Source organism: Microtus oregoni, unplaced genomic scaffold (genome assembly GCF_018167655.1).
Source record: "Microtus oregoni isolate MIOR12 unplaced genomic scaffold, Mior012 000034F_ref0000314, whole genome shotgun sequence".
NCBI lineage: Eukaryota > Metazoa > Chordata > Mammalia > Rodentia > Cricetidae > Microtus > Microtus oregoni.
The window spans coordinates 3,951,325-4,023,413 of record NW_024543093.1 but is presented as its reverse complement, the minus strand read 5'-3'; the positions used below and the strand labels follow the sequence as shown (position 1 = coordinate 4,023,413).

At 44.7% G+C, this 72,089-nt stretch overlaps 1 protein-coding gene across 2 annotated transcripts; it reads left to right on the top strand.

The window, feature by feature from the left end:
* The first annotated feature begins 19,386 nt into the window (after positions 1-19,386).
* On the top strand, positions 19,387-44,391 carry LOC121432508 (tribbles homolog 2). Of its 2 annotated transcripts, XM_041630501.1 has the most exons (4): positions 19,387-20,969; positions 26,227-26,519; positions 42,037-42,531; positions 43,243-44,391. In XM_041630501.1, exons 1-3 carry the CDS (start codon positions 20,700-20,702, stop codon positions 42,503-42,505), a joined length of 1,032 nt encoding a protein of 343 aa, XP_041486435.1. In that variant the 5' UTR covers positions 19,387-20,699; the 3' UTR covers positions 42,506-42,531; positions 43,243-44,391. The 2 variants fall into 2 exon arrangements, with proteins under 2 accessions (XP_041486435.1, XP_041486434.1); XM_041630500.1 differs by having other exon boundaries at positions 20,108-20,969; positions 42,037-44,391.
* Positions 44,392-72,089: the final 27,698 nt, after the last annotated feature.

Genomic DNA, 72,089 nt, shown 5'->3' with positions numbered 1-72,089 from the left:
GGGGAGAGAAATTTTACTTTAAGATCCTGCAAGGATCCTTTTCATAACCAAAGATCAGGATATCATAACATCACTGTAGCCATGCTTCTTTCTGTTGCATAGAAGTCTGTGAAGTAAACATTGGCATTGCAACCTCTTTGGAGTGAGCTTCTTGTGACCGCCATGGAAGTGCGGGAGGATGGTTCCTGGCTATGTCAACAGCAGTCTCTGTCACAAAAGCTAAGTGAATACTAAATAGGAGAACTGGCAGTATGCAACTCTGAAGTTCCTTTGTATGCTAAAATGACACATTTCCAAATACAAAATTTTGACAATTTTAATGTAGCCAATTAATACCACCATCTCTTGACTTTTCTCTTATGTATGGAGGACTCTCACTAATGAAAGAATTGCCTTTGAAAACAGTATTAACATGCTCACACATGCAGAGGTTGTCTTTTTTTCTTCCTTAGTCTTGCAGTTTAAATCAGTTCTGAGAAGTGTAATAGCCCTTTCAGAAGACGGAACTGAGAGGAGGTGAACATTATTCCACACCCGGCTTTTCTTAGCAATATGACATATATTAACCTCATTAGGTCCTTCTGCTGCTCCTGTGACAGATGTGGAAAGGAATTTGAGGCCGACTAGGCCAAGTGCTTGTGTCAAGTAAGGGCAGAGAGTGGAGCTAGACATCGCTGAGTGGACTGTAAAGAGAATCCCTAGGCTCTCCTATTTGCCTGTCAGAAGGTAATGGTTTCCTGGGTATCTGGGTATGTTAAAACATCTCAATTTCCCAACCACTACAGCTTACAAAACCCTGGAACATCAACAGCAGGCAGAAAATGTCACATTGAACCCTCCCTCGTTTATTAATTTATTGCTTTCATATTATGCCTCTCATTTTCATAGTGCAAGGAAATCAGAGCAGATAGTGACAGTCAGATTCAAGGAGACTCAGAGAACTTAAATCCAAGCATTTAACTTTCCCCTGCAGGTCCTTTCTCAAAGGTATCATTTATCTAATGTAGATTTCCCGAACATCCCCTTGCACCCTGCCCAACATACTCCTAGCAGCTTGTGAATACTAATCAGATGCCAACAAAACAAATATGTCTCTCTCTCTTATTTTAAAATGAGGCTGAAGCCATAGGAGATTCCCATGCACTGAGAACTAAGCCAAAGCTGCCTCTTGCCCTCAGGACCTCTGCGATGAAGAATCCCTCTTCAGAAACAGAAAAATCTGGGACAGGGTCCTCCCTTTCCCACTGACCCGGGGAGCCTGTAAGCCCCATGCCAATTCATTTCTATTCTGACCGGTTGCAGGGCCTGCCTCCACCTCTCTCTTTTCTCCTCTTCTAAATGTCTTGTGAAGCCAACCCCTCTGGGTGGCTAATCTGGACTCCCTCCCTCCATAGATACCTTTCCACTGGGGTCAGCCAAGGAGTGACCCCACAGGGTGTGATAATATCCTGGTGGTTTTTCTGCTGTCTTCTTTTGAACTCAGCTACATGGCATCCTCACATTTCCCCGAGGACCCTGGCTACTCATAGGGGATTTCTCTCCTGTTTCAGTTCTCACTGGATTCCGGGAACACTATTGTTCTGCTGTCATTTAGACTATGGACATGGTGATGGCCTACTTTCCTTGGCCTGCAGGTGGCTTTGTTTGTTTGCCTTCATTTTTATTACCTCCTCTGTCTTTTGAGAAGTCTGTGTCTACGTATAGTTTCAATGGAACTTTCTCATCTGGACTGACAATGTTCCCTCTGAGACCCAAAGTCCATCTAACAAAAGCCACAGCATTAGGCATGAGGATCCCTCCTTTGAGTTGCTGGCCAGGTCTGTTCAAATGACTGCCTCTCCCCCAAAACACAGTTTATGGTTATTGCCCTTGGTTGCCCCCGGAAACGGAAGCTAAGTTCCTAATGCTGAAGAGATTATGTGATTCAGACACAGGACCCAGCTCAGGAATACCTGAGCTAGAACTGAGCTAACGGCCTCTCCCTAAGAACTGGCTTTCATGTTACAAGAAAGCACCGTGCAAGCTGCCAAAGGAAAGACACCACCAACCGTCCTTCTCAGCTATAATACCTAGAACCACACCAAGGACCAGTGTGGCACAATAACCCTACGGGAGCAGTCATGGCATGCAGACATTGGTGGTAACCAGCAGCTCTCTAATTGGACTTAAAACCCACTGAACAAGAGAGAAATTGAGGCTTACAGGTATCGTAATTTTCCTCATTTGTTCCCTGTGCTATAGATGTATGCTTGTTAGGCATTCCATGCTTGAACTGCATCTGAAGCTGGGTATGGTGGCTTCTGTTTGGAGCCAGCCTTGCCTTTACAGTGAGATCCAAGCCAGTCCGGGCTACAGACAGAGTCATTCTCCAAACAGAAAGGAAAGTTGGTTCTTATTAAAGCCGGTGACTAATCAGAATATGAACACTGCTGAACCTGAATACCCGAGGTCTCTTTCTCATTTTACAAGGGTGGAAAGATAGGCTTAGAGAGGGCTCTGCATATGGCTCCTGAGAAGACTGGGAAGCAGCTCACCTCTGTCTCCAGCCATGCTACTAGCGCATGTATTCCCCAAAGCGCCTCTTCTCCCGGGGTGAGCCCCCTTTCTGCCATGGCGTCTGCTCTTCTGAGCTTTGAGCAACAGCCACTTCTGCAAGCTTTGGAGCCTGCAGGCTGAGGACATGAATGAACTGAGTCATCCCCAGCGAGCTTCATTAATTTTCAGGCAATTTAAGACTTCTGAGTCACGGGCTTCAGTCATTTAGACTTTCCCAGCTGGCACTGTACTTGCCCACACACATTTTTCTTCAAAGATTGCATCTGTGTCTAGATGTGTGGTTCTGCCCACTCTCCATCAGTTTCGGAGAGGAAAAAAAAATCAACTTCGGAGATGCACGCAGGTTGTCAAGATCTCTGTTTGCCGTGTGCCGTGTGCATCTTCGTTTGCATGAGGGTTTTAATGAAATTAGCAGTCGGCTGTTGCATCCACACTCGCTCCACCACAGACGTGTGCAATTCTAAATTCTATATCCAACACAATATTGTACCCAGCCTCCCAAGGAAGCTCAGTTAGACCATATGGTGACTCCACTCACTACACAATATTTAGCAACTCAATGAACAAGGAATGAATCATATCTTAACCGTCTTGGCCAAATATTGTTTTATATAGCAACAGTATTAGTAATATATATGTTTTACTTTTTTTAACGGTAGTACTTCCTGCTACGCCCACTGAAGATTAAGAGCTAGACCTCACTGGAAGTTAACTGCACAACAAAAGAGTTCTTGCTCATTGGCAATCATCTTCGGTTCAGCATTGCACTGTACATATGAGACATTCAGGGTGTCTGCTTTTTCTTTTCTTCCGGAGCAGCTGCTGGGGTTGAGCAATAGTCTCCCAGGGTAACGAAGCGAAGCGAGGAATCCTGGGGCATTTCCCAGATACTGAAAACAAAGGACATGTAGCCACAGGAGGGTCTCTCCTTCCCACCAGAGAGAAGCCTCTAGAGTCTCAGGGTGTGGAGAAGAAGTTTAGCAAGTCCCTAAGTATGGAAGGGGCAGGGAAGGGGAGAGGTGTGTCCTGTGGGGGGCAGGGTGACCGCTTTCCTTTAGGAGCCTCAGTTTTGTCATTCAACAAGGATAATAATGAAACCTTTTCTAAGTCATAATTTTTTAGGCAAGAGCTAAGTCCTTTGGGTAAAAAGTGTACGCATTGTCTGCAGCACAAAAATACATATATAGGCTTTCTCTCTCTCTCTCTCTCTCTCTCTCTCTCTCTCTCTCTCACACACACACACACACACAAATAAAATGCAATATTCCCCTTCAGTGAACTTACAAGTTGACAACTGGAAGATGCTGAGATCATTAAAATCAAATGTGGTGTGGTTCTGGTAGAGCCACATGCTGAATAGAAACTCTTGGCTCTGTACAAGAGTCCCTGAAGATGCCCAAATGAAGTGTGAATGTTCAAAAAATATTTAGGGAGGAGAAGTTCTATATTCCAGCTAAGAACATAACTCCTTACTGGAGAATATAATGCAGTGACAAGGAATGGCAGGCAACAGGCTGTGTTCATAGCAATCAAGGAACATTAGTTAGCTTTACTAAGCTCACAACTATTTTAGGAAAATCAAGGAAGGTTGGAAGGAATTCTGCTCTGTAGCAGTAGCAGTTTATCTCACACCACGCCTTTGAAGACCACCATGCCCATCTCTGTGGGAAAATTGTTAGCTGTGCGAAATCGACTTTATTAGAACCGGAAGGGAAGAAAGCCGTCCTGCTTTATCTGGAGTCCTCAGCATTCACATCTAGGGAAAACGTAGCTACTGTTTGCATTCTTGGAAAAACAGGAGTAGCTGGACCCCATCGCTTATTAGTGATAAAACAAGACTCTTCCTCGGAGAACTGAGTGCCTGAGATGGAAGAGACTTGAGGATCATGCAATCCACGTCTTTACAGTGACTGGGCCTAGTGAGATCACTGAACATGGTAAGAGCCACCAAGAGGAACACTGTCAGATAGAAGGCTGTGTCTCATGGTGCGCCTGAGGATTGGGTGAGTGCTAACACCTTGAGGCATTAGAGTTGGCTGTCTCAGTTTGCACATGGCCCAACACTGTGAGGCCACTGCCATGCAGAGCAGAGGAGAGAAGAAACGACCCTGTCCACAGGGAGATCCTGATCTATGAGGAAGATAATTTTACCTCGTACAATAAGAGAATCATCATCTGAAGATGTTGTCTATGAAAGACTGGCCTGTGTTTGACAGACACCATCTTTCTCTGGACCATTATACCACTTAAAGTTTCTTCGATGTAACCCATTTTGAAGGAACTGTGGGAGATGACGTAATGGCTAGTCTTAGAACACAAGCCGCTGAGGCCCATCTCAGTGTGGCAGCACCTAGTGGTGATCCCCATAAGAGGGCATGGAGATAGGAAGCTTAGCATTTTCCTGCTTGGGCTCACTCTTGCCAGCAAAGCAATCTATCCTCCTGCGGCAGCTTTTCTTCACCAAGTTTAGGTCCTAGCTTCTGGCTTCCACTGTAGACTGAAGACCAGTGGTTCTCATGGAATCTTCTAGGCCTCCAGTGTCAGATTAGGATTGCTGAGATATTCAGTTTTGTGGATCAAACCACTACAGCATTCCTAGCCTCTCTAGCGTGAGTCAGGCATTGTTGAACTACCTGGACCATTTCCTGTAAGCCAATAACCTAACAAATCCCCCTTTAAGATACATGTTTATCCTATCAGTTCTGTTCTAGGGAATCCTGACCAATGATTCTGCATTGGCCCAGCTGTCTTTGCTGAGTAGGCATCTTGTCCATTGCTTTACCTCCTGATGCCATGGGGCAGCTGATATCACTGAGGTATTTGGTGGCTTCTAGTCTTGTCCAGAAGGAGTGCAATGGCTTCATTCACATGCTTAGAGTGCAGGGTTGCCCCGGCCTGCTCTCCCTTTCTACACCCCCTTCCCTGTCGTTTCTCTATCAGGATCATTGGTTGGCTGAGCAAAAACACATTCAGCTCTCTGAGACATAAACGCTGAAGCTTTCTGAATCGCTGGGGTGAAATGCAGAGCTAGTCATATATCGTCTATGCTGTTTTTCTCTGGGTGTATGCAGCTTCACACTGCCCAGATTCAAAAGGCGGCCAGAGCTCCCTTCTGAGATCTGAGGCTTCCTATTCCATCTTTTGGCCACAGATGTCTTCAAGTGTGTGGTCCCTCTCATCAGAACTGTTCTGTCTCTACTTTGTGTCACTTCATGCATCTAAGAGTGTTTTTTTTATTCCTTCTTCAAGGAAGAATGTGATAAGAAGCAAAAAGGGAAGCATCTCAGATGAAGAAGCTGCTATAAAAATATGCAGGCAGCTCTGCCTTTTGACCTTGAGGGTTTTAGGAGCCACTTTTATGTCCCTCAGGTGCAGCACCAGGCATGTAGAAGGTGACCAGTTGGCGGAAGTGACCTAAGTGACAAGAGTTTGGTAGTGTATTTGTTGTCCTAAGAATGGATTTCTCACACTGAACCTCCCAGGAAAGGTGCCAGGGGAATCCTATTGCAAAACCAGCAGTTTATTGGGTCGACAAAGAAAACATTCAATTATAGAGAGTTTTGGAACACAATGGAATCATTTCAGTTATGAAATGTGGACTTAAAAACAGTAATCCTTTAGAAATGCCCTACATGTATTTGAAGACCGGCTGGCAGACGCAGCCTCTTTTGGCTCTGGCGCAGACTCACTGAGACCTTTTGTGGACACAGATGGGCAGAGTCACCTGCGGAATCAACGCCTCCAGTCCTTTCTGCTCCAGTACAAAGTGCTGGCCATCTTGGCATGGATCACCAGGCTTCTAGAAGCACGCCACAGACAAATCTTCTAAGAAATAAGGATGCTGCTCACTACGTGCTCAACCTAAGCAGAGAAGATAAGGTGGGATAAACAAGTCCTAGGTTCTAAGAGCCTCCTTCTGTCTAGGTCAGAGCAATCTGTCTAGTCTTAGATCCCAGAGGAGTGCACTGGTTACTATCAAGATGACAAGGGGCCGACAACCTGAACCCTGTCATGGAGTCACCATATCAGGAAAAAAAAGGAGCCTCTGTGGGTATCAGGAGGATATCATTGTTCTTGAGGTTGACCAGTCATTTTTAATCTCTTCATCTTCCATCAACTATAAGAAGCTATCATTCAGATATGCGGCCATAGAGAAGACCATAATTGCCGACTTCTGGGATGGTTTTCATCTTACCAGGGACCAGAGAGAAATCTGCGTGAAAGAATAACATCCTTGCACTTAGCTCGGCTGTCACATGTCCTTATGAGCTAGGCCATCGCCATGTTGCTCTTCCTTAGAGTGCTTGCCTTGACCTTCGGCAAGCCTGACTGCTGCTTCTCTTTCTGGAAGGTCTGTGCTGACACACACATATCTAGAAATGCTCCCCAAACCCCGGTGCTGGTGATGAATCCAAGGTCTCACATATGCTGAGTAAGTGCTGAACCCCAGATCTGTATCTTCAGCTCTCTTTTGGGTTCGTTTAGCTTGAGACAGACTCTCCTTCATTTGTTAAACCTGGTCTTTGTTAAATTCACTGTGTATCTCAGGCTGGCCTTGAACTTGCTTCTATTCCAGGCTCAAGAGTGTCAGTATCAGAGGCATGGGGCAATGCGTAGCTAGAAATATCTTTTCTTGGCCCCATAATACTCTGCTTGAATTTCAAGACCAGTTCCAATGCTTCCTCTGTCTCAACTTCATCAACTTAGATTCTTTGTTTTTTATACTTCACTCTCACCGACTCTCTTAGGAGAGAGAGAGAGAGAGAGAGAGAGAGAGAGAGAGAGAGAAGAGAGCGCATTATATTATATAATATCATAGTGCTAAGGACTTTACTAGATAAGTTGTCAGTCTCCTGCCTTTACTATTAGTTGTAACTTCTACTCTTTATGGTGTATTAATTTATACAAATCTGGGTGCCTAAATTCTGTGATAAATCTTATATACAAAGGCACAGCCATTCTCTGTGATGTTTATTGTAAAAGGTTCTCAAAATATAGTGATAGTGCAATACAGGGTGATTTTGTCTTCCTCCCTCCAAACACCAGACTGAAGCTCAAAGCCTGTAACGTGGTGTAATAATCAAGGTTCCCTAGAAGAACAGAACTTATAGAATGAATATACATAAAGGGAATTTATTAGAATGGCTTACTGGTTATGGTCAAGTGGGTCCAACAATGATTGTCTGCCAATAAAAGGTCCAAGATTCCATTACCTGTTCAGACAGACACCAGTGTATGCCAGAATCCTGAAGACATATATTTTAATGCCAGTGAAGAAATGGGCTTGCCATCAAGAGTGACAGAGAGCAGGCAAAGAGAGAGTGAGCTTCCTTCTTTCAGGTCCTTTATTTAGGTGGCCAGTAGAAGGTGTGGCCAGCAGAATATGTGGCCTAGATTAATGGTGGATCTTCCCACTTCAAAGATCTGGATTAGAAGTGGGTCTTCCCCTTTCAAATGATTTGATTAAGAAAGAAACAGTCACAGGTATACCTTGCCCCTTAGGTGTTAGCTAATTACTGATGTAGTCAAGTTGATATCCGCGAACAGCCACGTGAGTATATCTGGGGCGAAGGCCTTCTATTAATTCAATCCTGGATGGCAGCCCACAGGGATGCTCCTGGCTATATTCAAGGTATATCTTCCCTCCTCATTAACACCTCCAGAGAGTACCCTCACAGACACCCCAGAAGCTCCCTGCCCAACCCTGTGTGATTGTAAACCTTGCTTAGATGACAACTGAGGTTGACCATCAATCACACCTGTCTACCCCTTCAGAACAGTGAACGATGCGTTATTTAAGTTTCCCCGTCTGTATATTTTGCTTCGTTTGTGGCTTCTAGAGATGACTGACGGCCTGCTGCTTGACCAGACTCTCAATCAGTGGTATAGACTGAGTAGATCCACTACTCAGTGGGGAAATGTGCCAGAAGAGAAGCATGGAACACTCAACTCTGTATTAGTGTTCTCTAGAGAAACAGAACACTCTTGCATGAATAATAAAATCCCAGAGACAGATATTGGGGTTCCACCCCAAAACCAGAAAATCAAGGCAATCAAACCACTAGAGAAGTCTTACCTCTACCAAGGCAGGGCAACCTCAAACTAAGCAGACTATGTAGACTAAGCCTCTCTCTCCTCTCATTTTATCTTCCCTCTAGTGCCGGGATTAAAGATGTAGGCCACCACCACCTGGATTTGTTTCTTCATTCATCTTGTGTAGCCCAATGCTGCCTTGAGCTCACAGAGATCCATCTGCCTCTGTTTCCCAAATCCTGGGATTAAACGTGTGTGTCACCACTGCTTGACCCCTAGTGGCTTGGCTTTGTCCTTCCGGTATTCAGACAAGCTTTATTTATTAAAACATAAATAAAATATCGCTATAGAACACAGAATGGATAATAAATGTGTGTATGTGTGCTTGTATAAGTATGTGTGTGTGAGTATGTATGTATGTGTGTGTGTATGTGTGTGTTTGTGTGTGTGTGTGTTTAAACGTAATATAAGGGATTAGTTTACAGGCTGTGGTCTGCTGTAGGAAGATTTACAGCTTGTAATTACCGGCCTACTGGGGTGTGGCCTCATACTACATACGCAGATGCCGAACCTCTGTCCATCCCTTTTCTCCTTCCCCTTGCTCCTTTTCACCGATTGCTTGTTCAGATTGTTTGGATTCGATCTCCATCCACCGTTCAAGCAGAGAATCCTGATTTGTGAGTTTACCCCTAAATAAATAACTATCTATCTCTCAGTTCTGAGCTAATGTGGAATTTCTTTTAAGAGTCTGTTTACTGCTTCACCTGGCAGGTTCACCGTGACAGTGGTCCACTTCAACAATGACTGTCTCACACTGGAGAGGCTGAGAAGCTGGTAGCTGTTTGGTTCATGAGTGTGTATCTCTCAGCAGTCCTGATCTAATGTTAGAAGCCAGGAGGATTCCTGGAGACAGGCTGAAAGCCTGTGAAGCTCTTAGTGTCAGGGAAGGAACCAGCAGTGGCAGCTGCAGGGTAGATGACCTGACAGTGAGAGAGAAGGTGAAAGGAGCAAAAGGAAAACCAAACCAAACACACACACACACACACACACACACACACACACACACAAATTATTTGACCATGTCCTTTTATCTAGGCCACCAACACACTCGCCACCCATGTGAAAGCCATGACAGTCCCCAATAGACATGCCCAAAGGTCAGCATGAAACAGACAATGCTCCATGAGTCTGTCTTACCATAGGACTCTAGAGCATGCAAAGTTGACAATTAAAACTATCACGTGCTCTATTCTTTACTAGCCAACCAAAGCAACTAATCCTCATCAATGTCATTTCTCTTCTGAATAAAATGGGCGTCATCCTCTCTATACAGCCTGATTAGCGCAAGATGTGAGCCAGTGTTTGCAAAGCACTTACCAAGAGCCAGATGCAGAACTGTGTTCATTCTTTCAAATTTTCTCCCTTCCCGAGATAGCCTGATGCAGAAGGAGCCTCCTTTAAAATCTAGATATATATATTTCACCATAGATTGTAGGTGGAGTTTTCTGTCCTGATTGCCTGTTCCCAAATACCTAAGAGGCGCTTCCCAAATTACCACATTGAGGCTTATATGAGTAATAAATGCTTGGCCAATAGCTCAGGTTTGTTACTAACTAGCTCTTACATTTTAAGTTAACCCATATTCCTTATTTACGCTCTGCCACATGGTGCTACCTTAAATAGCATGACCCAGTCCTCTCCTGCTTCCTCTGCGTCTGTTTGGTTTGACAACTCCTGAGTCTGCCCTTCTCCTTCCCATCATCCTTAGTTTGGTCACCCCACCTGTACTTCCTGTCTAGCTACTGGCCAATCAATGTTTAATTAAGTCAATTAAAGCATCAAATCTTTACAGCGTACAAGACGATTATTCCACAGCAACAGATCTTTTTGCATTTATTTTTAGTTGAAAACTATTGTATTGAACTCATACAGCTCTTGATTAATCATTTTTGGAGTGATCCCTTTGATTTTTTTTTCCTGAGGCTGGCTGGCTTTCTATTCCCACAATGGGTCCTGGTTTCCACACTTCCCTAGAAAGATCCCTGGGCATAAATAAAAACTAGCCAGGATTCTTTTGAATATCCCAGACTCTAAAATGCCCTTCCTCCAGGTGCTGGCCGGCTGTGTGCCCAGAACTTCGTACAGATGTAGATTTAGTTCTTTGGTCACTGGGGAATTGTGTCTCCTACAACCTCATGGTGTCGTTTTTTGTTTTCTCTGAAAAAAAAGAAAAACAAAAACAAGCCAGGCACTCTGGGAAGCAGACAGATGATCGAAATAATCAAAATAAAAGATTTCTGTTGTGGGATTATTTTAATTTGCCTGTTTAACCTGAGCTCTGCCCGTTTTTTCCCTGGGGTACTTTGAGAAGCTTTGCAAAAGGGGATCTCAGTTAGCAGCTCCAGAATTTGGCTTCAGAGAGGGGGCATGGCAACTCGAGCTGAGGACACGCCTCATTCTCTGGGTGGAAATGCCAGAAGCCTCCTTTGTCTCTTCCTCTGCAGTTGTGGCTCCTGTCTCATCCCAGACTAGACTGAGGGGGTTGAGAGAGAATGCAGAGCATCTCTGTCACTCTGAACTCTCTTGTCTAGCCTGAAGAAGCAGAAGCAGCAGAGAGAGCAAAGGGGGCTGGAGGGAAGACTAAGGGAGAATTCATACTGACTTTACTAGTTCTGGTTGCAATGATAGTACTAGCCAATGCTCACTTCCACCCAGTCACTAAGCCAAGGGGTGGGGGTGTTATCTAAGTTTCCCATTGCTCACAACAATCCCATGCACTACTACCCTGCCCTGGAAAGTCTTTCATTCTTACCTAAGATTGAGGCGTTTCTAACTTCAGTTCTCAGAGCTTCCTGAATGAGGGTTGGTTGACTTCCTGAATTCAACTTCTTGGAGTGTTTTCCATTGGTCCATCCTGGATTAAGTCCTAGGATCGTTGAGTAACTGTACCATTCAGAGAGCTATTTATTTCCTGGAGTGGAACTTACATAAAAGTCATGTTTGTTAGCAAGCTTTATTATTGAACAATATAAAATTTCATGCTGGCCCAAGTATAACGATTATACTTAGATATATGTTTTAATTGCCTCACTGGAAAAAAGCCAACATTATGAAATCAGTTTTTTATTTACATTTTACTAGCCACCAAAGCATGTATTCATATTTGCATATTTGAGTGCAAACTAGGGTCAAACGTATTAGTGATTCCTGTCATGGTGTCTTAGTCACTGTTCAATTGCTGTGAAGAGACACCATGACCAAAGCAACTCTTACAAAACAAGGCATTTCATGTAACTGGCTTACAGTTTCAAAGGTTTAGTCCATTGTCACCATTGGTAGCAGGCATGGAGGCACTCATAGAACTGGAAAAGTAGCTAGGAATTCTATCCATATCCACAGACCAAGGGTGAGAAAGAGAGAAGCAATGGGAAGACTGGAGGCCTTTGAAATAACCTCAAAGCCCACTCTCAGTTGTCCACTGCCTCCAACAAGGTCACACCTCCTGTCAAAACCTTCTACTTCCTGGTGACTAAGCATTCAGATATATGAGCCTACGGGGGCCATTCTTCTTCAAACCACCACAGATGGTTTATTCAACGGATGTTCCTGACTACCTTTGCTGAACACCTGGCCTCCTGGGGACACAGGGCTCAAGAGTGAGAAACTATGACAGATAGAGGTTATTTTGTTGTTGTCGTCGTTCAAATGTGCTTTCTTGTTCTTTCAATCACTGAGCGCTATTCAGATGAAACACCATACAGATGGCCCAAGGCAGGATGCAAAAGTTGTCATCAAGTTGGAACTGTGTTTAGACACAGAAAGAAAGTGGTGGAGGGATGGGTGGAGAAGAGGAAATGGAGGACAGTTGCCCAAGGCCATCATCACAGGGTCACAGCTTATGCCAGTGAATGGGTGGACTGGATCTGTCCTTCAGACTCAGTGCCTGATCATGAGACCAGTAATGAAACCTCCTTTGGGATACTACTGTGAGGGTTAAATAAGACAAAATATACAAGTATCTTATGAATTGGCAAGCCTGATACACACATCAATTCCTATTCTTCTTAGTCAAACCAAAGACAAACCAAAAGCCAATTGATAATTGCCTGACTTTGGGGCCCAAGTTGGATGAAAACGCAATTCATCCTTGTTCACATTCGTCTACTTGTATTATGCCCATCTTGACCTTATGGAAGACTGCATCATAACATCTGAAAGGAATCCTTAATCACCATTTCGTTTCTCCCCTTCCTTTGTAAGTATGGTACCATTACTCTTTTCTGTCTAAGATGAGGGTCAAGCAATTCCAAGTGACTTTTGAAACATGGATGTCCTGGCCCTGGAGCTGCTGCCCCACGCAGAGAGCTATATTTTGGAGCCAAGCATAAAAGCACATGGTAGATTTACCAGAACACCCTACAAATAGAATCCTTGGCCAGGAACCTAATTCTGTAGCTAGACTGTAACTTTCAGCACTTAAGTAAGTGTTCCTTTTTACCTGTGTTCACTTTCCTCTTTGGTCTGCTCAGTGAGTCACAAATGCACAGAGTTAAGTCTCATACCCTGGGACAGAGAGCAGAGGTGCCTATTTAATGTTTCAAAGGGAACCTGGCCCAGCATCCCTGAGTCCCTACCTGTTACAAGGTCTTCCTGGATGGTATATTCACCCCCTACCTTGAACTTTCTATCGCAAAGGGTCTGGGCTGCCCTTCCCTATATAATCTGACCGTTTTGGTTACCTGCCTCTCCCCTTTCATAACTTTGCCCTCTAGGCTGCTATACCTTGTACCCCTCTCTCAGCTCCTCACCTCCTCACATGACCCAGCTTAGTCTGTTCATGTTCACTCTGGGCTCTCCCGGATGTCCCTGTCTCTGATACCCTTTCCCTCTGATCTACAATAACTTTCTCTGCCAACATACCTCGGAACAGTCATGTCTCTTTCCTTTTTATTTCTCTTTTGTTTTCTTTCACTAGGACAGCAGGCAGCTTGTACTATGCAGAAAACTGTCACAAGTTGATTTCCCCACAACCAATTATATCTCATTTCAGTGCTGGGCACACAACAACTAATATTCCCAGAATAAGTTCCTGTAGCTTCTCTTCTTATTCCCAGAATAAGAGAAGCTACAGGACGAAGACCCAAAGGTGGGGGAGAGAGGGAACAAGTATGTCCTTCTAAATGTTTTTTCTTTGCTTTTCTGTATTTATACATTGGACTTTCCTGGTAGATCATTTAGCCAATGGGAAAAGTACATCTCCCGCTAGCCATGGTACAACAAATATTTAACCAAAATGTCGCCTTTTAACAGTCACTACTAGGAATCACCTTGTAAATAAGAAATGGATTCCCAGAATATGAACAGTATAGACAAAAAAATACAGTGAGAAAGGAAATCACCTTTGTGGGAGAATTTTAAGTGGCCCATTTAAGCCCAAGGCTTACTCAACTCTAGAAAGTGTGATGACGGATACGTTGTAGTGAAAAAAAAAAAACAGTTTCAGAATAAATTCATTTCCTTGCTTCTTCTTCCTTAGCACAGAAAACACACACGGACACACGCATGCATTCATGCACACACACATAAACATGTATGCACACAGGCAAAGACCTTTAGGGCCACTGAGTAATGGGCTATCCTGGAATAAATTAGTATTGCTTGGTCTTAGTGTCTTCATCTGTAAACTGGGGGCAGCAATTCAAAGCATTCTATAAGAATTGGGGAGAAATACTGGACTGATTTAGAACCCTAAAAGCACAATTCAAGACTTACAAGTACTGAAAAAGAGTGATAGAGAAGATTCTCTTTGTAATGGAGCAGTTTATGTGATACTAATACAACTGATACGTGCCAAAAGCCTAGAAGTGTGTCCCAGGCCTCATCCTGCACCCAATGCATCTCAAGTTCTCCAAAGTATATAAGCACAGCATGTCTGGGCCTTGCTGAATGTATAGATACAAATGTGGCTATAGATACAAAGGAAGGCACCTTCTTCCCCATCCCTTCCCTCTTCTTAGCAGAAATGAGTGGCAGCCATGCTTTCCAGAATTAGCTAAAGGCTTAAGGAGGCATCAATGGACTATGAAGTGAAGGACAAAGTAGGGAACTTGGGAAATCAACCTTGAACTGTGTAAATACAGTGAGTTGTGTGGTGGTGGGAATGTCTTGAGAAAACATTCCAGAGGAACAAGGACACACAGAAAGTGGGACGGGGACAGGTGTGACCCAAGCCAAGCAAAGAGGGAAGATCTTGGTGTGCTGAAAGTGCAGTATGCAACTGAGGTGAGCATCAAGCAGTCCCAGGGCTCTCCAGGTCCAGCTCAAAGATCAGGGTGCCCGAAGCACCAGGTATGTTCAAGGAGTGCTGCTCCAGGTCAGATGTTTGTACTCCTCTGACATTCACAGGGCACAACACTCATTGACTATGACCTTAACAGGAAGTAGGAACTTTGTCAAGTCACAAATGGGATTAGCACCCTTATACTAGAGGCTTCAGCCTCTCCTTCTCCACCACACAAAGACACTACGAAAAGACACTGTATAGCTAGAATACAGGTCCTGACAAGATGCCAGGTCTTCTCAGTCTCTAGACTTGTGAGGAACAAATGTGTTTCATTATTCAGTCACCCAGTTTGCTGTGTTGTTATATCGCCCAGACTGGGCTGAGACAATGCGATTTGCACAACTCCAGAGAAGCCACGAAGAGACATCCTAACGGCAGTGAAGTCTGCAGTGGTGGATAGGCTGAACTCTACACACAGCTTGAACTCATAAGCCCTGCAGCTCATTTTGGAAGTTTCCTGTGAGTTTTTGCGCTTGGGAATGTTTTGTTAGAATTAAGAGAGAACTGTTGTCACCTCTTGTGGTAGTTATTCTTAGTTGTCAATGTAACTGTACCTGGAATTAACAAAAAGACAAGCAGATGGGTACATTTCCCTGTGAGGTTTTTTTTTTCTTAACTAAGTCATTTGAAGTGGGAAGATCAATGCTAAAGTCCGATCTTTTGAGGTGGGAAGAGCCACCTTAAATCTGGGCCATGTCTTTTGGTGGCAGCCTATCTGAGGGATTTGGAAGAAGGAAGAGCTTGCACTTTGCATGCTTGTTCTTGTTCTTACTGTGGCAAGTTCATCCCTTCAGTGGCTTTAGAGTCTACTTCTTCATGATTCTTTCTTATTCTGAAGACCAGCTGAGACATCCAGCCCTGAGAACTGAACAACTGCTACATTCTTGAACTTTCTATTGGTAGACTAGGTGGATCACAGCCAGTCTGTAAACTACTGTAATACATTCTTTAATAAATACTCACATATATGTATATATTATATCATATATATGTTCTTTAGAGGAACATAATGCAATATATATCATATAATATGTATATCCTATATGTTTTATTCTTCTAGAGAAACTTACTTAGCTAGAACATTATATATAGTGGGCACAAAAATTTGCTGAATAAATAAACTAATGGGCTATGGAGAGAAGGAAGGAGTAATGGGAAATTCTAGATAGCATGGCAGCCTATAACCTGAGATAGTGACAGCATTTGACTGACTTTCCTTCAATATGGACTAGGAAAAAGTTATACTTTTCTAAGTGTATAATCCTTGTTTTAATGCCCACGCAGCATCTCAATACATCTCAAACACACTATATTTACCCTATTCCTATAATTATGTTTAATATCTTACATGTCTTATTGACACTGGAAACATTTTACCCATTATTTACATTATTAATTAGTATATGTTGAGTTGCTTTATGTGGCTGTATCCCAGCCATTGCAACAATTACAGTAAATAACAGCAGGTTTCTATTATGTAGAGAATACCATGTTCTTTGGTTTATATAGGTATCCCTCTTAGATTTCATGTGTCAGCAAAATTCAGATTTTAATCCCATGTTAGAGAGTAAGATATCTCAGAATGATCTAAGATCCTGTGGGTAAACACTGGGGTTCTGGAGATTCCCACCCATCTGCTAATAGGTTTCTGTCGCTTGAGGAAAAGTGCCAAGTCAGCATCCATGAAGACAGTCACGTCTGTGGTATAAACGATCAAGTTTTTTCCTGTACTGTTTGTGAATGTCACCCTAAACACAGGGCTTTACAGAGGAACAGTGTGACTGCTGTATCACTTTCTAAGAAGTGATGAATTCACTATCAGTGGTGGGCAGGATCCATCAGGCATCAGTGTAGGCTGAGGCTTTGCTTCATCTGCTACTTCTACAAGGCTCTCCTGCCTCTCTGATGCCCACTGGAAATCACTCCACAATGGGCACCGGTGTGTTCTTCCTAGGATCCCAATACAACCCTGTCATTTCCTTTTTGAAAATCAGCTTGACGTGGAATCTGTTTTGTTTTTGTTTTTTGTCTACCAGAAGACCACCATCTTCAGCTGCAACACAGCCAGTCATTCCCGTCTAATTGCAATGAGGTCTATAGCTTACCTGGCCAGTGCAGCACCATTATTAAAAAGCTAGACCTTCCTACTCCGTTGTTTTGCATATTTTTTCTCTGCCTAAAACGCCAACACTAATATCTTATATGTGTATTATTTTATGGCTCATTGGACTAATACAAGGTCCACAAAGAAAGAAAATCTGTATTTTCAACAGCCATATCTCCATATCCATTGTCCAGCACGTAGTAGGTTTTAATAAATATTTTCTCTGGATTCTTCTAAGGTAAAGAAAAGAAGAAAGCGTGTGTTCAGGCAAACTTCCTGGAGTCCTGGGAAAGCCCGTACTTCCTTGGGCCCTCTTCTTGTAGTGGGTGCATTGTCATACAATGGGGATGACTTGTTTCACATTCCTTCTCTGGGGCTAGACTGAGCTCTTAGGTGGAGGAAATCAAATCTTACTCATACTTGGATCTTCAGCACCCAGGCTTAGCTTGTTGTAAGCCAGTGGTTCTCAACCTTCCTAACGCTGCAGCCCTTTAATGGAGTTCCTCATGGTGTGGTGACCCCCAACCATCAAATTATTTTTGTTGCTACGTCATAACTGTAATCTTGCTACTGTAATGAATCATAATGTAAATATCTGATATGCACAGGATCTGATAGTTGATCCCTGAGAAAGGGCCTTTGACCAATAGGCTGAGAATCACTGTCATAAGTCATCTTCACAGACTTCCCAGAACCGCAACTGCAGCTGTAGGAATCGCATGAGGTCAGCAGGGGTGTTATTTAACAGATAAAAAGTAGAGACCCGGGTAGGAAAGAAAATTACCGACCTAATTCTCTTCTGAAATCAGAGACTGGTGCTGGAACGTGGGTCTTTCAAACCTTATCATGGGGAAATTTGGTAGAGGCCACATGGAACCTTTCTCCATGGATCCCCAGTAGTGACTGCCTAAGAACTGTTCTTAAACTTGGCCAAAACTACAGAAATACACCAGTCTGTATTCATGGTGACATCTTCATGTAGTTATGCCAGATTAAGGAATCAGGAGACTGAGTCCAAGGCAGATGTATAGGGAGAAGGATGTGAGAAGTGTCAAGAGACATGGACCACTTTATTTTCCTTCCAAATCTGTCCTCTAGGGTGGCCAGCTGGACAAGAAAGTCCTTTTGGCGTTCCCAGTTAGCCCCCAGGGACCTTCTTTTCATTAGAGCGACTGTTGTCCCAGTTAATATAATTATAACTAGTTGTCTATTTTGTTCAAAAGTGGTATTACGGAAGACTGTTGCCTTCCTGTGTAGCAAGAGGTGCCTTAAGCAGGTAAAAACTCAGAGGACTCCCAGCAACCTTGCCCCAGGCCATCTCTTTCTCTTTCTGTTTCCCCCTAGTATATTGCTTCTTTTACCAGAATGCATTTGGTAAGGTCTAGAAATTGAAGTCTGAAGCCCTGGCCTGAACTTTCCTTGGGTCTGCTCAAGCCAGTATTCAGGAACCTTCCCAGGAAGTTAAGAATAAGCCTGGGGAGAAAGTGCAGCCTTCCTTTGACCCCAGCATTGAATGTGTTCCTGAGAAGCCCAGCTCTGGCTGGAAGCCAACATCACTCGGTGGAAATGTGGGTGCAAAGGTGCCTCTCCCTGAGCCTCCAAATAGACCTTGCCCTGAAGCTAAAAGATGCTGAAAGTATCCCGAATCCTGTAACTGAGGAGTGGGGGAAGGGAGGAGGAGGTGGCGACACCGACCAAAAGCCCACAAAGGACTTCTGTGACTTCTGTGAAATGAGAAGCGCTGGAGAGAAAGAATGAAACTAATTCTAAAGACTGGGAAGCAGAGCTGTTGCAAGAATCGTTCTTCAGAAACTAAGCAGCTCCTCTGTCAACATCACATCAGAGGGGGCCCGAAGCTCCAAGGACGCATGGCTTTCTGCAGAAAACCAGAACGAAGAGGATCTAATTCCCAAAGTTAACCTGAGCCCGCCCGCCTTGGTTGCGTGGCGGCGGGGGTAGATACACAGCCCAGCATCCCTCCTAGCTCAGCAGCGCGCGCAGCAGGCCAGGCATGCCCGGAGCCCTGGACCGCGGAAGGATATAAAGCACTGTTTACCTCCCGCCTGGCCAAGCCTTCCAGGGGCGAGGCCGGCGCCCAAGGCTGGGGCGCTGCGGGAGTGACGGCAGCTGCCCTGGCCGCCGGCGGGCGCTGGGGAGCCGTGCGCGCACTGGCAGCGGCGCCGCTGATTGATGGGCGCCCGGTTCAATGACATGGGCCGGGGCGCGGGTGAGGCGGGGCCGGCGACGAGGGCGGGGGCTCAGAGGAAATGTGTCAGTGACATTGAATGGGGAGACCGAGCGCGAGCGAGCGGGGCGCGCGCACACATACGCGCACACACAGCCGGGCTCGCTCCGAGATCCCCGGCCACGTAAGTAACTATTAATACCGCCTCGCCCGGGGATGCGGGCGTGCTGAGCGCCGGGATTGGCCTAGGGCGCCTGGCCATCCCCTTTAATTTTTAAATACACGATCCTCTCCTACTTCTGGGTGGCAGGAAAAAAATAATAAAGGAAGAAAAGCCGTCGATTTCAATTTTCTCCTCCAGAACAAACCCCTCCGTGCAATTTGGTCGCAAGGCATCTGAAGGCAAGAGTGGTTTGCAAATTTTTCCAAGGCTCAAGACCCGGTTGTGCAGCGGGAAAGGAACGCCGCTGGTTGGCAGGGTCCAGGGAGCATCTGCTGCCAGCTCCTGCAGGACCCCTGGAAGCTCCTGCCAGGGACACAGAGATCGCTGGTCGCTGGTCTGCCCAGGTCACCACCCGCACTTCTTGCTTCCTTCGGAGGAGGATCCCGGACGCGAGCAAGCGGCGACAGCAGGAGCCAGTGCTGACCTCGCGCGGGCTCAGCCTTGGGCTTTGTCGTGGTACCTGTGCCTCCTCCACTCCTGCACTCCCTGCTCAGTTTTTGCAATCTTTTGTTGGCACCGCTGACCGCTCCAAGTTAAATGCTCCTTTGCTATTTTGCTTTTTTTCCTGTCTACTTTTTTTTTTTGAGAGCTCTGCGATTTTTTTTTGAAAAGCCTCAGACGCCATCTACAGTTAAGACTTAGGTAACTGCCCTTTCTAGCACCCCCTTCCACGCCCCCCACCCTTTTCACCAAAAAAGGGGGGTGCAGCGCGGATTCTGACTGCCGCGCGGCGTGAACCGGTAGACTGGTGCTTATTTCCTTTTTCTTTTTGTTTGGTTTCTAACGCGTGGAGGGCGAGCCGGCGCCGCGCGCTCCCTGAAGACTGCACAAACTCCACGCAGGGCTCCTCCGCCCGGTCTGCGGATCCTCAGCTGGGGATTGCTCGGGATTCCGGCGCTGCAGCTCCGCAAGCCAGAGGCACACTCACTCGTTCAGATCCACGCTGGAACAGAGACCCACATACTCCAGAGCGCGGTTCTGCACCGCGCTGGCTGCGTCGGGGTAACAAAAGGACCCGAGTTGTCTGCTGAGCGAGCACCCCCGGGAGCGGGGCTCGCAGCCGGGGACCTGCCCTGCGGCGCCCATCCGGGGGCTAGCTCCTAACTCTTCCCCCACGGAGCCCTAGTCGCGTCCCCTCCCCTTTTGATCCTTTTAAGTCGGTGGCACCGAGGCGCCTGCAGCCGCGGCTCATCCATCTCTCCAGCGGGGTTTTTGGTTTGTTTGTTTGTTTGGTCGTGTGCGATTCCCCACACTCATGAACATTCACAGGTCTACCCCTATCACAATAGCGAGATATGGGAGATCGCGGAACAAAACCCAGGATTTCGAAGAGCTGTCGTCTATAAGGTCCGCTGAGCCCAGCCAGAGTTTCAGCCCGAACCTTGGCTCTCCGAGCCCGCCCGAGACTCCGAACTTGTCGCATTGCGTTTCATGCATCGGGAAATACTTACTGTTGGAGCCTCTGGAGGGAGACCACGTTTTCCGCGCTGTACATCTGCACAGCGGAGAGGAGCTGGTGTGCAAGGTAACCAGCCCCGGCATTACTTTTGCTTAAAAAAAAAATCATCCCGGTCCTCTGACAGGGGCTGGGATAGGGAGGAAGGTCGCTGAGCCCTGGAGTCCAGGGCGGGAGGTTCGTGGAATCATTACGCGTGGCCTTGTTAAATGGATTTATTTGTGTGTCTGTCCACGTTTGACGAGTTGCGAAGTTTTTAGACCCTTTCAGACAATAGGGCGGGCTGCGGCGGGGGCGTTTTGGGGAGAGCCGGGGAGGGTTGTGAGTCTGAGCAGGGGCACGGACACGCGTGCCCTAGGAAGCTGGTCGAACTCCTGTGCACCAGGTTGGGTACCCTTGCCTGGGGATTTCTCTCTCCGTCGAGCCCCCTCCCCTCCCCAGGAGGACTAGGGAATCCCTGGTTGGTTTTCAGACAAGGCTCACTTGGTTCCCTTTGTAGCCATTGTTCTTAGCAGTCTGCAGGTGCTAAACCTTTGTTCCAAAGGTGCCCTTTACACAAAAAAAACAAAAAGCAAAAACACTGTCCCCTCTGGCTGAGCCCAGGGCTCTAGTGGGCAAGGGCGTTTTAAAGCCTTTTCTTTTGCTTGGAGCCTGGAAAGGAAGGCTGGAATAGAAATCAACCCCTTGCGCACTTTTGGGAGAGCAAGGAACCCTCTGGCCCTGTCTTTTTGTCCGGGTTTCTTCGCACCTTCAGATTTCCTGTCTGCACACCCTGGTGGCTGCTCCCATGGCACCCACAACACCGCCGTTGCCTGTTTAGAGACTGTCCTTTGGAACCCCCTGTGCTAATACCAAGAAGGGCACGTCAGTTTCCTTTTTGTCTTTGACCCTGAACAGTGACCGTTTTGTGTCTCCCTGTGTCTGTGTGTCTTTGTGTGCGTTCACCAAGGGGACTGGGAGAGTAGGAACAAAATATTCGACTACAGTCTCTTTCCTATGCAGAGGAGAGCAATACTACCTAGAACTGGATGTGGATCAAGAATACATTACCACTAAAATTTAGGTCTTTTGCGTTGTTTTCTTTATTTCTTGAGGGTAAAGTGGGGTTCCTGCTGCCTCTGAAATGGGTACCATGCACGTCTGTGCTACAAATACTGTATTACACTTTCCTCATTCATTGCTGGCGGCTTTGTGAAATCGCCCTATTTCGTGTTGAATTGGAGCGCTTTCCTTGCAAAAACCGGATGGGTGAAGATCTCCAGGCAGTTTTGAGATTAATTCGGAACTTAAAGGAAACCAAAGACTCTTTAAATATTGCTTTTTGCATGTACTAAGCACTGGGGGCACCTTCTCCAAGTTAGTGTAATCAAGAGCAGCTATGCCCAGCTAAAGCATTAAATTCAGTAGGCAACTCTGAGCCTGTGGAGAGCCCTGCACACTGCACAATAGGACAGTCATCCTTCGAAATGAATGAATCCACCAAGCTGTCATTCTCCTATGAAATATGCACCATCATCGGCAGTCGCTGTTCCCCCTCCCTTTGCTCAACTTCAGCACAGCATTTTACTATTTTTTTTTCCTCCCAAAGGCTAGAGATGATTTTAAGTAATGAGAATCCGCTGCCAAATCCTGCAGGAGCATCTTGCTATTATTTCTTTGTTTAAAACCAGGCTTGTCTCTGGCCTCTGTTCTTTCTCATTTCAGATCCTTCAAGACATATTTCACTGTAGGCTGACCTTACAGTGTTGTTTGCAGACTTGCTCTCTGGCCCCAAACTGTACTTAATCTGCTGGTTTAGTTATTGCAAAGATTGAATCAGCCCCTCACCAATTACAGTGCGGCTGCAAGTGGATTTAAGTGCAGTATCATTGTTCTGCTTGACAGAGGTCATCCCTTTACAACTCAGCAGCTTCTGTTCTCCTGCCTTCTTACCTGAGGTGCTGTGGGTGACTTCTACAAGCATAATTGTGTGCCAGACTCTCCAGGAGAGTTTTATGATGGTGATGCTGGGAGCTACCCCAATATATGCACTGTGAAGCATTTTTTTTTTTTTAAAGCTTGCTACAATGTTGAATCCACCTCCTTTTGATGTCTTAGCGTGTGGGGTTCCTGTTTCTTAGCTGGGTGTTCTTGCAACAAAAAGTGCAAAAGCAGATTAAACAGAAAGGTTGTGTTTACTGGGGAAGACTCTGCAGAGGGTTCTGGAGGGCATTCTTTTCTGGGAGGGGGATGCAGAGTAGACCTTCCAAGAAAATAGCCCAAATTCCCCAGCCTGATTATTGTCTCCACGTGCCCACTTTAGTTGGCCAAAGGAGGGGCAGATCTTTAAGGGTTGTTTAGCTGTTTTCACAAAAATTCTTGTAGCTACTGTGCAAAATGACATAATTACTATCTTGGCAGAATGGGCACTTCTTTTTTTCCCCCTCAGACATGATGAATGTGGCCTGATCGTAGGGCCTTATCTGAACTGTCACATTATATAACCAAGGCTCCCAATTAAACATTTAAAAGGAGCTGGCATCCAGGCTCATGGCTTGATTTTTTTTTTTTTTTGGACTTGAGGGTGATTGTTTAAATACCAATCCAAGCCTATAAATGCCTGTTATAGCCACTAATAAAAGTTTGGCGCCTTCCCGTGTAGGAGGACGTAAGCACTTCTTTTAGTTTTTTTTTTTCCTTTTCTGTGTACCATTTTGCAGTCTTACACTCTCCCACAAAAGGGATGGCCGCACTGGAGAGCGACTGGGAATTTGTTGGGTACTTTCATTAATTCTCTGTCCATTCAGTTTTTCAGCCCCGCTCGGGGAGAGCAGGCTAACCATGCTGAGCAGAAGGTTGTTTTGTTTTATTTTTATTATTGTTATTTTAAAGGTAACTGGAAACAGGAAGTGCATTATAAGTAATTAGAACTGTAGGCAGTGGAGACAGAACCCACATCCTGGCCCTGCAGAGCAAATCATGCTTGTTATATAATGCAGCCTGTTGATATTAGCCATTGTGTGTGTGTATGTGTGTGTGTGTGTGTGTGTGTGTGTGTGTTCCTCGATGAAATTCCTCCCTGGTTTTGTGGCCTGCTGTCTCTGTGCTAAGGTTGACTCAAGCATTTCAGATTCCTAATTGAGCAGGCCTCTGAGGTCACCGCTCTGAGGTCATCCTTTGACAATATCTGGGTGTGATTTGTGGTCTCCGGGGAGGTTCCAGCATTCATTCTTAAATTCGAGGGTGTAGTGGCAACAGCTGTGGCACTTTCCTGAGCTACCTCATTATGGCTCATTCACAGCCTTTCTGTTGACTTTGCTTCCTCAGCCCCAGTTAGCACCAGCCCCCTTGAGGTGCTTATTGTCCCTGTTTGACTCACAGGTTTTTTTTTTCTTTTTTCTTTCTTTCTTCCTTCCTTTCTTTTTTCTTTTTTCTTTTTTTTTTTTTTTTAATACTCAGTTACTTAACTCCTGGATTTTCACATTGCAGCCTGTGTTCCTGCATGGGCCCCAGAAAGTCCAGGAATCCCTCAGAGGGTTCTAAGATATTGCACGCATTTGAGACTGAGCCTTGGCAGTGAAGAGAATTGAGACAGAGCTTCCTGGGTGGGATCAGGACCCAGGGAAGGTGGTGGTGTCTAGGTCAGGATATTTTTACAAAGAGGGAGGTTCTTTGTCTCTGTGCGTTATCCATCCTATTTGGATGAAGCCAGCCAGAGTGATGATGATCCCCTAGACAGGGGGTTTCTCTGGCATCTCTCCTACCTCTTTCCAAATACTGGGGATGGGGTTTCACCTGGGACCAACTGACAGGCGCTCATTGCTGCACAGAAGACAAGCTAGAGTTTCTGCTAGACCTTCTTTTAAAGGAAACACCCCCTCACCCACCCCATACCACTTCCAAGTAACACTCCCCTTACCACATCCCTCCCACCCTGCCCAGAGCAAGGGAAACCCCATTCCAATCCTAAGTGCTGGTGTAGCTGAGTTAGTATAGGCTTTGAAATGAATGGAAAGCTCCCCTTTCCACCCTCAACATTTTTCTATTGTGTTCATTTCTCTTAGGTCGATCTGTTCAGAAGGCATTGACGGTGCATTTTTCTTTTTAAGGAACAGGGAGGTGGCATTTCACAGGCTAACTCTGATTCATAGAAAAATCATTGCATGATTGATTCATTGAGTTAGGTATCTGTGGAAGGAAGCCAGTCCGATCCCCTATGGAGACGGCCCATGTGCTATTCCTAACGCTGCCACTGGGGGCAAGATTTAAGCTTGTTTCTTTTGCCTGGGTTTGCCCATCTGTAAAATGAATTCATAGCACGTGGAGAACTATTAAGGAAAGTCTAGATGTATGATGAATTAATTGTACATTCGTGTGCATTTTGGTGCACTTATAAAACATAAATAGATGTTTTTGCCCAGTGGTCACTTGATTTTTTTTTCTCTAAGTATTTTTTGTAGTCATTTTTTCTTCTATAAATATGTTCTCTCCTGGGGAGAATAATAAATCCCTTTGGACTTAGGTACTAGCTCAGACGGTCAAGTGCTTGCCAAACAAACAAAATCTGAGTTTGACTCTTGACATTCACATCTAAAAAGCTAAATGTGGTGTTGCATACTCTAATAATACAGGGACAGGAGGATTCCAGGGCTCTGTAGGTCCAAGGCCAGTGAGAGACCCTGTATGAAGTTTCTTGAGGAGGCATACCTGAGGTTGACCTCTGGCCTCCACACACAGACACATATTTATACACACAGACACACAGGCACATACACACATAGAGAGATACACACAGACACACAGGCACATACACAGACACACACACAGACAGACACACACACACAGACATACAGGCACATACATACATAGAGACACACACAGACACACAGGCACAGACACACACACACACACACACATAGACATACAGGCACATACACAGAGAGAGACACACACAGACACACACATACAGAGACACACAGACACACATAGGCACATACACACATACACAGACACATAGACACAGAGGCATACACACACACACACACACACACGCACTGAATAATAAAGCTTAGCGTTTGTTTATTTACTTCATTTTCCCCTTAAAATCCCCCCAATATTGAATCAATTTTCATTTACCCATTTTGTGTCAAAGATTAGGAGGTTCTGGGCGGTCAAGAGATTAGTTGTGCACTATACAGCGGGTAGCAGGCAGAACTGGTGTGCTCGGGGTCTGAGTTCCCTTTATGCCATGTCAGAGCACAAGCCCGTGGGAGGCTTCAGCATTCTGTGGTTTGGGTCGTAGGAGGCACCGCTGACGCTGACTGGGATCTTGTCAATTCTGTTTTAGGTGTTTGAGATCAGCTGCTACCAGGAGTCCCTGGCCCCGTGTTTCTGCCTGTCTGCCCACAGCAACATCAACCAAATCACAGAAATCCTCCTGGGGGAGACCAAAGCCTATGTGTTCTTTGAGCGGAGCTATGGAGACATGCATTCCTTTGTCCGCACTTGCAAGAAGCTGAGGGAGGAGGAGGCAGCCCGACTGTTCTACCAGATTGCCTCTGCTGTGGCCCACTGCCACGATGGAGGGCTGGTGCTGCGTGACCTCAAGCTACGGAAATTTATCTTCAAGGATGAAGAGAGGTGAGTGTGGCTCAACCCATGCAGATGTGTGTGTGTGTCTCTCTCTCTGTGTGTGTGTGTGTGTGTGTGTGTGTGTGTGTGGTGTGTGTGTGGCTGCTTTGATAGAGTGTCTTCATCTGCATCGGCAGGGAGCTTGTTCTGCTGCCTGCTGTCCAGGTGAGGGTTAAGGCAAAGAGAACAAAGAGAGAATATTGTGGTGCCCCCGTGCTATCCTCGGCAAACAAGAAGCCATTACTCCTATCGTGAAATGTTCAAAGGCCAGGGGATGGGGTTAGTCTGTGGCCTGCTGAATGTGTGTGTTTTGTGTAATGTATTCTGAAGGGGGCTACAAGCCAGTGTGGCAGTTTTGAAGTCGACAAAGACAGGCTTCTAAAGACCCTGTGCCATCAGAACACTCACTACCTAGAGGACATTGTTTATAGCCCTCCCACTACAATGTAGCTGTTTCCCATGCATGTATTAGGTGTGCCCCCCAGGACTGGTAGTGAATGTCAGACACAGGACCTACAATAGCTAGAGGCGAGTCCCCAGCCCTGTGTAATGTGATGTAGGGATTGTTAGTTCTAACTGGATCCTGAAGAACCAAGGAACATGTTAAGGTGAGAAGAGCCTATCAGAGGTCAGGTTGGAAGGACTGGCTTCCCAGGTGAGGAGCTGATGGTGTAAGTTTTTGCACCAAGGAGGCCTGACTAACTGTCTCAAGAAGCATCTGTTCAAGATATGAGCATCTGGGCTTCATGGATAGACCATTAACTCATCAGGTTCCATTTAGCCAACCTCTGAGAAGCCCATCTTTCTCTTCACTCGTAAAACTTCCTTTGAAGAATAGATTTTCTTAGAGGGATGCAAGCAATGCATTTGTTCTTTATGCCCCAAGACTTGTTTAAGAGGATCCACACACCTGAGTCCATGGAGTCTCAAGTCTTGAACTTGATCATTCTGAACTGGAGAAGAGGGTAGGGAATGTCAGGGCTCTCCGCTGGACCATATTCTGGCAGTATGGTCCACTTCCTTCATGCCCTCATCCTGCTGACATTTCTTTGGTACTCTCTATAAATTACATAGAACTTGGGAGCAGGCCTATCTGCCTTCTGTTTTCTTTGACATTCAGCTTGGTGGCCTGTGATATTTTCACGTCATTGTTTGCAGAAGTCCATTGTCCCTTTCTCCATGAGCCTGATCTAGTCATTTGTGATCTTCTCTCTCTCTCTCTCTCTCTCTCTCCCCCTTCCTTCCTTCTTTCTTTCTTTCTTTTTTTTCTTTCTTCCTCTCATTTGTTTATTTTCTCCTCCATGTTTCAAATTAATTGGGGACTTAATGTCTGGCAAGCACTTGGGGCTTAGCAAAGGAGAAGGGCCTGTTGTTACTTAACCCAAATGGAATAATTTCATGGGTGATTATAATCCAGCTGTGCATACAACATGTAGAAAGCTTCTGGGCTTCTTGCGCCTATAAAGGTTGGTTATCCTTTGCATATTTTTACATGTGGCGGTGGGTGGGCACTAGCAACTCTGAAAGCTAATGTCCTGGCTTTATTGAAATGGCTTCATTTTTTTTTTCTTTAACAAAGTAAAGAAACAGGCTCCCCTAAGATTAGGATGTGGGTAATTCTCACCTTTTTCCTTCTTCAGTCAGATGTTCCAGCCCTTGAAACACAGGTGATTGGTCCTTATGCTTTTGTCTTTAATCATCCTTATGACCTTGGGATGCCCTCTCTCAACCTCATGCTCATCCTCATTATGTTGTCATGGCTTTGCCATGGTGGCTCTTCATTCTTCTTCAGTTTTAACATACATGTTTCTCCCTCTTTGATGTTCTCATTTGGAAGATGAGTATGTATTGACCTAAGATATTCTCTTTACCGTCTGTTCACCTACAAAATAAGGCGTGGTCAATTTACTTAATTCTTTGTAAAGATGGAGGGAGAGAGAGAGAGAGAGAGAGAGAGAGGCTGCAGAGCAAACCCTCTTTGGACATTATGATGAGCACTCCACCACTGAGCCCATGTGCACTTTGTAGCCAGTGTCTATGAAAGCGGGACTGCTGAAGTCTCAGAGTTAACACCAAGAAAGAGCAGAAGGTGCATGAATGTCTGTAGGAAGCTAACTTAGCTGTCAAGAACTCCATTTATCTGACAGAACACATGAGCCCTCAAATGCTCTAGCCATCTCCCATGGGCTCTGCATGAATAAATATTCCTTTAGAGACCTAGTCAGGCATCAGGGAATGTTGGGGTAGCACATCCCAAAATCACACCTGGTGTGGGAAGTACTTCTGTCTGTGTGTTGCTTTTATTGGTTAATGAATAAAGAATCTGTCTTGGCCTGTGATAGGGTAGAGTAGATCTAGGCGGAGAAAACTAAACTGAATGCTGGAAGAAAAAAGGCACAGTCAAGACAAGCCATGCTTTTCAAGAGAAGTAGAGACCAGAGACAGACACTGAACAGAATCTTGCCGGTAAGCCACAGCCACGTGGCGATACACAGATTAATAAAAATAGGTTTACTTAAAATGTAAGAGTTAGCCAGAAATACACTTAAGCTATTGGCCAAACAGTATTGCAAATAATTCAGTTATTCAGTTTCTGTGTGGTTATTTCAAGTCTGGGTGGCCAGGAAATGAACAAGTGGCCTCCTACAACACATACCTCCAGCGAATAAAGGAAGTGAGTCAAAGAAGTATAACTATCCTCATGGTACAGAACACTAGAGAGCATGGCCCAGAGGCAGCCTTTGTCTGATTTCTAGCCCTTTCTTCTGTGTTCCTTTGGAAACAGCCTCGAAACAACCAAGAAGGACTTCTTTGTCAGCTCCTTGTTTGCTTATTCCAATAGCAATCTCTCCTCTCTTTCATCTGTTCTCCCTTTGAGATAATTTTGTAATATAGCCGTGCTACTTTGGAATTCAGTATCCTCCTGCTTCAGCTACCCAAGTATATAGGCATGGGCACTATGCCTTCTGTTTTCTGATCCCAAGAGCAACAGAAAGTAAAGCATCCTGTGGCAGAGTTGACTGAGTCTCACTTGTTTAGAACAAGCGCTGACTTCTGTGTAGGTTTTAGATGGGAGACTACCTTTGACTGAACCTGGAGCCATCTCTGAAGGATTCTTTAGTGGAACTGTCAGTGCTTTACCAACACGATGTCATTTTGATGACACGCAAGGTCATATGCAGACTCAAGGCCGGTATACCCTCCCCTGCTATATTGGGTCGTTGACAGCTTGGCTTCACCTGATAGCCTTTGGCCTTGGTTTAAGTTCTAGATTCAGGTCCTTGTCTTGAGTGTCTCTTCCTGTTTACAAGCTGCAGCCTCCTCCAGAAGACTGCTGTAACTGTAGCGTCCCTGGAAGGTGGTTAGCGTTCAGGAAGAAGATGCCGTGACTCAAATGCAGAGCAGGCACTCTCTTTGTGACGGCTGAACTTGAAGTCATTGGGGGAGAAGAGTGCCATTAGGCATGGACAGCCCAGAAGGCTTGGTGGGTTCATGATTGATGAAGGATGAGGTCACGCTCTATAGCAGCCTTGTCTGTGGATAGTAGTTCCTTCTGGTGTAAGGTCGATTCCACCTAGACTCAGGGAAGGAGTGTGTTTCTGCAGTCTGGAGCGCCTCTCCAGTGTTCACCCTGAAGACCCACCATCAGTGAGCCTCATTTTGATGAATCCCCAACCTTCATTGAGCTTTCCTGGGGCACCCCTCAATCTTGCAGAACCCTTCATGGCCTCCCCCAATCTGATAAAAGAGAGAAAACTTACCCACATTGCCACAGGGAATCTCCAGTACCTCCATGCCTGTGTTATATCGGGTTACTTGCTTGGTTAGCATATCGCTAGAGACCCATGTGTTTCAGATGGACCCTGCAAAGGAAGGTCTGAACTTAAGAGAAGTGAGCCCAAATGGTTGTCTGGGTTCCAACCCCTGCTCTTGTACTTATTAAGAAATCTAGCCCTGACAGAACACCGAAGCTGTATGCCCAGACTGCCTTGACTATAAAATAGAACGAGGAAGACCTTCATCATAGAAGGAAAGGGATCAGTGTTGACCTTGGCCTCTACGTCTGCTTCCCACCCCCGCCCCTTTATATCTTTGCATCCCCAGGCTGTTGAGGAAAGCGGTAGGATACTGTTCCAGCCGTGACCTTCCGTCTGTTTTGTCCAGCTAGCTTCTTCTCCTGGGACAAGACTTCTTGCCCCCCTTAGGCTCCACCCCCTAACCTCAGATCACTGTTTACATCTCCCAGCACAGAAATGTCCCATGTGAACTCAGAAACTTGCCTTCTTACATGCTGCTGGTCCACAGATCTTTATCTCTTACGGTGGTTGCTTTCATTTCATCTGCTGTGTGGCAGCCTGTCTGCTTAGTGCCTGCCTCTGCAGGCTGGGCGCTGAGACCTGCTGTGTGCAATCAGGGGCTCCCAGGAGAGGGAGGCCTAGGGATGCAGGTGGGCTTTGTACTGCTTGTTCCTCCTCCCTCCCCACCAGCAGAGGCTGAGGCCATCTTTCCTAGGTGTTGTTGTCTGTGTTGGCTCTTCCTTTTAGGTCTTTAAGTTGCTCCCACCTCCACCGAAGTTTCTATACCTGATAAAAGATTCAGGGCATGCATCAGAGCCCTAGAGGCCAGGCTCAGCTTTTCTTTCACTAATAGCTATATATAATTTTGCAAATTGTAGGCATTCTATTTTAGGTAAGTTCTTTCTTCTCTCTCTCTCTCTCTCTCTCTCTCTCTCTCTCTCTCTGTCTCTCTCTCTCTCTCTCTCTCTCTCTCTCTCTCTCTCTCTCTCTCTTTCTAGTGAGGTAGAGTGTCCAGGAAATGCTCATATTTATGTAGACCATATGTCCTTGTGCCTGTACCAACTGGTGAGACAAAGTTCTCTTTCCATTGTACCAAGCTCCCTAGGATGACTAGGTGTCCTTTTCCCATGCATCCCTTTGCTTATATGGCAGACACCTCCTACTTTATCCTCGTGCACACGAGTGAGTGTATATGCATATATGTATATGCACGTACCTGAGGAGGCCAGTGGTCAACTTTAGATGCTGTTTGTCAGGAGCCAGAAGCCAGGACTGTTGTGTTACTTTTTGAAAGAAGGTCTCTCACTGGGACCCAAGGTTCACCCAGTAGTTAGGTTGACTTGGCAGTTAGCCCTGGGGATCTGCATGTCTTCATCATCCCAGCACTGGAATTATAAGTATACACCCCCCCCCCCCGCCGCCGCCACCGGGGTTTTTACATGAATTTAGAACTCGGATTCTTGCTCAGCAAACACTTGGTGGACTGAACTGTCTCCTCAGCCCCTCCTACTTGGTTCTCACGGCCTGACCTAAATACCCCTTACGAAGCTGCCCTTTGTTCCCCCGTCCTTGCTCGTGCTGGACTGGTGAACTTCCTGGGGACAGAAGTTGCCTTTCATTCGTAGCTCCCAGAACATGGTAGGCATTGCTATTTGTTGACTAAATGAGAATCTCCTTTTTTTGGATAGGAACAGCTCAGATAGGATTCCAATGACAAGATGAGAGAGTCAGGGATACATAGAAATCATCCAAATGTAGGTCGTTGCCTAGAAGGGGAACCCAGAAAACTTATGGGCCCCCATGGAGACACCTTTTCAAAGACAGCTATTTTCAAAGTTGCACATTGAGTGAGGAATTAACCCGTTGCTGCCGGCTCAGTTTACTGATTTATGCCTAAGGAAACATTATTTGCGATCTTGTTCTCAGCATACTGTAATTTCATTTAGGAAGGGCTTTGCTCATCATTGTGATAATTGGCTACTCTTCCCCTTGAAGCAGCCTAACTCCTGGATATGGGTTGGCAGGATTTATGTCTCCTTACTGGTTAGCCTCCATCAGTCAACTAACTGATGGGGAGTCGGAAAGTAGGAAGTGAGCAAGGTGGCAAGAAAGACTTGGTGCTTCCACTTAGATCTATGATCTCAGCTTCCTCTCTCACTTTCTTAAGTTTTGTTTTTATTTTTATGTGTGCGTGCATGTGTGTGTGTTTGCCACATGTGTTTCTGTGCGCACAGCAGCCTATAGAGTGTGTTGGATCCCCTAGAGTTAAAGGTGGTTGTGAGCCACCCAAATATGTGCTGGAAACTGAACTTGGGTCCTCTGCACAAACAGTAGGGCTTTCAACTTTTCAGCCATCTCTCCTGCACCCTGAACCCCACCTTTTCTCTTTCTGGAGATAGTGTCTTGCTGTGAAGCCTCGGCTTGCTCAAACCTGCAGTGGTCCTTATGCCTCTCTCCTTCGTGCTGAGGTTAGAGGCGTGCACCACCACGATGTTTTGTCTTCTCTGTAATTCATGGGAGATGCTCTATGTAAGGCCCCTAGCACCAAGCCTGTTGCATTGCCAGATCATGAAGATATTGTTGCATCATGGCTTCCAGTCACTGCTTCATGGCACTGAGCTTCATAACTCTAAAATGGCAGATATTCTTTTATTCATTCAAGGAATGCATGTTAAGCACTGGTTATGGACCAAATACTTCTAGATGCTGGAGGCTACTGGACTGAATGAGACCCATGTCTTGTTTTTATAGGACCTACATGGACCAGACTGACTCTGTTCTAACTACTGTGCTTAACTTCACTGACTTCTAATTAGTTGGCATGTTTATTTAGATTTGTTAATTGTGTGTTTGCATGTGTGTACACATGTCTACAAGTGCACTCATGCATATGCGCGTTTGGGCACATGGATGCTGTGGTGAAAATCAGAGGACAATTTGTAGGAGTCACTTGCCTCCTAATACCATATGGATTTGGGAGTCTGAACTCAGATTAGCAGGCTTGACGGCCAGCGCCTTCAACCACTGAACCATCTCACACTGCTGTATTTGAATGAACAAACTTAAACCCATTTGGCAGAGACTTAGTCAGTTTACAGATAAGGAAGTTGAGGCCCATTCTTTTCCAAAAGGGTTGCTGCAAGGTGACGCAGTCAGACAGGTATACACCTAGTGCACCCAGCCGCCAAAGTCTACCTGAAGCTCAGTTTTCTGAGGAGTCCTGACATTTATGGACGGTACCACCAGTTGACCAAAGCTTACAGGCAGTCCTGTTGTTCCGTGGGTGTGCTCCGTCTCTTTCCCTCCACTGTAAGAGAGGTTTTTAATTGTGTGGTGAGCGACAGTTGGTGAAATAGATGTGTTGATAGTTCCTCATGCCCAAGATACATACATATTGTAAGAAAATTCCCTGTCTGTGTCAAATAGGAGGTAGAAGGCACTGGACAGAAACACTTGACGGATGTGCTTTTCCGGCTCTCGCGGGCGTTTCTCTAGCTGATGGAAGGATCCAATCTGAAATTTCTCCGGGTTCCAGACATAGCTCATATTTATTCTTTAAGGGTCCTAGAAAAGAAGGTTGGGGTTGGAGGAAGAGGGGCTTAGATTCTGAAATCAGATGATTTTGCGAATATGTATGAAGTCCTTTGCTATGCCCTCTTGCAGAGCTAGAGGTTGTGGGGCCAGCATCAGGATAAGAAAGCCAAGAATGAGGAAGACAGTAGTTCTTCTAGATAGTTCACTGCTCCAGCAGCAGGAGTGGACAGGAAGGAGCCCTACCTCTAAGAGGCAGTTGCCCCCGGGGGTGCGGGTCATCTGGGAATCAGTAAATAAAGAGACCGACAGGTAGCTAGGGCCCTGGATAGACCTCCTGATCTTACCCTTGACCTGAAGCTAGGAAAAGTCACTGATGGATTTTTCCAGACCGCTGGAATCAGAGTAAAACAGTGGGAAGAGTACAAGGCTGACAACCAGGGACAGTGAGATTGTGAACTATGTTTCCTACATCCCAAACATGGCCGCACTAAAGCCAAGAGCAGGACCAGACTTCCTGCTTCTCTGGGATTACTGAGTCTGGGTTTAGCCATATGTGCGGATCCCTGGCCTTTTGGAGCTGCCTGCCAGGTAGGGCATCTTCTTCTGTCCCAGAGAATGCATGGCCACATGCACTCATGGCACTGCCCCTTCCCCAACACCAAGGCTTAGAGAGGAACTGTCTAGATAATGAGCCAGCCTGGGCAGCGCAGCCTCCACACCACCGGACACTCTCACGAGCACGGATCCCGGTGAAGCTTTTCTGAGAGGTGAATCAATCGATTGATCTGGGGTAGGACACATCCTTCAGGAGCCGCTTCTAAGTGCAGGAAGCAAATGGTGAATGGAGAGTCAGTGTGGCTTTGTGTTCTACCTCGGGTTTCCCTGTCTGTTTCCATGGCGACCAGAGGCATGAAGCCTTGTAGGCTGCAAGCTGTGGCTTATGTGGAATCTTCCAAGCAATAGAATGACACTCCAGGTGCAATGGCTTCCCCTGTGGGTCCAGTAGCCTCAGTGAGTCAGAGGCATGCCCACATTGCTGGAGGCTCCATGGCAGTGGGTGCGTCCTCAGGTTCTCATCCCAGCTATGTCCTGACAGGTCCTTTCTCTTTCGTAGCTGCCAGGGTCGCTCCAATTGTCTTGTGCATCCAATTCGCGCAAATAACCAATCCCCAAGCTGTGTGGTGCTACAAGATACCGTGGCATAGCTTCCCTGGCTTCTGCCTCCTTGTCAACATCTGACCTGCACCATGGAGGGTTTTCTTGACTAATGTAGCAGCTGCTTCCCTGCTCACTTCTGAGCTACTGCAGACCAGAGATGGACAGAATCACTAATACGGGCCCTGGAGCAAAACTGGCTTGCAGTTGATTGCTGGGGAATTCTGTATGTACATGAAACGAGATTAAATGAAGGATTGTGTGGTGCTATGTAGCAGCCTGCCCACTTCTGGTGTGGCTGCAGAATCTGAGCCATGCTTCCTATAGTGCTGGGTGACTCCTTCCCAGACACCTCTGGCTACTCACTGTAGCAGGCTTTTTTCTCGAACCAAGGGCACATTTTCAGGAGCAGAGCAAACAGCCTGGCTGCAGCTGATCTTTTCCCTTGGCTCCTAGTCTGCCTGGACCCCGAGGCTGACAGCCTTCTCTGGCCTCTTCTGCAGCTATGGACGATCTGCCACTGGATTTCCTGTCCCTGTCAGGCCCACTTTGCTGAACTGGCTGAGCCCCACCCTGTTCCACCCTGTCCTCACTTCATCCTGCCAGGAGTGCAGGGTGAGGCCTAAAGGTTTCAAAGCAAAACATGGCTTGCTGTTAGGACTGTGTCTTTTCTTTTCTCTTCCTTCTTTCCTGTTTTTGTTTTGGTATTTTTGCTTTGTTTTATTTTGCTATGTCCCCCCCCCACTCCCGTAGATGGGATACTATATTAGAGGATTAAAAACAAAAACTCGAATTCGAATCTCAACTCTGCCATTCCTTGTCAGGTAGCCTTTGGCCAGTCTCCTTGAGTTTCGGATACCTCAGTCTTTTCTTCTAGCATGTGAATCCATCCACCTCTGTCTACATTGTGAACCATATAGGACAATTAAGTACACATGGCAATTAATTAACACATGTGATATGTTTGTATGTCAGTAAGTCTAGTACTAAAGAAAGTCTCCATCTGATCAACAGTATGCCTTTGGATAGCTCTTCAACACCTTTTCTCTTTGAGCATGGGGACAAGATGTATTTGGGGAGGACAATGGCATTCGAAGCTTCCTGACCTCCATTCAGGGTCATTTTTTTTTAATTCAGCTAGCTTGGGCATTTAATTCTCCATACCTCAGTTCCCGTATTTGTCAGGAAGTGTGCATAGCCTAATCCCTGTCTTTCATTTTTGATATGAGACGTAAGAAGGCAGGCCATCCAAGCCCAGCATCTGGTCATTCTAGCCTGGTGACTGCTATTTTTCATATTATCACATTCAGACTGTTAGGGTGTCCTAGAGGAGATTTTACAGCCCGGCAGCTACAGAATTATCAGGAATACAGAAGCTGGAAGAGCCCCCTTTCATATTCTGTAGTTATGTATGTTCATGTTTCATGGGAGAAAAACATTTGAAAGCCCGAGGTTATGTTACTAGCTGTTCTTGGTCATTGTAGGCGCTTTGGGGCCTGGGATGGGGATGGGTGAGGGGGACCTGGATTTTGAGGGGGACTCCTGATATTCCACAGATGCTGAGAGAGAAAGTGTATTCTGCGGGTCCTGGCTTCCTCAGCTGGCATTGGACCATGGTGATAGAAGTCTGGCACTAGGCTGCCCATCATCGAGTACACAGACTGCCCTCTTGATCGCCTTGTTCACCCATTGGGTCAAAAGCAAGGCAGCTCACCTTTCTGTGCCAGAGACAGACTGAAGTAGGCGCAGGGAGAGCCAGCTCCCCTGGTCGAATGCAATCTGTCCTAGGCTCCTGCACTGGACCTAGGCTCCTAGTTTATAGTTCTTCCAAATCCCACTATCTATCCTTGTCTCCTCCCTCTGCCCACCATGTCACTTTCAGAAGTCTGTCTTCTTCAAAAACCATCTCTACTTCCTCCACCCCCACTTTGCACATCCCGAGGATCTGAGGGTCAGGGCTGAGTGGGGCACGCACTAGGCAAGAACATCTCAACCAAGGGGTGTACAAGTGCAGAGGGTCACGTGAACAGAATGGGCATAGCATTTCCATTAGTCCCAGCTGCCCAGGCTTGCATTTACCCTTGCTCCTCTGCCTGCATCACTAGACTTTACAGTTGGGGGTGGGAGTCTCCGTTAACAATCGGACCCATATAGTTGCCACCATGTGATAGGCAACTCTGCCACGCTGGGCTCTCTGGGATATCCTGTCTTGCATTACTTCATTTAATCCTCAGCAAATCAGAGAGAATGGTTGTTGCCTTACTTGTCATGGCCAGATCCCTCGTGCCTAATTTGGGAGCTCGAGCGGAGTAAAATGCTCCTGGATGTCTTTGAAATGCCTGAATGATTAGTGGGCTATTTGAATCACCAGGTCCACAGATGCTCTTGTTGGTTTTTATGGAAATAGACTTCTCCTTTGCTAGGGAAATTCATCATCGCCCCCTCCCCCAGACTGTTGAGGAGACTTCAGAGGAAGCCTGTTCATTCATGTCTGCTCCTATCTGTCTGCAAATGTCCCTTACCCAGGCGCAGTCCTGGGAGAAGAAGCAGCTTCTTTTCTGAAAGGAAAAGGTCAGGCTTGGAGTAACTGGGTAGCTCCCGTGGTTGCACAACAGGCCCTCAGGCACTGAGGCTGAAGCCCAAGCCTCCTGGCTCATTTCCCTCTGCCCCACCGCACGGAAAACATCCTGGAAGATCAGTGTTTAAAGATAGAATCCAGAACCCTTGCCCCGACCCTTGTTAGGAGTGATGTAAACAAGCCGAGGATGTTCCGGGGAGGAGCAAGGTTAGGGAGTGCCTCGGGGACTGCATTTCTTCTCCATCCTGTCTCCAAGCTGCTGTTGCCCTCTCCCCTCGCCTGCCTTGAGTGCTGATGCTATGGAAGGAAGTAAACGCTGGCTCTGCCCACCTGGATGGAGCCTTCCTTACTCCATGGTTCTGAGCGGTGGTGGCTGAACCTGCTCTGTGGAAAGATTGAGGAGCCGGCACCCAGCAGCCTAGCCAGGTGTACTGACTGACTTGGCCTCGGGGCCTAGGGTTCCTGGTTCACAGTAAAGAAACATATACCCAATATAGTCGCTTATGCCATAATGCATATGCATAAACACCTAGATGTAAAAAGGTGCAGATACATAAACACCTGGCTTACATCAGGGATGTAGATGGCATCTGACATGGTGCTTCATAGTTTTTAAAGAATGAACTTGAGCTTGAAGCTGACTTTAGCGTGTGCTTTGGTATCTGAGTTGTCCTGGTTCCTGGGACAGCTCAGTTCGTTGGCTTCAGCACTTGTGGAACCTGGTGACTTGTGAGCCAGGGAACTTCAACTGTTCCTCACCACATCCTCAGACCTTACAGGATGTAGCCGTAGCCCCTAAAGCAGTGGTTCGCAACCTTCCTTTAATATGATCTCTCATGGTGTGGTGACCCCAACTATAAAATTATTGTCATTGATACTTCATAACTGTAATTTTGCTACTGTTATGAATTGTAATGTAAATATTATGGGAGATGGAGGTTCGCCAAAGGGGTTGAACCACAAGGTTGAGAACTGTTAACAGGAAGGAGGGTAAAGCTACCTGTCGACTGGCCAGGCACAGCCCAGCCTCAGCAGCAGGCAAGTGGTTTTAGTAATTCTATCCTGATGTGCATAATGACTTGAGACGGGAGTGAGTGAGAGAGAAGGACTCGGCTTGGAGGAGTGGACAAAATGGTGGCCCTGAACACAGTCTAAAGGCCTCATTATGGGGCCACACGGGTACAAGATGAGGGGTCGGCATGCTTTGAGTGTGTGGGTAGGAGGAAGAGTGTCAGAATGTACAGTTGTGACGTTCAGGAGATGAGCAGGGACCAGACAACAGACTGGAAGATTTGACTCAGCTTCAAGCGCAGAGTTGAAAAAGACTGCCTGATGACAAGGGGAGCCAGGGGTTTATTCCCTGAAATCCCGTTTCCCTTCTCTGACCACATGCCTGGTTTATGTGCCTATCCTGATTTCTGCATAACTCTAGCTAGATAGGAGAACGGGAAGCCACTGTTCCTTTCCAGCAGAGCAGAAATCCCCAGAGTTAATACCTGCTTCTCGGAGTCATTCCTATAAGTAATTTGGCACCAGCAGTGGGTCAAGGCGCTTGGACCACGGCAGCGGCATGTAGTAGATCTTGTCTGCTCCGTCCAAAGTGACTCTGCTCCACCGCTTCAAGCTCCTGGAGCTAAGGAATCCAGGAATCATTTCCAAACAACCACCGGGTGGTCTGTGGATTCTGAATACCAAACCATGTAGATAGAAGGGAGCGACATTGGCAAGGCTGATGGGAGGGAGAAACAGGGCTGCTTTGCGTGAGGCTCCGGGTGAGCCCTCTTCACGTCACTCACCTGAGTAGAGACCCACCGACAGGGAAAGAACATACTACGAAGGGGACATTACAGAAGGTTCCCAGGGGGACTGAGTCAGTTGCACACTGCCTTTGAGACACAGAGAAGCAGGTGGGACACAGATTGCATTTGGAGGATAGGTACCCAGGCATGGAATCAGCAAGTATGACAAGGACACTTCCTCCATGTGGATGACCCAAGACACTCCTTCGAGGGCTTCATAATGGCAATCCTGTCCCACCTGAACCCTCTGGTTCCAACACTTAAACGTTTCCTCCTGAACTGGCAGCCATTCACACACAGAGATTACTTCCAAAGCCAGAGTTCAGAGATAAAGCAGCAACTCTGCCCTCAAGACAAGGGAACTGGGGGAGAGGGGTCAGTTTGGCCCCCCACTAGGCACGAGCTTTAAGGATGAAGTAGGGTAGAAGGAGCTGTTGAGAGGAGCCCTTTGAGTCTATGGCTCATGATCCCCTCCCTCTGCACTCATATCGTCCTCTCTGGGAATCTTGGAACATCTGGTAAGGCTGCTGAGTGGGTCACCGCCACCTGCCACCTCCTATTAGGAGAAGTAAGCTTGAGAAAGAAAGATTTGTTTTTAATCAGTTCAATTCCAGATTAACACAGCTAGCGTCTTCCCTTCTTAGTCTTGTAGGCCATTAGTTACGGGAGAATTCAGAAACATGCATGTGGTAGGGTCATTCTTGATGACAGCTGAGCAAATGGCAAAGGAGAATCCTTGTGGCTGTGTATTATGGGATGTTAAACCTGGCATTGACACCGAGACAGCTCTGTGCAGATGGATGCATGGTGATTAGTGGGCATCACGAGAGTGAGCTAAATGAACACTCAAAAATGGATATGATTGCCAGGCAAGGGTGGTGCACACCTTTATCCCAGCACTCAGGAGGCAGAGGCAGGTGGATCTCTGTGAGTGTGAGTCCAGCCTGGTCTACAGAGTGAATTCCAGGGCAGCCAGAGCTGTGACATAGAAAAATCCTGTGGGCAAAAGATGGTTATGTTGAATTTTACTTAATGTAAAAGTTACTAGGTAAAAATTAAAACCAACCAAACACACACACACACACACACACACACACACACACACACACACACCATCTTCTCCAGTGTTTCCTCTTTAATGCTAAGAAGCAGGAAGGTTAAGTGACTTTAGCTGAAGTCACAAAGCTGGAGAGATAGAACCAGCTGGAGTCCACACGCCTAAAGACCACACCATCCAGGAAAGCAATCGCTCTTTGAATTTTGGACTCACTGACGTGTTCATAGGAGACCCTAATAGCAGCCCATCTTTTTCACCCTCCCCCCACTGTACATAGCTCCCAGCGCTCTCCTTAAGTAGATATTGTCAGTGGATTTCAGACCACCTTGAAAGCCTGAGACCTGCAGACCCAGGGAGGAAGAAAAGAGGGAAGAAAGGAGGAAGATGGCCTTGGGCTGCAGGCTGGGACTGATAACCAAGGTGGCTTCATTGTAGTTTGCTCCAACACTTTCGCTTGCTCGTTGAGCTCTCTGGCTCTTCCACACAAGCAGGGTGGAGGCCTAGACATGTCCAGTTAGAAATGTGGGGGACAAATGCTGTGAATCCTTGGACCTTATAAGTGTACCCAAGTCCTAGCTCCAACTCCAACTTTCCTTAGCCACCTTCCCAGCAGAACTCCAGGAGTTTGCTGAGAACCAGCCACGCAGAAGAGTTTCCTTGCAAGCACTGGCAAGCAGAGTGTTTGTAGGTCTCATGGAGATGAGGCTGGCCTCCATCTTGCTGTGGATCTGAGGTTGTCTTTGAATTCCTAATCTTTATTACTTCTACTTTTCAAGGGTTGTGATTCCAGGCATGTACCACCATGCCTGGCAGCACTCTGTCCTCCGCTCAGATCTCGTTTCTTTTAACACGAATGATGTAAGATGTCATCTTATTTCCCAGATTTTCCTTTTTCACTGTGTATGTCTTTATTTTACACTCAATGGTGACACCCTGGATCCTTGTCATGTTGATGGTGTAAACCAGTGTTAGCACCTCCGAAGTTTCTTTTCATGGCTCCACCTCTGCCAGCCCCTCAAGGACTTGCACTTTCCTATGTATGCATTCATGGTTCTTGAAGAGCTGGGTGGAGTGGGGATAGGATGAATAGTTTGAAGATACTCTTGGGGTTCATGCTGCTATGTCATCCCCATCTTCCCAGACACACAGTTCTGTGTGAATCATACACCTGTAATTACTGGTAGGTGCCAGGTCAAGGACCCTAGGCTCTGGAAGTGTGACAGGCAGGTCAGATGAAAATCTACAAATGTAGATGAACTTGATGTTTGGATGCCAAAGTTTAGAGGGACTGAGTGGTGGAGAATGCTTATATTGAAATGCCCCAGCTTGTGCCTGTGTCCCAAAGAGAAGCATTGGGCACAACTAAAGAACAAAATGGTAAACTGAGGAGTTCTTGTTTATTTCCCAGTGAAAAGACTTTAAGAAAATTGCTTAAACCTCCAGCCTCAGTATTCTATCTTGTGAGTTGCATCTAGCTGGTAACATTGGTTACATGGATGGATGGTTGAATGGATAGATGGATGGATGGACGAACAGCGGCAGCCCTGATGAATCAGTGTGTCTCCCCTCATCCTTAGGAGCTCCTGTCTCTCTGTCTTTTCTACAGGACTCGTGTCAAGCTGGAAAGTTTGGAAGATGCTTATATTCTCCGGGGCGATGATGACTCCCTCTCTGACAAGCATGGCTGCCCAGCGTATGTCAGCCCAGAGATCTTGAACACCACTGGCAGTTACTCGGGCAAGGCTGCGGACGTGTGGAGCCTGGGGGTGATGCTGTACACCATGTTGGTGGGGCGTTATCCCTTTCATGACATTGAGCCCAGTTCCCTCTTCAGTAAGATCCGCAGGGGCCAGTTCAACATTCCAGAAACTCTGTCGCCCAAGGCCAAGTGCCTCATCCGAAGCATCCTGCGACGGGAGCCCTCAGAGCGGCTGACCTCACAGGAGATTCTGGACCATCCTTGGTTTTCTACAGATTTTAGCGTCTCGAATTCGGGATTTGGTGCTAAAGAGGCATCTGACCAGCTGGTGCCAGATGTCAACATGGAGGAGAACTTGGACCCTTTCTTTAACTGAGCTTAAGGCCCACGGACACTTAGCAGGTACCAGGAGCAAGAGAGGGTCCCAGAAAGGAGTTCTGGGCCACAGGTGGCCTGGCTGAGAAGCAAGACGGACACTCGTATTTACACATTTCTTGGTTCAGAGGAGGAATACCTTCCAGGAGCTGACCGAACACTTAGCATGGGAACAAGACCTGTGGGATGGGGGTTGGGTTTAGATGGTCAGGTGCCCCTCCCCTAAGTTTCTCTTCCCTGGGGTAGCCTGAGAGTCCCCTCTGCCAGTTGGGCTACTTCATCTACCCCCCCTCTTTTCATTTTATTCAGAAATAGTTGCAGGTCTCGATAGAACTGAAACTCTTCTGCCTCAAACACACACCTTGGCATTGCACTGTTAGCGTTTAACTTCTTGTTATGATTCAGGGAAGGGACAATTGATCGAAGATTTTTTTTTTCTAAACAGGCCAACCACCTATGTAATAATTAATGGGATTCACTTAAAATAATAATAATAATTCGGTGCACACAGACTGACCTGAAACCTGGGTGCTAAACAAAAAGAAAACGAAAGTTCCATTTGTCACCTCTCATTCTCGCTTTTCAACTCATTTCTCATAAATAAGCGATTTCCTGTTCCGATGAGGAAGTGACATGTTAAGGCTTTACTTCCTGAAGAGGGAGGGGGAGGGGCAGATCTGTTCTGTGACAGACAGTTCTGCTTCTCATCAGTTGGGTTTTTTTTTTTTTTTTTTGCAGGAAACGATTAGAAGTCAAACTTCCAGATGTAGTATCACAGTCTGGGGGAAGAAGAAAGGAAAAGAGAAAAAAAATCCAACTCCTTTCTGGGTTTTGTTCTTTTGAAGGAAGAGGGTTCCCACTGCAGACATTGCTTTCTGCTCTGAATACAGCGAGGGATTCGAGAGGGGCGGGGGCGGTGGTGGCTCCTGGAGTCAGGTCTCATTGATGATGCTGATCTCAAGGTTTTTGCTTTATGGGAAAGTAGTAAAGCGAGACAGGTTGTCCCGTGTGTATAAAATATAGGGCAGCTATTTCCTTTTCTTTGCTAAGAATGGTCCTCTGGGCTTGGAAAAGCCCTCCGGTTTGAACAGAAGGGATGATATAAACACAAACAGCGCTCTGTCCCAATACGCACCTTTGTATTTTCAAGAACTCTTGTATTTATTATGGAAAATGTCACATTGTGATGTATTAAGCCAGTACTTCAATTACGGGTCGACGGGATGACATGTTACATGCTGTAGTTATCACTTATAATTTGTCCCCCTGTTTGAGTATTTCTGTCCCTGGAATAACCTCTCATTTGGCTCTTTCTAGATAGCCTTATTTGATTTAGAGTGGCAAAATGTTTTCCTTTTGTATTCCGGCTTTTCTATTGCTGTATGATACAGAACTCTTTTGGCATAAATATTTGTGTTCCCAGTACCTCAGTCATTTGGGTTTTACTGCCTGCATATGTTTTGTGAAATGGTCCTGTTTTGGTAGGTAACACGTGGACTCTAGTGTGTAAATGTTACTTGAATCTGTGCTTCACTCTAGTATGTCGCATGTGTGCGGACTCTTGGATGCTTCACGCCTACTCCACAGGAGCCCCTGTCCCCAGGAGGGGGCTTCCCCATTCATAATAAGGAGACAAAGCTGCCATGGATATACCCTTGGTTCTATTTTAATAATGGAAGATACAGAGAGAGGGCTCTTACAGTCAGAAGATGGTGCTGAGGCAAGAAGGACCTTCTGTCTTCTCTCTCCCCTCTCTCTCAAGTACTGGGTGGGAGGAAAGATTGGTGACATGCATGGTGGGGACTAATGGCCTCTGGTGCTTTGTCCTGTATTTGGTTTAATGTTTTTGTCCTAATCTCTTCAATCAATAAAATTGTGCGTATTTAACTAAAAGTCTGGGGTCTAGGAAATGATGTTTTTTCTGCCAATGTGTCTGTGGCCATCCCATACCAAGCAAGGCATCCATGATTTCCCTAGGTTTACACTCTTCCCCATCAAACCAGGGTTCATCAGTGCTAACTAACTCATTAAAGTGGGGCACACACTGGCCAATCTAGATGTAATAGCTCGGAATTACCCACCATATCACTCCTAGGAAGGATAAATCATGCTCCATTTACAGGCATGGGTTTCCTCAGATGGACAAGCACGTGTCTTGTCAAAGGGGAAACAGCTCGGAGATGTCAGAGGTGACTCCTGCGCTTTATATCTGTTTAGTCTCAAACCTTTTCACTGGCTGTGGTCTCAGAGCAGAGGGGTTCTCAGGGAGTATAACAGTTACCCCAGAGTTATATCTGTTACTCTACACCTCGATCCCTTCTGCCACGAGGATGGTCTGGGGAAGGCCACACCCAGTACAACACAATCTGAACTATTCACGCGGCATTCTGTTGCAGAGTGCTTCAGTGTCCTCCCAAAGATCCATTGATGATGTACGGGAGGACATGGCTGACCCAGAGATCAGTTTTTCTAACTCCAGCGTGTCTACAATTGGAAGACATCACCCATGTGACCTCAGCGCCTAGCTGGTGGCTGGCCTGTAGTCTGACAACCCTAGAAGGATGCAGTCCCTAAATGGCTGCTCACGAATGTGTCATTTGTGCCGGATGACGTAAGCTGTGCACTTTTCTCCCAGTCCCAAGGCTCCAAGATGCACAGCGTAAGAAGACAGCCAGGAAGCACTTGCAAGGCTACACGTTGGCTGATCCAAGTCTGCTGTTCTCTCCCTGCCTGTGATTAAGCAGGAATGGGCCTTTTGCCTAATGAATACCAGTTTGAATTGTGTTGTATCAGATCTCTGCATATGTGACTGCTCAGGTCTCTGGTACATCCTCTGTGCCTATATAAAAATTAGCTTCAACCTCTATGGCACTTAAACTCAGCAAGCTCCTCTCTCTCTCTCTCTCTCTCTCTCTCTCTCACACACACACACACACACACACACACACACACACGTGTCTGAAGATTTGGCTAGCAGAAAGATTTTATTTTAATGATATGCTATGATGTGTGTGTGTGTGTGTGTGTGTGTGTGTGTGTGTGTGTGTGATTATGATCTACATGATTTAACTCCATTGGGACAGGGCCTGAGATAGGGAGGACGGAGAATTGAGGAATCGGTGACAGCAGGCTCAGGCTCTGAATCCCTGGTGTCATATAAGCTGTGACTTGGCAAGTCACTTTACTTTTATAAGAACCAAAGGTTTCTTAAGGGATGACTGAGTTAAGGTGTGTCACGGGCATAGGGCTGGGTCAGGATGGAATGGGAATCCTTACTGCTATCAGTGAAGGGAACGCAGAGTTGTTTTCACTGGGGAGTGGTACTCAAAACTGAGACTCTTTTAGGAGCTCTTGAGGAGAAGGGAGAGGGGTCACAATGGGAGTGTCTGCCTGCTGTAACCAGAAAAATCCTCATGGACCAACTTTTCATGTCGAGTTCTAATATAGACTCAGGTAGAGGCACATTAAGAGGTGGGGTCTTTAGGGAAGTGATTAAGTTCTACCCTCTTGAATGGAGCCCGACGTAAGGAGACAGCAAAGGTCTGCTCCTGAAGTAGTGAGCACGTTCCCCAAATACTGAACCTATTGATACCTCAGATTTGGTCTTCCCAATGTTAGGGACAGATAGAAACTATTCTCATTCATAAATTCAGTCTAAAGTACTTTGCTAAGCTCGATGAACAGACTAAGGCGTGTTTGAGAAGCACCGATTAAGCCCAACTTCGTAACATTTTTTTTTTTGTAAAGTAGCCAGGGTTCAGAGAGAGTCAGACCTAGGAAAGACCAGAGTCATTTGGTGAGAAGAAGATGCAGGGTGAACTGGAGGTTCAAATATGGATGTGCCTGCAAGCGGACAGCCCTCCACGACATCGGCTCTTCCTGTCACCAACACAATTCTCTTCAGAGTCCGAGGTCCTCTGTATCACGGGCTTCTATTCCAGCCCATCCTTGCGTGTGTCAAGCTCTGTGGCCAACCTTCAGTCTGTGCCAAGCGTTCATCTGTAATAATTATGAACAATAGTTATAAATGCCTTAAGGCGTCCTTATGCATCATCTGTGGCTTTCAAATGTTTCCATGGATGCAAGTCTGGTCATTCATTGCTCGTGTCTCAACAGAGACAAGAAGGGCTGGGACAGCCAGCTTCGTAGGCTGAAGCCCGAACTGAGCCCATCCACAGCCCTGGTCGGGCCTTCTTAATTTTAGTCTGGACAAATGAATCCCCAGCTATGTATTATGTCACTGCAGGGAATCCAACCCTGAGCAACATCCACCTTGAGATGCAGGAGGGTGCTACTCTGTGAATACACAGTCTTCAAAGATATGTAGCAAATTGCACAAATAAGTGTAGTAAGGCTCATGGGAATAAATGCATCAAGACAGCCATGCAGAAAATGAAAAGACAATGTGTACATTTGATTTCAGGGATCTCAGTTCCTGAAGTTGTTTCACACCAACCCGTTGCTAGAGACATAGCTACCACGATGTGGGAATATTGCCAAGCCTCTTCCCTCACCTCTCCCACCCTCACCTCTCCCACCCTCACCTCTCCCACCCTCACCTCTCCCACCCTCACCTCTCCCACCCTCACCTCGAGACAGTGTGCTCTGTGGCTTTCTCTACACTCAGGACTAAAACAAAGGGGAAGTGAGGTTTATGCCTTTCCCTGAACTCGATTGCAATCCAACCAGATTTGGGCAAGAGCCTTTGAGCACATACATATTCCATCTCTAAAGAGAAATGTCTTTGCACCTAGACAGCTATTCGAAGGTACAGTCAGCATTGCACTGACCTGCTCAGGCTGTTGTAGCAACCATCATACTCTGGAAGTTGGAATGGCACCCTTCTTCTATTCTGAAGCCTGTGAAGCACAGGGTCAGAGTGCAGCTTGGTGGTTGATGGCTACCCCAGTCTGACTTTCTGACAGTTTTCTTGCTACTTCCTCAAATGGAAGAGGCAAAAAGGATACTATCCTTACCCAGGAAGACATCGCCTTCACTAGTCAATGTCCAAGGCCACATCTGTGCATCCCATCACTGTGGGGATGAAGGTCTCAGCATCCGTGAGGCAGGCACAAGCAAGTATCTACGTGGAATGAAGAGGGAGCATGGTTTGCAATGCAGACACCCTATGTGTGCCCTGCAAGACATTTTCCTGTTGAGTCTCAGTTTTTCTGTCATGAAATAGGTAACTGAGACAAGGTACTCAATCTGGGGTAAGCACCCTGATGTGCGAGCTGTAGCAAATGTTTCTGCATGGACAAATCCCTCTTTGGTACTGCTGCTTTTAGGCACAGAAATCAACATCCTAAGATGGATTCAAGGGAGTGAGCAAAGCAGGCTTCATCTGGAGGTAAACACACAGCAGCTCTGGAGGACTGACCTGACTTCGCATCCCAAGGTGCAGGGCTATGTCCCTCAGTGTATGAGTTCCTTGCCCCTATAGCTCCTAAAAGAAGTAGAGAGAGGTCTCTCCAAGAAAGAAACACTAGGCTAAGTGTTTCTCATCTTACCCCTATGGACCACTGGGCCAGGTGAGGCTTGACAGAACCTTTAAGGAAGCACCTTAGCTTCTGTTTGTCTTGTACCTGGCATTCCCACTTGCATGTGGACAGGTCAAAAATGAAGAATTGTAACTCTCCTTTACTGAATTAAGTCAGAGTATTTCCTAGTACTATGCTTTAAACTGCCAAATGATACCCTCAAATGTGACCTTATTGGGAAACAGGGACTCCATAAAAAGAAGTTGCACTTGATTATGGCTTCTCCTAATCTAGTGAGATTAGTAGCTTTAGAAGTAAAGGGGATGAGAGAGAGAGAGAGAACTGTGGGCCCCTGGGGGTATGAAAAAGAGACAAGGTGGGAATGGTAGCCAGGAACAGTCAGAGCTCTTGGAAGAAAGCTAGAAAATGCCAGGAAAGATACTCCCTGAGAATCAATGGGGTGCACGTAGCCTGTCAACACATTGACTTCAAACTTTGAGTAGATAAATTTCTGCTGCCAAAGCAGTCTGGTTTGCCCTCTGCAAAACTAACACACCTTGGTATCTCCTTAAGTGGTGTTGCCAGGCTTTGGTATCACAAAGAGAACTGAAGCTTGATATTTCAAAATCTTATTTCACACTCACTGCTTGCTGGGGTGTTCATGGCAGTTCCTATGGGGTGGGAGGACAGACTACAGAAAGAGCATGTTAAGCAGCAGGTTGCCTGGGCATCAGCCTAGACATACAGGCCATGAAGAAAGACACCCTCCACTTCCAGTCAGGTCCTCATTACAGGCAATGATGCTGAGAGGTAAAGCAGAAGACCTTATGTAGACCATTAACCATGGGTAGTGGACTAGGGTTTTCTAAGGGGAACAGAACTGATAGAATGAATGTATCAAAGGAAATTGTTAGCTTTTGCTATGTGAACTGGGCAGTCCCACAATGGCTATCTGCACACTGGAGAGTCTAGGAACCCTGTTGCTGCTCAGTCCACTATGCTGGGTGCCTCAGAAGCTCCAGTTTGGGCCTGTGGAGTTCCTGGAGTTTTCTGATTTCTAGTTTGGTTTGAAGGTGGGAGAAACTGGGTTGTGAGTGCAGCAAACGATGCTGGGAGCAATGGTAACTGGATCACTGCACCCACTAGTGAGAAACAAAGACAGGCAGATAGCAGCATTGCTTCCCTCTCATGGCTTATGTCCAGGCTAAAAAGACGCTGGGAGCAATGGTAACTGGATCACTGCACCCACTAGTGAGAAACAAAGACAGGCAGATAGCAGCATTGCTTCCCTCTCATGGCTTATGTCTAGGCTAAAAAGACGCTGGGAGCAATGGTAACTGGATCACTGCACCCACTAGTGAGAAACAAAGACAGGCAGATAGCAGCATTGCTTCCCTCTCATGGCTTATGTCTAGGCTACCCCTGGAAAGTGCACCTACTGTGTGAGAGGGTTCTGTCTCCTTGGTTTATTCTCTTAGAAGGGCCCTCATAAATCTGTGCAGAGGCCTGTCTCAGTAGATTCTAAATCCGTTTGACTCTCATGGTGACCCATCATAGTTGATCACTAATGTCCCTGCTATGCATCCTACCCAGAAATGTGGTAAGTACCAGTTAGCCTATTTATAAGCATGCAGGTTCTTTTCATGCCAGCTCCATTTCTTTTTCTGGAAGAAACTCTTCTTCTTACATTCTCCCATGACCATGTGTGGTTTTACTTTCAATTACTGTGGTGGTTGAATCAGATTGTCCCCACAGGCTCATATATTTGAATGCTTAGTCAGTAGGGGAATGGCACTATTTGAAAGGGTTAGAAGAATTACAAGGTATGGTCGTATTAGAGTAGGTGTTAATGGAACTGTGTCATTGGAGGGTGAGCATTGAGGTTTTAAAAGCCCATGCCAAGCCCAGAGTCTATCTCTCTCTGCCTATGGATCAGTATGTAGCTCTCAGCAACTGACCTAGTACCATTCTGCATACTCTCGTGCTCCCCACCATGATGACAGTGGACTAAACCCCTGAAACTGTAAGCAAGCTTCAATTAAATGTATTCTTCCTAAGAGTTGCCTTGGTTATGGTGTCTCTTCACAGCAATAAACAGTGACTATGAAAATTAACTATTTAGTAGGTATTCATGAAATTTCCTTCAAGTTATGATGTTCATTGAGTACCTGTCTCATTTTGGTACTCATGACTGTTGTATACATGCTTGAACATCAATTATTGCAAATCCCTTTGCATTATTCAAATTTTTATGGCATTCTTGTCATTCTTTATATTTTAGAGTTATAAACACCTAAAACATTAGGCAGTTCTACCTGCCTTCCCTTTTGGTCCTTTGGAATTTTAGTCTACCTCTCTTTAAAATTCTTTTGATTTATTTGCTTATTTTTATGTGTATAGGCGCTTTGCATATATGTATGACCATGTATGATGTGTGGGTCTAATGCCCACAAAAACCAGAAGATGGCATTGAATACCCTGGTTCTGGAGTTAGAGACAGTTGTGAGCTGCAATCTGGGTTCTGGGGATCATACCTGAGTACTCTGGAGGATCACCTAACATTCTTAACCACCAATCCATCTCTCCTACCCACCTTTTCTCATTTTTATATATTGTAAAAATAGAAGTATTGAGTTCTGAGTATATACAACAAACAGAACACATTCTACATCCTTAGGATGCTCTTAAACATTGCACCTATTTTCCTGCAGCTTTGCTAATATGTTCTTGTAGCTTTTTGAAGATCGCATATGAAGAATTCTATATAGATCTCAACCTGTGGATCATGACCTCTTTGGGGTTGAAAAAAACCTGTAACGGGGTTGCCTAAGACCATCTGAAAACACAGATATTTACATTACAATTCATAACAGTGGCAAGATTATAGTTATTACATAGCAATGAAATAATTCTATGGCTGGGGGTCACCAAACACAAGGAACTGTCTTAAAGGGTCACAACATTAGGAAGGTAGAGAACCACTGGCGTAGATGATGAGGTTGTAAGTAGACACTTTTGTTTCTTGCTGATTGGATGCCTTGACTCTTTCTTCCTTGCCTGTCGCATTGACTTAAAACTCCAGCACAATCTTGAACAGGTCAGTTGGGATAAAGACCATTTATATGGCCCTAAGTTTCCTAATACTTATTGTATCTGCTCAGTTACTGAGAAATTAAATATTAGCATAGCTGACTGGAATCTGTTTTGTTTCTTGTCTCTTCACAGGAGTTGTGTTTCTTATATTTGAGGTATCAGATGTTAGGTCCATTACTATTTAGGAATTAATTCCCTTAATGAAGTGACTCCCTCATAATTATGCAATTCCCTTCCTAGCTGTTGATAAGAATCTTTGTTCTGGAACGTATGTGATTTGATATTAGTTTAGACACCTACTCTTTTGGTAGTATCTTAATGATGTATCTTTTAAAAATTAACCCTTAGTTTTAAGATATTTAGTATTTATTTATTCATATTTATAATGGCTTTCTCACAGGAAACTTTTATCAAATGTGACAGGCTTTACTTTTAAACAAAATTGGTTTTTAATTATGAGCTTGCAATGTACAAGTACCCATAGAAATATCACACCCCTTGGAGCTTCCCAGTGTGGGCAGTGGGAACTGAACTGCAGTCCTCGAAAGAGCCGCACATAGCTCTTTACTGCTGATGTATCTGTCCAGTGATTGCTTTTTGATGACACATATGTGATTATTGATATGGCCTATTTTGCCTCATCCAAATTTCTACTGGGGTCATTTCCTTTTTTTTTTTTTTCATCTCTTTGACTCTATTGCTCTGGTTTAGTGGAGGATTTTTTTAAACAATCCCAATGAATCTCCTTAGTTGGGTTATAACCTACATCTCCTTGTATTATTATTTTGATGGTTACTTTAGGATTTCAGAGCATTCATCTTAAACAATCTACTTGTGGGTGATAATGTATCATTTGCTGCATAAGAACCTCACATGGTGAACTTCTCCTTGTGTGCAGTCATACTTCATTCGCCAGACTTTTTACAGCTGAGACAAAATGCCTGAGAAAAACAACTCAGGAGGGGGTGGATTTGTTTGGGCTGATAGTTTTGAGGTTTTATTCCATTACTGAAGTTGAAGAAAGGCAAGACAGAACAGAGGAGTTTCCATGGTGGCAGAGAGAGCAGAGAGAGAGAGAAAGCGCCTGAGCAACTTCCTCGCTCCCCATTATTCCATGCAGGCTCCCAGGCAGGGTGTGAGGCCACACACATTCAAGGTAGACCCCCTCCCTTAATTTAATGCTGTCTGGAAATATCCCCAGGCTTCCCAGTCAAGAATATACTTTATTATTCTCCTAGGCACTTGTCAATCCCACAAAACCAGCAAGAATGACCTCATGTGTCTTGTGTTATTTGAGTCACACACTTTGATTTCTATGGATTGTAAAACTTACTATGCATTGTTACTGCTTTACGTCAAACCATTGAGTATTTTAAAGATTTTACATAAACAATTATCTTTATAACTACACATTTCTTCCCAATCTCCTATTTCTTTGTGAACTGTTGTAATAGGAGCAGCGGGGCTGCGTCCCCGGCACCTGGCCGCCCACATGGCTAGCTTATGCCCTGAAATAATTACAAGGACACTGTATTCTTTTAAACACTGCTTGGCCCATTAGCTCTACCCCTTACTGGCTAATTCTGATATCCTGATCAACCCATCTCTAATAAACGGTGTAGCACCGGTCTTACCGGGAGAGATTCAGCATGTCTGACCTGGCGGCTTGCTTCATCACATGCGTCTCAGAGAGCAGAGCTATCGCATCTGCCTGGGAGAGGGGAGCATGGCATCTCTTTGACTCAGCTTCTTTCTCCCAGCATTCTGTTCTGTTTACTCCACCTACCTAATTTTCTGTCCTATTAAAGGGCCAGGGCAGTCTCTTTATTTAACCAATGAAATTAACACAAAACAGAAGACTCTCCCCCATCAGTGAACATATGCTGTTTCCTTGTTTGAGGTAAGAGGTGAGAGATACAGCCTTTTATATTGTCCCTAACCTTTTAAAACATTGGCCAAGCATCTGGCCCCCTAATCTTCTGAGTATTTATCTTCTGGCTTTTGATTATAGATATTTTATCATTGTTCTCCAGGCCCTTTTCTTCCTCCTTGACTAGCATAATGTAGGCAGCTTCATGGCATAATATGATGCTTTAGGGAGAAACTTTCATAATCTGGGTCTTTTTAGAGTCCACTATGGAAGGAAACAGTCAACACAAGTTTGAGAAGATTAGGGCATGTATATTGTTATCCATATGACATAGATACAAATTACCTTTCATCTCTGATGACTTGAATAAAAATAAATATGCTTTTAGAGAATACATGCCATGTGTCTGAGGCCATGTAAGTCTGCACTGATTCAGTGGTACCACATCTGGACGTTATTTTTGATGGAGGGAAATGTGTGACTGAGCCTGTGGATATCGACAGGTATTTCCAGGATCCATCTGGCTTCTGCAGGAAACAAATCCTTCATCTCTAAGTTTTTGGAGGTGGTGCAAGTGTTCACCCTCTGCCTGGGAATGCAATTTTGTTCTTTATTTGCTTTCTACAGGAATGTCGAGTGGGTGGCTAGACCACTTCAGAGCCTTCTCTTTGGTTCCTTCTTCAACACTCATTCTGACCCAATAGATCAAGACAAAAGAAGGTCTTGCTTCACAAGCATCTCAACTACAAATTGTACATTTAGAGAACCAGGAGATGGCCACAGCCTATGTTTGCAGACTCTGTGGACCTGATTTGAGTTTGGGTTCAGCAAGGACTCACTATGACTGTACCTCCCCTGGTCCCCTCACCTCCACCCCTGTCTCACTCATTAAATTGTGAGCCATGCTGAGAGTCTCTGAACATCAGGGTCAAATCTCACCTGTAGCCGGGGATTCCCAAGAAGCCTAGTTAGGTCTGTGCCCCTGATGTTCAAATACATGGCTGTAGTTTTTCTTGGAAAATCCATACATGTTGGGGTATTCAAGGTCTCTCACTGAAGTGTGAGCTTGCCATTGCTTGTCTAGCATGGCAGCTAAACACGCCGCAGCTTTCTTTCTGTCTCCATGGCCCCCGTGCTAGGGTTGGATGCTATACAAGCTACATCCAGCAGTTTTCTTTTCTCCTTCCTTCCTTCCTTCCTCTCTCCCTCCCTCCCTCCCTTCCTTCCTTCCTTCCTTCCCTTTTTCCTTCCTTCCTTCTTTTCTTTCTTTTCTTTTTTGTTTTTGTTTTTAGAGGCAGGGTTTCTAACAGTCCTAGCTGCCTAGAACTAGCTCTTATAGACCAGGCTGGCCTCGAACTCACAGAGATCCACCCTGCCTCTGCCTCCTGAGTGCTGGGATTAAAGGTGTGCAACACCACCGCTCGGCCACCCAGCAGTTTTCTACAAACAATTTTCATAGTTCATTTTCCTTATTCTTGAGTATGAACTCTGTAATAATAATGACAGATAGTGACAGTATCAATATCCAGTATTAGAAAGTTGGATATACAGTAGGTGGTACTCACATTTCTTTCCTGTGTAGTTAAACAAGGCAGACACAATGCTTACACACTTTGTGACTGGAAGCACCTGGAATTCATTAGGTTATAGACTTATCTAGACAAGTTTATAATGTAACCCAAACAGTTAACCTGGCTTTCATAAATGGAGGCTTTGCGAATGCCGTCTTTACAGGGGTCCTCCCTTAAGAAGGAATGGTGGCTGGTGATGGCGGAAGAGCAAGAATGCTTTTCCGGCTGGAGCTTTCAGAATCTGGATAGAATCCTTGGGAAAATACCGCAAAGTACAGCACAGACTACAATTTTCCCAACTATTGTCTTGCTATAATGCATGCGCCTTAATGTAAAATTTTCTCTTAGGTTCTTCATTAAGTATTATGATCCTGAGCCTAAAGCTCAACATTTTTTTGTTTATCTGCAGTGGGCTGAGTAAATATATACTTCACTTAGGATTCATATGTAGATATCTGAACACCTCAGGAGATGGTATCTGGAGACAGATGAAACTTAGGTGTTATGATCCAGTACACTTTGTAAGAGGCAATGACCTCTGTCCCATGTGACAGCCATACAAAGGCAACTCAGAAGAGAACCTCTCCAGAACCTGGGTACTGGCTCTCTGATTATATTCTTTATGAATCACTCAGCTGAAGGTAGTTTTATGAGCACATCTTGTGTGGACTCTGTGTCTTACTGACCTGGATTAAGAACTTCTAAGTTACCAGAGGTATCATTTGGCCTTTATCATCTTTGATAATGTTCTGTGAGCACTAATCTTGGTTGACAACTTGACTGCATCTGGAATCACCTAAAACCGATAAGCTGAAATCACTTGTGAAGGATTTTCCTCTCATTCTCCTAGTATACGCTAAATTCTGACTGCAGTTTTCCCTACCTCCACACCTCCCAGTTCCTCTTTTTACCTCCCTTCTCCCCCAGATCTACTCCTCCTCCACTTCCCTTCCAAACAGAGCAGAACTTTAAGGGATGCCCACTGAACATGGTCTAACAAGACACAAAAAGACTAGGCACAGGCCCTCATATCAAGGCTGGATGAGGCAACCCAGTAGTAGGAAAAAGTCCCAAGTATAGGCAAAAGAGTCAGAGACAGTTCCACTATCAATGTTGGGAGTTCTACAAGAACACTAAGCTACACAAACATAAGGCAAATGTGTGTGTGTGTGCAGGTGCACATGCATGGGCGTGTGCACATCTATCTGTCTCTCAGTCTGTATGTCTGTGTATTCATTCTATCGGTTCTATTCCATTAGAGACTAACAAATTCTCTTTGCTTTACTCCTGGCACGATGATGAGGTTCTATTATCTCTCTACCAATTGTTCTCGCGCATTTGCAAATATTTGAACAGTGGGACTATCAGATCATTTCTCAATGCTACTGCTGGTAGAGTTCTTAGCAATGAAGCCAACAAACCATTCTGGGAACTAACTGGGCCCCACTTCCTTCCTGGGACAATGTCTCTACTGTCATTTGAGTGGTTAGTGATCCAGACCCCTCAAGCCTCACCTTACCTCTTTATCTTGGATCACCCTCCTGGTCTTACTGTGTTGATAGGGTCAAGGTGGACTTGCATGGATGGAAGATATGTTAGGAAGACATGCCTGTGAAAGGAAGAAGCATAGTCCTTGATTCAGAATCAACAAGTGTCTGTCAGTCCAAAACAGAGCTCAGCAGCACACACTGGCCATTAAGATGTAAACAGTAGTGCTGTCATTCCAAGCACTGACTAGGAAGTTCTGAGAATACCACACCGTCAGAGGTAAACAGAGACAGACCTGAAATAGCTTACAGCTAGGGGCTGCAGTCACACAGTGTTCTTTCCTGAGCTAGGGTCTGGGCTACACTTTCCTGGGTCCAGCTCCTGGTCCCACACCATCCATGAGATGTGTCTAAATAATTCACGCTTAGGGAAATGTACATTCCACCCCAAGAGTTTGTTTTCCCTCTGTAAAGACCTGATTGGGTTCTGTGAGGTTGCCATGTGCGTGCACCCCTGTTCTAAGCTAGTTGGGAAGACCACAGTTAAGACATTTTAGCTTCAGTGGGATTCCAACGTCTGATCATTTCCCATTTTTAAAAGTAAATAAAATAAGATTTCAAGGGGAAGTACACATCCTTCCTGGAACAACCCAGCCCACAGGAAGGAGAAACAATGGCTTCCACCCTTGAGCTCACTCTTGTCCTCCTGGGAAGGAAGTGTGAGATCTGTGGGCCTGGACAGACCCTGAGATTCCTGATGCATTATCCACTCTTGCTGCTTTGGCAGAGACTGGGCCTCTCAGGAAGGCAAGAGTGGCTTGGGGAAGACTAATGTTCAGTCTTTGGGTAGCTTAGAAGGGAAAGAAGGAGACCCAGCATGACATTGCTGCTCTTTTGTCTTCTGCAGGTGAGACTCCTATTTCCATAGTGCCTTAGGCAAAAGAGACAGGGAAAGCAGGAGATTTACCACAGGAGGCCAGCCTTCCTCTGATAGCTTTTGCTAATATCATGCTAGCTGATTCTCTGTAACTGGGATAAAATATCTGAGGTGACTTATGGGAGGAAGGATTTATTTGGGCTAATGATTTCAGAGTAGACTATTCCCAAGGATTAGTCTATGGCTCTCTCTATCATTACTGGCCAATGCTGAGGCTGCGAGCATGTCATAGCAGGACAGGCATGGCAGAAAGCAGAGACTTGTTCCATGGAGAGCTGAGAAATGGAGAAAGAGAGAAAGCATTTAGCGATATGATATACCCATCAAAGACCTGTACCCAGTGACCAACTCCTTCCTGGTAGGCCCTTCCTTTGAAAGTCTTCATGACTTTTCAACAATGCCATCTGTTGCTAAGTCCATCAATAGTTTAATCTATCTATGTTTTAGGTCAGAGCCCTCATGAAGCCCTTGCTTCTCAATGCCCAGATCCACCAACCCCAGACCAAGCCCTTAATACGTGAGTTTTTGGGAAGTGATGGCTGCCTATGACAGCAACAACTTGAAGAAGGAAGTTGAAGAAGGAAGAGATTTCTTTGGCTCATGGATCATGGGTATCGATTGTCATAGGAGGGAAATCATGGCTGGCAACAGAAGCTTGAGGTAGCTGATCAGATTGCATCCACGTTCAGAAGGTACAGCCAAATGAGTGCTGACTATGAGCTTGCTTTTGCCTTTTTATTCAGGTCAAGACTCCAGGCCAAGGATGGCTCACCCACATTTTCAGTGGGTCCTCTATATCCATTAACCCCTCATAAATATGCTAAGATGTCTGTTTTCATGGTGATTTCTGAGTCCCAGTGAGCTGACAATCAAGACTAACCATCACACTTAACAATCATTCTTTCTCTGTAGAGATGGAAAGCCAGGGTTAGCTGCCTGGTCTTCAGATTGTTAACATACAGCTAACTCCATAGAACCAGAGTCAGGGCAAGAGAACTAATCTGAAATGCCTAGCACAAAAAGGGCCGCTTAGCTTAGGAATTATGTGCCTGTCTTTCGATATTTTCTACCTGGCAAAGGAACTTTCGAGTTACCTAGTTGGTGTCCCTATTTGTATGAATGGGGACGTTGAAGATCAAGGGGGTCAAGACGCATAGCGATAGTTCTTGATCACCAACCTTCAGTAGCTCTGAGGCCACATATTCCAGAAAGGCACGCTTGAATTCTTTTCTTTCCTTGGTGATTCATCTGTGTATTGATTGGCACAGTCATGGATCATAAACACACATACTGAGCAAATGCAAGAGGAACCAGAGGTTCCCTAAAGGGCACAGCAGAGAAACATATGTCCCGTTGTTACTCAGAGCTCGGGGACCTGATAAAATTCCAAGAGGGAAGACAACTGGCAGAAGCACAGATCACCCAGAAGAAAAGCAAGGGGCCCTTGGTGAGTTGGAGAAGTCATGCTTTCTAAAAATGACTTTAACTGACTTCCTTTGTCATGAGAGACTGTGGTTTTAATATATTAAGTCCAGCTGACAGCCAGGGTGGCATACAAAGCTATAAATACTATAGTACAGCCATGTTCTGATTGAATACTTAAGCTCTTTGAGCCAGTTGTTATGGCTCGAGGCCCCATGGGCACATGGTTTAAGCACTGGGTCTTCCATGATGGTGGTACTGCTTGGAGGAATGTGGAGTCTTTAGGAGGTAGGGTGTAGCTAGTGGAATTAGGTCAGGTCAACAGGAGGTTTGTGGTCTGCCTGCACTGTTTCTCTGTCCACTGCCTTGTGCGGAGTCTCTCTCAAGTGCTCCTACCGCCATGAATCCTGCCATGCCTCCCCAACCATCGTATACTGAAATTCCCTTGAGAGCAGGGACTTGAAACAAATCTTTCTTTCCTGACATTGATTCTGTTGGGTGCTGTGGTCACTAGCTAAGGGATTGAAATAGAACATACATGAGCATCTTGAGTGTGTCAGGTAACATTTACTCTTGAAATTTCATGCAACATTTGATACATAGTTGCTCATCAACAAATATTTCTGGAAATTAAAAATACTTGGTTTAGCAGACCTCTTTATTTCTAGAGAATCCATATAGCTCAAGACCTTCCTTCTAAGACACTGTTTAGAATAACACTGTAGTGATTGTCATACACGTACAATTCTTTAAGTGTTTTGACAGTGTTCACTAGTATCAGTGTGAACTCTCTAGAAGCACTTAGAGTATGGTGTCCAGGATGTTCAGTCTAGGAAAAATGAGATTGCTGGTGGAGCAAAATATTTCCTTATAGAACTACTTATCTGACTAACATATCTGATCTCTGAACTTTACCTTCTTAGCTAGATTTTTTTCTGGTACTATTCCCATGAATTCATTTTATACCTTATTGTCATTATGAGGGGGCTCTTGTTAAATTTTATTCCCTGGAGTTTGTAGTTTGTTTTATTTTGCTTTTAGACGGTATACCTCTCCTCTACCAAATATAAACATGCTTTGCTATGTAGCATTCTTTACAAGCTGTGTGCATAACACCATACAATCTTCCCCAGCAGAGACTCTGACTGTTAACCCATGGGAAATGCCTCTATGCTTTTAGCATCCTCTGGAGACAGAGTTTCATATGGCTCAAACTGGGCTTGATCTTCTTACTTCAACATCCCATATCTAGCTGTGTCTATGAATTTTAACAAACAAGATCACAAGGAAAGACCATGGGATTCAATAACCCATACCACTGAAGCCCACAGAGCTTTCAGCTGTTGTGGCCATCCACAAAGACCATGAGACATCTAGCAGGGTGGGGGTAGCAGGTACTCACTGGATCCAAAACCCGGAGGTTGATGGACTGAAAAGATAGAGATATTGTGTAATGGAGAATAAGACCTATGGCTCAGGCCCAGTGCCATCACTCTCCCAATGTATGTCCTTAGCTCTCCTTTACACTCTGGATCTAATCGCCATTCATCACACTGGAATAAGGATATTTGTATTGACAACTCCTAAGATCATCTGCCAATAGCACTAACCTTACAAGAGGGATGAGTGAAAAGTGCAGGGTGAAAAGTAGAGGAAGGGGCAGGTTGATGACTGACCCTCCTGTCTTTTAGCTGCACAGCTGCACACTGTCTTTGTCTCAGGGGCTTCAGTGTTCCCCGAGGATAACAGACAGCTTTCCCAGGAGAACCAGTCTCTAAGTCCTGTAGTATACAGACACTGCCTTGCAGTTCTTATCAGAAAAAGGCTGCTGACTCGGTTCCCTAGTACTCCGCTGTCTAAGGGCAGCAAGCCCCCTTTGCTTCAGGAACACAAGCAAACCAATTCCTTGAAGGCTAAGTCTTGGAGGGCTCACACAAATGTCAATTGTGTTTATTGCTATGTCATCCCACAGAGATCTTACTTGCATTAATAAATTTATGTATACTGCCTGACTTTTTTCTTGATAAAACAATGATATATAACTCTAGGCGAGACCAAAAGGATGGGAGGAAGAAAGAGGAAGTAGCTGACTCCACTGGCTAAGTAGCCAAAGTATAATGAGGGGTAGCAGAAGATACAGGACAGTCAGATGTTCTCCAAGTTTGCCATGACTAAGCTAAACCTGAGGAATCCTGGGGCCCTAATCAAGCTTTATGAATGTAGAGAAAGACTCAGATTGAGTCCTGGAGGATGAGTAAGCATTTCTGAATCAAAAAGCCAAACATTTTGCATAGAAGCATGAGGAAATGCCGATGTAGAAGACTATATGATGTCCAAACATCTGTGGCTCAACGCTAAACATAATTAGTTGTGACATATACCACTTTTGAGTAAATAAAAATTATCCAATAGTCAGGAAAAACATACGGTCTTGTCATTAAGCTGAGAGGCCTCCAAGGAATGCTCTTTATCTTTACAGAGCGCAGTGACATGACTAGATGTACTCAGGATTGATCTTGTTAGAGACGTAGATATAGATTCTGCCTGATTGTGCCTTAGAATCCCTTAAAGGTCTTACAGAGCTCGCTCTCTGCATTGAATTAGACAGCATGCCATGGTGGAGGATATATGGGCTTGGTGAAGGGGAATTATTCTGTGGGGACCAGTGTGATCAGCAAAGGCTCTATGGAAAGATACTACTAGCTGTGGGCCTTGATCAATTTCCTGATTGAATTATCTTCCCAAAGGGGTTCTGCATGGCTTGTGCTGTCGAGTTTGCTCGGTGTTGACATCTCTGCCTTCAGTTCTGCCCAAATTAACCAGGTCCAGTGAAGGACAGCAGGTAGGACTCCATCTCTATGCATCAGCTGAGGGCTACTGAACTCTGTCCTCCAGGGTCATTTTCTTAGTAGGTCTCAGGTATAATACGGTAACCCGCTGGCAGCAAGAATGAGTTATACTTTTAGTTCCATGCTATTTGGAAAAAATAGTTTTGTGTAAAATGAAAACAAACCATCTTTGTTTTCTCATAAGACAAGGAAAAGCATATGCCCCCTAGACACAATGAGAGTTGTGAAGGATTCAGGTTTTATGTGCCTCACTTTCAAATGTGTATGCTGAGATCCTAAACAAGAGTGCTGTTAGAAGAGGGACCTGAATGGGAGGCTCCAGGCCATAGGAGATTCCTTATCCTGCCCCTTACTTTGTGTGGAGGCTCCAGGCCAGAGGAGATTCCTTATCCCGCCCCTTACCTTGTGTGAAGGCTCCAGGCCATGGGAGATTCCTTATCCCGCCCCTTACCTTGTGTGAAGCAGCAAGGTGCAGTAAGTTTCTATTGGTTTGGACCATTGATCGACTTTGTTGAAGTTACACATTAGACAAGATACTTAAGTTTTCTATGTCTTACTTTCTTATTTTTTCATTTATGGGTATTACCTACCTCGTGCGTTTATGCTGATATATGTTTGTGGGATAGACAAGAGATGTGGCATTCTTATTAATTTTGTTCGGTGCCCAAATCTCAGGAAGCTTTGGGAAAGATATTTGCCTGGAATGGTGCAAAGGAAGAGTGATTGCAGACTGACTACCAGTGACTTCACAGACTGTCTGGGAGACAAAAGAACAAAAGGAGTTCTTTTTGTTGCCCGTACACAATTGGGACCTTTTGAGGCAAAACGCAAAGGGTGTGCTGGGGTGGTGGCAGGGCCAGCGCTGGAGGTGACCTCAGGTATCCCCATGTAAAGCAGCCCAGCCACTCAGGAGAGACTGTAAGAGAGGAAGGATGCCACGAAGTATTGCCATGCTGTTATAGAAGATTCATCTGCTTAGCATTAAGCCTCCCCTTGTTTAACCCTCAGAGGTTTTGGACTCTGTGTGGTGTGAAAATTTTTTTCTGTTTAGAAAGAGTTCCGCTCATTACTTTAGCAGACTGCACATGGGGACAGCTTGTTTATCTGCTAAATGAGTCATCAATATCCTGCACTATATGAGCCATGGAATGATAGACTTGGACGGGGCTCACAGACTCACCCAGTTCAACCCCCTCATCACCAGCAGGGAAATGGTTGTCTGAGAAGACAGGGACTTGATGGGGCTGGGCCCAAAGAATAGGTCTCCAAATTCCAAGTCTTATGTACATCCTACTAAATGCAGCAGTCGCCTGCAGAACACTGAAGAGACCAAAGGCAACGGGAGCCAGGCTCGCTATTATACATATACCACTCAGGAACCCTGAGAATTATTTGTTTTTTTAAAACAGAAACATGGTACTTGGTTGTGCAGATACCAAGAAGATAGCCCCATTGATCCTAACGCATCTAAGCATTTACATGTAGCTACTGTAATAAGGACTAAAGTACCAAGGAAAATCAGATAGATAAAATAGATACTGGCCTTGTCCTGATGGAGTTTTAAGTCTAGAGTGCACCCTATGTAGATGGCTTTGTAACTGCCTCTTTATATACTGGGGTCCTGCAGAGATGCCTTAAGAACTACTCTGAGGATACAAAAGGGCTCAAGGTTGGCTCACTCTCCCCCTACGTGACCTCCTAATAGTCTCCTTTTGTTTCTACACTGGGACTTCATGCAAGATTTCCTTTGGAGACAAGACTTGTTGGACCTCTTTGTATTGTTTAGAAGATATTCATCTGTGAGCCCAAAAGCTCACATACCAGCAATATAAGCAATAAAATATACCAGAGAGTTTTGGATTTGCAGCGCTTTGGGCTCCTTTATTTTGGGAAGATCAACTCTTTGGTACTGAGTAAGTGAGTATATGCATATGCAGAACTTAAATAAAGATGACATGATTTTCCATCTTTTCTTTTTTCTCTTGTCTTTGCTTTTCTGCTGATAGTCATGTGACTTGATTAATGACAATCAACTTCTGGTTGCTTGCAGATCCAGATATATAACTTTCCAGAAACATTTTGTCCCCTTATGTCTACAAAACAATCCCATATAAGACTGTTGCCAGTTCCTCTCTGCCCTTTTATTATTGTCACTGAACAAATCATAGCAGATAAGGGTGTAGACAGACTTCTGCTGTCAAGCTAATGTTCTGGTGTCAATTCCTGTGGAGAAGGACAGTGCATTTTGATTGATCATCTTAGTAGGATTAAAGAGAATGGTAAAATAGTCTTTTCCAAAGATAGGGTGAGAAAATATATTTAGGTAAAAAGACCACAAAATGTACATACTCTTTCTTGGCATGTACATATTCCCTGATAGCTGCCGTGGTTTGGCCACAGCTTGTTTTCTTTGAAACTTCTATGGAACTTAATCCCATCAGTGTTCTATGGTATCAGTTGGGACATTCAGGATGCTGTTAGGATGCTGTCTTGATGAATGTACTTAATAGATTGATGGGTCAGTTTACTGTGGGAACTCCTTCAGCCTATAGCCTTTAATATACCAGCCCACTTTGGGTATGGTCTCATGTACTATAAATGCAGATAAAAAGTGTGTGTGGGCCTCTTGGCTGCTGGATTTGGTTTTAGTTCCCAGTGCATGCAGAGGACTGCAAATTGCTACTCTTTCTGTGAGTTTATTGCTATATAAGTAAGCCCTTATCATACTCCATTCCAGGCTGTTCTGGAACTCTTTTTATGACAACAAAATGACGCCTACTGTCTGGGGTATGGATCCACATAAGACCTAAAAATCTTTGGAAAAGGGGGCCTCTAGACCCACAAAAATGGGAGTCAATTGGAGCATCTTGGCGGCCACATATTTTCAGATGGCTGTTTATTGACTGCTAGCAGCAGCATGGCTTCTGGTTAGTGCTAGTTCCTCGAATGGCCGCTGGAAGCTTGAACAGTTCTTGATCTTTTGGGAGGTCTTGTTTTGGAGCATTTAAATGGGGTTTGTGAGCAGAGTGCTATAAGCTGCTTTATGGTGACACAGACCTGTTGTGTCCTTGGAGCTGGGGTGGTGAACATGGCTCACAGAGCTGGTGGTAATGGTACCTCCATATTGAAAGGCTAAGAGAGGCAGAGACAACATTCAGGGACACAGAAGCCACCCTACTTAACATTTAAAAAGTGCTCCTAGTCAGAAAATTATTACTGATATGAAATAAAGAAAGATTCAGACAGAAATAAGCCTCTGAATGGGTCACAGTGTGTTTTAAAAAAATGTATGTAGGCTTGGGAAAGAGAAGAAAAACAGTATAAACAGTTATAAAATATAAAAGTTTTTAAAGAGACAGTAAAAATAAGATAAAAGTACAGACAGATATAGATTAAAAGAGTAAAGACAATAGGTATTAAAGAGAAATAGAAAAATAAGCCACATAAAGATGGAATATACACAGAGAGTCTGGATAGTGTATCTTTTTGTGTGTTCTTCGAATTTTTTCACTGCAGAGAGACATTTGATTCTGAGGGATGCTAAGCTAAACCAACATACATATTTTAAAGGTATTGACTTCAAAATTTGGGTCTAAGGATATGTTACTTTGGAAAAGAGGTTCTGTTTTAGTTTCCATAGAAGATGAGAACCTGTAGATTCCTTCCAGGCTAATGTGATTTGATGGAACAAACCCCTTAAAAGGTCTCTGTGAACCCTAAGAATACTTTGCCCAACAAACAGCAGAAAGCAGTTTGGACAAAACAATACTCAAATTCCCAAAATGATTGTTTAAAAGTGTTTGTTTCCTTTAAAGGGGGCTGATTATAAGTATAATAAAAATAAGGCAGATATGGTATAGAGATGAATACTTTGCATTAGCATCTTGTATCTTGATCTATTGATACAAATTTAAGGTCAATTTGTTACACTGTGTATATTTATTATTTCTGTTCTTGTTTAAGGCATTATGTGTTTGTGCATGCAGCTCATTTAAAAATGTAATATATAGTTAAAATTATAGATTAATAGTCATCTATAATAATAGTTAAACTGTAGTCATATTAGTTAGGTGTTCTAGATTACAGAGATGTATTTCAAATAGATAGGTAATCTTCAAACAATTCAATGAACTGTAGAATATGGCATTTAAATAACTTAGGATTCTGTTGATGTGAGACACAATTGCTTCTGGCAACAACGATCTATTTCTGAGAGAATGTTGGGCACTGAACACTCCACTTTGAGCTTGTTTACTTCTTGACAAAACTGGCCTTTGGGCAAAGAACTGCCCATACCTCCACCACTGACAAAATGCATGGTATCTAGACTGGACAAGCATGGTACACGTAAAAAGACTGCCAAACCTTGCCAAGACAGGGTAAGACAGTTTTGAAAATTTTTCTACCTCTGAAAATGGTCTGACAGATACTCTAAGCCTTAGCCAAAGATGGTTGCCACAACATTGCAAATGAGATTTTGGTTGATTGCCCAGGTAACTGGTTGTCTCTGTCATTTCTTGCACCTTTTGGAAGTTGTTCGATTGCATTTTCTGTTTACTCTAGTAATATTATTTTTCTTCTCAGGTCTTTGATGGGTTTGAGGACTAGGCAATCATAGTTACTTTCCTCTCATGACTTAGTCAAGCCATTTTTAATATATGACTTAGACTCTTTAGGATGTGATAACTATCAAAACTTTTAGCATATGTTTCTTGCTTGATGTTGTTCATGAGGGCTGTAATTCTAATTTTTATGTATGTTATTGCCTCTTCCTTTTCCTGGACAATACTTGATAGTTATTCTTATTGTATATAGTTTTGTATTAGGCTTAGAACTGTTTTAGCTAGACAAAATGGGGAGGTGCTGTGGAAACTCCTTTAGTCAATAGCCTTTCAGATACTAGCCTGCTTTGCGCATGGTCCTATGTACTATAAATGCAAATGAAAAGCATGTACAGGCCTCTTGGATTTGCTCTGGATTTTGTTCCAGTTCCCAGTGCACACAGAGGACTGTGGATCACTATTCTTTCTGTGTATTTATCCCCAAGTAAATAAACATTTGTTATACGCTAATCCGGGCTATTGTGAAACTCTTTTGTATGCCAACATCAATTGTTTAAGAGTCCCTTGTCTCTTACCATGTGACAGCATAGACCACCCCAGAACAGTGCCATATGGAAGGCCATTTCCAGATATATCCCTTTTGCCTTGAACAAGAATTGTAGCCCAAATAAACCAACTTCCATGATAATTTACCCAATAGTATTTAAGGAGCCAATTACTGTTTGACTGAATGCCATATTTCTGGAGGACAAGAAATTCAAGCCTGGGTTCTAATATTCTGTGTTCATTTCTGTTCTCTGTCAGGTTATCTAGGAATATTGCAATTATCAGCTCATTTTTGCCTTTTTCCTTTGGAATCAGAAGTTGGAGTTTGAACATGCTTTCTTTTGAAGTGTCTAGAGCTTTCTTTGCAATTATCCCAAACAGAAGCAGATACACAGAGAGTTGAATATGATTGTATTTTTTGTTTTCTGTTGTTAGTGACATAACTTCTAGTCATATCATCTTCCCTTCAACAGGAGGTCCCCTTCATATTTCAGTATGATGACAGGCTCATGAGGGCTTGTGGTAAAGTCAATTGAATTGAGAAAGTTGCTGTAATCAAGTACTCAATAAAAAGGTTTGACATTAGCCTTGGTATGGCTGAGTCATTATTACTTTATTGCTTTCTTATTTTTCCCAGTAGGAAAATGCATGAAAACCAAAGAAAAAGACAGAAAGAGACTGTTGTATCTAAAAGTTAATAATTCTGAAAGGGAGGTGATTTGATTATGTATCTGGCTAAGTTGCTATTTGTTGTGTGGCTTTGTCAAAATCCTTTTCTTATTTGGACTTTGGTGTAAATGTATTCAAAACACAAATCCGTGTATGATTAAGAAGATGTATTCTTGTTCTAAGAATGCATTTCTAGACTACATCTAACAACATGTGATATAGATATGAATAATTTGCATTATTATAGATTTTGCTTTTAGTATAGATTGAGATTTACGGTCAATTTTGTTATATGTATTTCTGATATTGATTAAGGTGTTGTGATTGTGTAGTTCATTATTAAAATGTAATGTATTTATATAAAGGAAATATAGGTTGTTGATGGATAATCATAAATAATAGTCAAGTTTGTAATCATGTTAGTTAATGTTTTCTAGATGTGCGTAGATATATTTTAGATAGGCATTCTTCATATTTTTCAAAGATTATAGAATATGGCATTTTAAATGTTTTAATAACTGAGGACTTTTCATGACAATGAGACACTCTGCTCCTGGCAGCACCAATGTACTTCAAGAGGAAGATGGGCATCGAAGAGGCACCTTATGGAGTTTGATAGCCATTTGGGCAAGAAACTGCTCTTGCCTGGACTATTGCATAAACTGGACACAGAGAACACACAGAGAGAGGACTACTGAACTTGCCTAAGGTGAGATGATCTTTCGGGGTTCCTGATTCATGAAAGAGTCTACGAGACATTCTGCAGGACACAACAGATAGTGACTGAACTGACTTTGAATTTTCCTGCTTTATGGAAATGTCTGCTGGATACCATGGGCCTGAAGGCTGAAGATGGATGCCCCAATGGTACAGAGGAACTTTGGGTGACTGTCCAGGCAGCGAGATGTCTTTGTCATTTCTAGAGTTTGAAGTTTCTTAGTTCTTGTTTACTTAGGTAATATTATATCTTTCTGGAGTCTTTGATGGAGTTAAGAATAGTTAGTTATAGTTTTCCTTAGTTATGATAAAGATTATTGTAACTTTTACTTGATAACTGTTTTGTTATATGTAATTTTGCTATGTTAAAGCCTTTTTTTTTTGTTTAAACCGAAAAAGGGGAAATGATGGAGGAAGGTCATTGGCTAATAAAGGAACTGCCCTGGCCCATTTTATTGGTTAGAGGATAGGTGGGAGGAGTAAACAGAACAGAACGCTGGGAGGAACAGGAAGTGAGCTCAAAGACTCCACATCTCTCCTCTCGGGAGCAGACGCCTAGGAGAGAGACGCCATGCCCTGCTCCCGGGCAGACACACACCATGAAGCAAGCCGCCAGGTTAGACATGCTGAACCTTTCCCGGTAAGACCGGTTCTCACAGATTATTAGAGATGGGTTGATCGGGATAACAGAATTAGCCAGTAAGGGCTAGGGCTAAAGGGCCAAGCAGTGTTTAAATGAATACAGTTTGTGTGTTGTTATTTCGGGCATAAGCTAGCCGTGCGGGCGGCTGGGGTGCTGGGGACGCAGCCCCGCTGCCCCTATTACTACAAACATGGATTCTAGAAGACTCTGTTCATCGCTATTTTCTGTGTGCTGGTTTTAGAAAGTGGTCTCAATTGATCATACAGTCTCATGTTTCCAAGTTGCTTTTCTTCCTGTTCTTTTAAAGCTCTTGCCTTTTTTTTTTTTTTTTTGGGCCTGAGGAAGATTTTGTATCCCCACTACCCCTAGAAGTCTGCTTATATGAGTAGCTATCTTACTCAGTATATGAGATTTACTGAAATACTCAAAGCTTTCCAAGTCTTTTCCTTCCCCAGTTTCCCTTTGTGATCTGCAGTTAGGTCCATCAACTGTTAAGTGACCAGTTTCTACCTTGTTTACCTTTTAAGAGAGCACCCTGAAGTCAAGATCCCACCTCAAATAAGACTTAAAACTGCGCAGCTCACTCCTCCACATGTTTGAGGTGCCTATGTTGAAAACACAGAAAACAGGCTTTACTCAAGTTAGATGAGGTTCTTTGCCCAGTCATGTGAAGAAACTAACTAAATATTTAAGGTTTGTTGATGCCAACATATTGTTTTTTAATTTCAATACCCTTCTACTTATTCATGTGATTCTCACAAACCACTCTGCAAAGAGGCATTCATTGTGCCTCTTTGATTAGGCAATAGAGCCACAGATGGCTTCACTGGAGTGCCAAGACTGTTAGTAAGAAAGGGAGGGGACCAGGGCTGGCATCCAGCTGTCACCAACCTATTGCAAGAGTTTGGCTAGTGCTGTGTAGGAGCCCTGGGTCTCAGTAACCCATGGCTAAACCAGGGATCATAACTCAAGCCCATCTACCTGATTCAGAGGTGTGAATGTATTACCAGATAACACAATGCCAGTCACTTATTATTGACTGGCATCCAAGTGTACTTAATATCTCAGCCACATGATCAAATATCAAGATCTGAATTTAGCATTGCTTAAAGTCAAAACAAATCATTTTTCACATAAACTCTTCCCTTGGCTTATATTAAGCTTAGACTCTACTAAGGAATTTATTGAGTGCAATTATTTTCAACCTTCCTGATGCTGCAACCCTTTAATCCAATTCCTCATGTTGTGGTGACCTCGAACCATGAAATTCTTCTCTCTACTACTTTATAACTGTAATTTGCTACTGTTATGAGTCACAATGTAAGTATCTGATATGCAAATGGTCTAAGGAAACCCCTGTGAAGGGGTCACAAGTCACAGGCAGAGAATACTAATCTACTAGGCCCTAAGAGGGGAGACATAAACTTCACCATTCTGATTTTTTTAAATATAGTTTGACATTTCACTTGTAAAATGCTATGATGGGAACATTGTGCTCATTTATTTGTTAACTTATTGTGGACACTAGAGCTAAAGACAAAAACAAGAGGGAAAGTCATCTACTTGAAACCCTTACAAACATGACAAATCAGTAATTTACAACTGTGCTTTCATTTATTGAACAATATTGGAACATTCATATCCACTGCAACTTTTCTCCCTTCACGAGAAACCTTCTTCTTCAGTATAAAGAGAAGTATATGCCTAATGAGGACCCAAAGAAGACACATTTTTAAGTTTTCAAAATTTATTTGTTTATTTTACATCTGGACCACAGTTTCCCCTTCTCTCCTCCTGGTCTCTCTCCCACACCTCCCTTCTGCCCCTTGCCATCCTTGTCTCCTACATTTCTATTCAGGAAAGGGCAGGCCTTGTATGGATAGCAACAAAACATGGCATATCAAGGTGCATTAAGACTAAGTAAGCACCTCTCCTTGTATTAAGATCAGACAAGTCAATCCAGTATGAGGAAAAGGGTCCCTAAAGTCAGAAAAGAGTCAAAGACAGCTTCTGCTCCCACTGTTAGGGGCAAGAAGACAAAACTATACAACTGTCACATCTATGCAGAGGGCCTAGGTCAGTCCCATGCAGGATCGCTGGTTGTCTGTTCGGGAAGAGAACAATTGTTAACAATCATATTTAATGAATGCAAGGGTGTAAATCAGAGGACACCTTTTGGGAGTTGGTCCTCTCCTACGCGGCGGGTCCCTGGGATTGAGTTTAGGTCATCAGGCTTGGTGGTGGATAACTTAGCCCACTGAACCATCTTGCTGTGCCCCACTGCAACTCCTGCACATTCTTCCGGTCATTTTACTTACTTGGTGGTTTCATCTCCTCTCTGCCCTCTTCTTGCTACTTTTCCTCTTCTTCTTTGCTTTTCTTCTAGGGCACCTCTGGAGAGGTAGCTCTGGCTACTACCTGCAGTCCCTTAGCAGCCTTTGTGTAGAAGCTCTATGCTTTGCTGTCACTCGGGTGTCCCTTCTTTGGGCTCAACTGTCATTGGAAGTTTCTGATAGCCCCTAGCTCCTAATCCCCATGAACTCACCTTTAATACCCCTGTCTCTTGAGAATGCCTGGGCTTTATTGCTACGATCCTTATATTGGCTTGAGTCTAGCAATCGTTGTGGGGCCCTTCAGTTAGTATAAAGTTGCCATGTTTGGAAAATAAAAATAGAAGATGTTGAACAGAATTTGCGATTCAGGTAAACAATATATATATATATATGATATACATATGTATTATATATATCAATGAATTAAAGATAAGCATATCATGTATCATGTATGTCCTTGGGTTTCTGTGCTTGCAAGATAAACAGAGTAGAAACTAATGAACTGAGTTATGGATAACTAAGCTCTTTGAGTATCTAAGAAGTGGTCCAGGACTGCCCTGCAAGGAGGTAATGGTACTGGCAGGAGAAACAAGTCTGGCTGCCCTAGGGCTGTGTTTTCCCCTGGCAATGTCTTTATCCAATGCAACAGTGAAGTTACTGTGTTTGACAGTTTTCAAAACACATTCAGATGCACGATCTTAATTAATCTTCCCAGCAGCCCTCTGAGGTAGGTGCCATGTCTCATTTGTTTTAAGACGTTTTTGTTTTCTGCTTTGAGGATGTATTTCCTTGTCAGCTGTGGGTCAGCCTCATGGACAGCATTGCTTCTGTTTCCCATTCCTTCATAAAATAATGTCATCGTGGAATCCGTTAAATGCAACATTGTCTTTAGCCAAAGACCAAGCTGCCGAAGCTGGGTCTCCAGTAAGGTGCTAGGCACGTAATTAAACCCTTGTCTTTCTCACCTTCCATTCCTGCATGCCAAAAAGAGATGACGGATTTTCTCTCCGTGACAAACGGTGAAGTTAGTGAGTTCAGCGAACTAGGCCAGACATGGGAGAGCCTAGCATGTCCCCCTGCCTGATATCTATAATAACTCAGACACTATAATAACTCACACAGTTAATTCATGGGTCTGGCAAGGGTGCGGGGAGGGGATTTGCTTCCCTTTGCCTGTGTCCCATAGAGGAACCATACGCAGCGAACAATATTAGTTGCAGCGTCCCACAGACGAAAGCCTGAAGAGAGGAGCAGAAGCTTGTCTTGGCAGAGTCACCCTGAGCCTGACCCAGCCAGCTGGAGAGCTCTCCTGACAAGGCTGCTTGCTCCAAGCCTGACTCCCAGCCTGATCCCCCATGAGTCAGGCGGTGCTGCCACAGCCTCTTCCCCCTTGGAACCGGGTCCGC

What these genes read in the sequence shown, in the direction of transcription:
- LOC121432508 (XM_041630501.1), top strand. Translation starts at nt 20,700, where the DNA reads ATGAACATTCACAGGTCTACCCCTATCACAATAGCGAGATATGGGAGA. An exon ending in GAGAGGAGCTGGTGTGCAAG is followed by an intron (nt 20,970 to 26,226) that starts GTAACCAGCCCC and finishes ATTCTGTTTTAG; the next exon opens with GTGTTTGAGATCAGCTGCTA. An exon ending in ATCTTCAAGGATGAAGAGAG is followed by an intron (nt 26,520 to 42,036) that starts GTGAGTGTGGCT and finishes TCTTTTCTACAG; the next exon opens with GACTCGTGTCAAGCTGGAAA.